Raw genomic sequence first — 72,089 nt, 5'->3', positions numbered from 1 at the left:
TCTCAAAAAACAATCTATTCTATTGATTTATTCAACTGTTCCTTTTTTCTGGCTTATTGATTTCCATTGTGACATTTATAATTTTGTTTTTATCTGCTTGTTTGAGGCTTTATTTGCTTTTTTCAGCTTTTAAGGTAGCAATTGAAGTTATTCCTTTGAGATATTTTTCTTTCCTCACATAGCTACTTATTGCTTTAAATTTCCCTGTAAGTCCCTTTACATTCTTCAAACTTGACATCTTGAGATTTTGCGTCTTATAATTGCAAAATGCATTCTGTTATTCCTTTTTATTTTACTTTTGATTCTTAAGTTGTTTATAAATGTGTAGTTTAGTTTTCAACTGCTTAATATATTTCCATTATCTTTCTGTTATTCATATCTAATTTTATTGTGACCTGAGAATATACTTTGTATAATTTGAATTTTTTAAAATTGATCATTATGCAAAAAAAAAAAAAAAAAAAACAGACTCTTTTAGTAAATGTTGCATGTGCTCTTGAAAAGAAGTCTGCTGTTTGGGTAAAATATTCTATAAACCTCAATTATGTCAAGTCGATTGACAATTGTTCAAATTTCCTATATCCTTACTAAATGGCATCTTGAAGTTCTTTCACTGCTCACTGCTGCTGGACTTATTTTTTTCAGTTACTTTTTAAGCTAATTTCCTTTTACTTTGCATAATTTCTATTGCTATGTCTTCAAATTTACCATTTTTTCTACCTCATTTAATCTTCTGAGTAATCCCATCCATTGTATATTTTATAAGTCATTGTATTTTTTTAGGCTCAATTTATGTCTTTTTGTACTTTCCATGTCTCTACTTTGTATGCTCAATTTTTTTTCTAGTTTTTTGAACATATGGAATAGAATTATAAATTTTTAATGTTATTGTCTACAAGTTATGTTACCAGTTTAATTTTTGGCTCAGTTTTGATGAATCTATTTTTTCCTATGGATTATATTTTACTGCTTATTTGCAAACCCAGTAATTTTTTCTGATTAAATGTTAGGCATCATGACATTACCCTGTTGGGTGTGGATATTTTTATACCTTTGTAAATATAAATTTTTATGGCTGATATAATTATTTGAACAGAGTGATTCTTTTTGGTCATACTTTTTAAAGCTGTGTTGGGCAAGACCAGAGCAGGATTTCCTATGGGCTTATTATTCCCCACTTTTGTGACAAGATGCTGTTACTACTAGAGGTCTCACAAATTTGTGACATTTGATACTCTTGCAGACTCTATGGCCAGATCTGTGTGTGCCTGGATGACTTTTCCATTTTGTCTTTTCTGCAGTTCTTTGACCTCCTGTAATTTCCTTACACATATGCTGTGACCAGGACTCTGTTGAGTAATCAGAAAGAATTATCTTCAGATGTTCTGATTTCTCTCTGTTAAGCTTTCTCCTCTCTGTGCTTCAAACTCTAGCCATGTTGGCATCTTTGGATTCTCCGGTCTGCTTTCTCAATTGAGGGGGAGAGTTAGTCACTGCCTGTGTTCCTGCTTGCACTGCAGCCTAGACATTCTTTTCCTTAGGCAGTAAACTGAAGTAATTATAGAAGTCAACTTTTTCCTCATCCCTTAAAGAGCACAGCCTTTCACCACCTAATATCTAATATCTTGAGAACTGTGATTTCTTTTTTTTGTTCAGTTTTGTTATTTCAGGTGGGAGTGTAAATTTGATCTCTATTACTCCATCTTGATAGGAAGTGAAGGTTCTGATTTTGATAGAAAAACATTTTAATTAGTAATGTGACAAATCCAAGTAATAATTTTATTGGGAGTCATCAAAGCTGTTATCTATGTCATGTCTCCTACAAACATAATTACAATGTAAATCAAGATGATATCTCATCACTCTTATCTGACTGAGACAAGGATGAAGATGTAATACTTAATTGGCCCTAAATTATCTTTTATCTATACTGTTCAACAATAATAACTTTATGCTGATCATGAAATATCCTTCCTTTTGACTTACTTGGTCACTTGAGAAAGGATTTATTCTACTATGGTCAGTTAGAAATCTTCTCATTATATCATAGACAATTGAATTGTCTAAACACGTTTATTTTTTTTGTTTATCATATTTAAGGAACAATAAGTTTGTCTTATTTCTTCTCTTTTTCTTTCACTTCCACCTAATTGTGTATTTCCTCCATGGGATGTAGCATGGGTTTCAGGATAACTGTAAAATGATTCTCTAATTACATTTTATTCTTTGCTTTTCAGGAAATTAAAACCCTTGTGATATATTAATGGTCTTGACTGCAGATATTAGTTGACCCCTTACAGTAGGGCCTAGCATAAGGGCTTGTGACTCTCAGCACTGGCGTATTTGAGGCAGGAACTAGAGGAAGCATGCTGGACTAAATCTCTGTAGGCAGAGGGCGAGACAGGCTTGTGGAAAAAACGATGAGATTATTCATATTTGATTTTTATTGCTTATGTTTTCTAGTAATAATATCAGACTCATCTGAGATGTGAGATATCTTCCATTTCAGCACATAATTTGCTGTCCCTTGGGCACAGGGGCATAGCAGGCACTCCTGCATGGAAGAGAGTTAAGAAGGAACATGGATGGGCTGAATACAAATGCCCTACTAGGAGCTCAGCAAAGAGAGGCAAACGGATTTTTGCAGAGTTTTCTTTGTTTTTTCTTTGTACTTAATACTATTATTTGGGGCATGATGGTGATAATAAAGATTAAGTTCTAGAACAAGATATTTAAAGAGTATAAAAGTGGATATCTAAATCCTCTTGGGACCCATATAGTCCTGGATAAGAAAGGGCAGCAGGAAAAAAGATAGCAAAGTCTTCAGTGATATAAATGTGCCCCTCTTTGTGTTTTGTTTTTTACTGAAAGTTAAGAAACCCAGATTCTTTTGACTTTCCCTCATTGACGTTGTTCATTCTCTCAGTTCCTAAGCATTTGGTATCTGCTTCATACCACGGAGAAAAGCAGAGTTATTTTCACAATTACTTGAGTTGTTTTAAAAATATTCAAAATAGTTTACACTAATTTGTTTAATTTATTATAGCCACAACTATTCACTGCCTTTTCTACCACTTCAAGGGGAGAGTGTTCAGTGTAAATCAATCACCTAAATGTGTCTAACTTACATGAAAAACACTGATTATTTTATTAAATTTTAATAATTTACATTTTTATACTACAGAATTTCATTTTATTTTATTTATTTATTTGAGACAGAGTCTCGCTCTGTCGCCCAGGCTGCAGTGTAGTGGCCAGATCTCAGCTCACTGCAAGCTCCACCTCTCGGGTTTACGCCATTCTCCTGCCTCAGCCTCCTGAGTAGCTGGGACTACAGGTGCCCGCCACCTCGCCTGGCTAGATTTTGTATTTTTTAGTAGAGACGGGGTTTCACCGTGTTAGCCAGGATGGTCTTGATCTCCTGACCTCGTGATCCGCCTGTCTCGGCCTCCCAAAGTGCTGGGATTACAGGCTTGAGCCACCGCGCCCGGCCTAGAAATTTCATTTTAATACACTTTAGACACAAATGAAATGATATGTAAGTTAATTTTTAAAGTTTCCTACCAATAATTAATTATTAATCATTCCCTAAATATCTTTATATGCTACTGAAAGAGAATAATTGAAGATAATAAGGAAGATTTCATAGCTTTCCTTTGAAAATATCCTGGGAATGTCCACTGGAGCTGTCTTTAATCTTTTGAAGACCTTCTAATAGCTTTACCTGATGACATGCTTCCCACTTATGATTTCTGGAACTTGTCATAGACTAAAATGGTGATACTTTTACTACTTATTAATTTTATGTATATGTATATATGGGCATATAGTTTTTCCAATATACTTTCTCCCATCATAGTGATTTTGACTACTACAATTGTGCAGCCTTTATCTTCCCAGCAAGAATATAGCACTAATATATATATAAGCACTATCTCATATTGCTCTGTTTTCTAAATATTATAATAATATAGACTGCTGGCAGTGTGTAAATTGGGGCATGTTGTTCTTCCTTATCACATCAATTGAAGAGGTTTATGCAGTGACCATGTTAGGAGGTGGATAAATGTATTTAATCATTAATTTAAGAAGTGTAAGATGTTTATGTGCAGCCAAAAGTAAGAATAGGGTTGGTAATTTCTTATGAAAGCATTCATGTAGAACACTTGCTAGAGGAATAGGGTCTCTGCAAGTGTATGTCAGGTCTGCTTCAAAGTGGGAAAAATGCACCCCCAAAAAGCACATGACATTGATGTAGTGGTAGAGGAAATAAAATATATGAAATCCACATATAATCTATAAATTTGAAATAACTGCAACACTAAGGAGTGTTAAAGATAACTGTGTATTGTCTGCCTTCAGAATGGCTGCCATAACTGAGTCACTAGTTAAGCTCATACTGGCATATCATAAGGAATATATGATGCTTTTGGCTTTGAGGATACTTCAGTTGATGTGCTAGTCAGACATTAAAGTAATTTTTTATAAAAGAAATAGAACATTGCAGATAAAGTTGAAATTTCTTTTTATTGCCCTATCCCCAGGGGTAATCACTATAATAGCATTGCTGTGTACCTTTCCAGTCTGTTTTTATACATTTAAAATATGAATATATATATAAGCATTATCTCATATTGTTCCGTGTGTTTTCTAAATAATATAATTTTCAGTATAGTATATGTGTCACTTAGCAAATTTGTTTTACTTAATATTTGGAGATCAGTCCTATCCATATTCATAAGTATGTATTTAGTATTTATTTTAAAATCTGCCATATGGAATTAAGAGCTTCTGAACCATGTATTAGAAATGCAAGAAGTGTTGCTCTAATTCTTTCTAAGAAAACCAGACTAACTTCAAAGATCAACCATTTTTCTTATTCCTTTGGAAAAAGAAAGTCAGGGAGCAAACAATGGTCTCAAAATCTAAAAAGAATTTGTCTTCAGGGACAACAGTGATGTCAACATGTTCTCAAGCTGGGCAGATGCAATAGACACCAGTCAAGAGTTCAGCTGGAAGAGCTGACAGTTTGGAGAAGGCCAACTGTGAGTCTCCATGACAGTGTGAAAGCCCCTAAGAGTCAAAGAAATTGGAGGGTCCATATCCTCTTGCCACAGATTTCACCAGAGAGAAAGTTTATAAAAATTCTTTAAAAAAAAAAAAAAAAAATCGTTGTGGTGTAGAACTGAAATAAGGGACTATCAGCCATGAAAGAGGGGCAAGAAATTCTGCCTGGATTCTTCTCCCCTACCTCTACTATGGACCAACAGCCTTAAACTGTAAGAAAACAGTTTATACATGCTGCTACCTTTGGGATGTTGTTAAGAAAATCATTGTATCTGGGAGATTAAAAGAAAACATGGGGTGGGGGAGGAAACAATTGTAAGTAGGGACAATTGTAAGAAAGGGAGGGGGACAGCAGTAAGTGGGACCAAAAACTACAGTTGAAGGAAGGGCAGGAAAACGGAGAAAGCCACACCAACAAAATCAAAGGGAAGGAGTGCTTCCCTTGAACACAAATGGGTTCCGCCCATTTTCAAGCATAAAAATCATTTTACCACAGTCTCCAATGCTTTACATAACATGTTCAACTTTCCAAAACACACACACACTGTTTTAAAGAGACAAGTTATTGCTCTGTTGACTGGCTGGAGTGCAGTGGCATGACCATGGCTTAGTGCAGCCTTGATCTCCTGGGTTCAAGCAATCCTCCCTCCTCAGCTTCAGCCTCTCAAGTAGCTGTTAATTACAGGTGTGCACCACCACACCTGGCTAATTTTAACATTTTTTTGTAGAGACAACATCTCACTACATTGTCCAAGATGGTCTCCAACTTGTCTTACGCAGTCTTCCCACCTCAGCCTCCAAAGAGCTAGGGTTATAGGCGAGAGCCATTGTGACAAAATATGGTTCACTGTAGCCTTGAACTCTTCAGCTCAAGCAATCCTCCTGCCTCAGCCTCCCAAAAAGCTGCAAGTACAGGCATGTGCCCCCATCCTCGGCTGTTTTTTTTTTTTTTCTTTAAATTATTATTATTTTACAGGTGGGGTCACACTATGCTGCCCAGGCTAGTATCTTACTAACCTCAAGAGATCATTCTGCCTCAGTCTCCCAAGTTCTTGGGATTATAGCCATGAACTATCATGCCTGGCTGATGGACATTTAAAGTAATTATTACTAATGTGTTAAGGGATTTAGTGGAAATGATGTAAAACATGCAAATCAGAGAGATAATTTCAATAGAAGAGATAAGATGTATGAGGAAAAAAATGGAAGTGCTGGACTGGGAAAACTCTACCATAAAAAGTTTTCTATGGGATCATCACTGAATATAATATATCTGAGGAAATAATCAATTAACTTGAAGATAGGTCTATAGAAATTATTCAAATGGAAACATAAAGGAAAAAAAGAAAAAATAATAAAAAGTAAAAAGAGCATGTAAGAGTTACAGGACATTACGAAAACTTCAATTCACATCACTAGAGTTCAAGAAGAAAACAGAATAGGTTAGAAAACATATTTGAAGACATAATAACTGATAAATTCTAAAAATCACTCACTGACACCAAATCATAGGTCTAGGTAGATCAGAGAACACCAAACAGATTGAATATTATCGCAGACTCAAAAAACAAAACAAAATAAGAAACACCAAAGCATATCTTACTCAGATAAATAAAAACTGAGGAATATATTGAAGACAATCTCAGAGAGAAAAAAAAGTCTATTTAGAGGAACAAAACAAAATTTATAGTTAACATTTGTGAAATCAAACATCAAGGAAGACAGAAGACAATAGAGTAATTTTACAGTGATCAATTTATCTTCTTTCAGTTCCAACTTGGCCCTTAATTTCCAGATCTGTAAAACATAAAACTGAGTTATTTAGATATCTTTATTTTGCTAGTTCATATGGTGCTAAGCTTTGTCAGCAGAAGGCATGAGGGAGACATTATAGAAGGCAGTAATTTGAGGGCTTCAATGCACTTTCTTGTCAGTCTCCTGCAGTACCTACACCTTCTTCAGTGTTATCTCCTGCATGTGGAAGGCTTATTCGGGATATGGCTACAGATGTGAATAGTAGCTATCAGCACCCACCCACCTGGGGCCATCAATCTCCTTAAGTAGTTTAATAGCAAAGTGGCTTAAATGAGGTATTTTGCCCCTCTTGACACCTTAGAAGCTAAATTTCTAGCAAGATCCAGATAGTGGCATTCCATCAAGCTGTACTAGGGTGTCACTACAGCAAATTTTACATTCAATGAGTCAAGGGCAGGAACAGCTCTATAAGTTAAGAATCTCAGTCTTGGGGTAAGGGTTTCTTCTTAAGTGTTCTTTCAGTCCTAAAGATAGAGGCTACCCCTTGTATTTTGCTATTTCTCTATTCCTTAAAATTCTCATAAGTCTTTCTAGCCAAGCTCTTGTTACTCTGTTTTACTTAATAATTCTTATATTTTTCTTCTTCATATTACTTTGTGGTTTCTGTCTGGTTATTGACTCTAAGTAATACCATTTAATATTAATAAAGGTGGGCTTTCCAAGTAACTCTCCTCCAAGAGGACCCCTTCCATTGTGTGTCAATACTATGTCAACCATTTTACTGGTAGATATTCAGGAAAGAGACAAAGGGACAGAGAGATGCAGAGATAGACAGCTCAGAAGTGCCTTATATCATTTCTTGCCACATTTTAGAGTTTCAAACAAGATATAAATAAGGCAGAATAATGTCGTGTTCCTGTGTTTCTGAAGCAGGAATGGGCTTGGGTAGCATCTAAAAATCTCTACCAAAAATATGTGAAACTTTCTATGTTAAAAGTAAACTGTTTTCTATGTTAAAACAGTTTTCTATGATAAAAGTAAACTTTCTATGTAAAAGTACTTCCTTCCATAGCTCACAAATATCTTCTCCTTCCTCGATGTTTTCCTCAGTAAATACTACAGTCATTTACTTACTGGGGAAAGCCCTTGTGGGTACTCATGATGCCTGGCTTTATTACACTTAAAATCTATCATTGAATTCTGTCACAAATCAAAGTACCCTCAGCTTACTCAAACTGTATGAATCTCTTTCCTGGACTACGCAAATGAAACTCCTAATTCCCAGCAGGACTTTCTGATGCCACTATTTCCCCTACAGTATATTCTTCTGAGATAACCCAGATGCACTTTCCAAAACCAAATAAGGTAATGTGATGATTCCATTTGGACTTCAGTAGCTACCCATCATACTTAAGACTGAAATGTAAAGTTCTTCCCATGCCTCACAATTGTCTGCATGATCTGATTTCCAGCAACATTTCTTAACCCATCTTGCCTGTGTTCACACTGCTCCAGTCACACAAAATTTCCTTTAAGTTTTTCTCTGGGTTTCTTCTCGTGTTTTCTACTCCAGGAATTTTCTGTCTAAATAATGTATCCATTGTCGAAAGCACGGTATCATAGTCCCTTACTAAGGGGACTTTACATTGCTGTCTACTTTTCCCTTTTGTTCTATTAACATTTGAATTACACTTAGGTGTTCCAAAGTTCAGTGCATATATATTTACAATTAGCATGTCATCTTCATGACTGGCTCCTTTATCATTACATATAACCTTAATTATCTTTTGTGACAATTTTTGAAATAATGTCCACTGTTACTCTTTTCATTACCATTTGCATGGAATATCTTTATTTATACCTTCACTTTCAGACTATGTATTTTCTTAAAGCTAAAGTGAATCTCTTGTAGATATAATTAGATCTTGTTTCCTTAATCCATTCACTCTGTCTTTTAATAGAAAATTAAATCCACTTACATTTAAAGTAATTATTGATAGGTTAGAACTCATTACTGCCATTTTGTTAATTTTTTTTCTGATGGTTTTGTAGTACATTTGTTCCATTATTGCTTGCTTGCTTGCTATCCTAATTTAGGATTTTATATTTTTGCAGTGCTATGCTTTGACTATGAGACTGATGTGCTGCCTACTCCACTGAGGCACTTTGATATGTTTGCAGTGCTATGTTTGATTTGTTTATCTTTGCCTTTTGTGTATCTACTATAGGCTTGTCCTTTTTGGTTAAATGAGGCTTATATAAAATATAACAATCTATTTTAAGGTGATAACAAGTTAACTTCAACCATATACAAAAATCCTACATTAATTTCTCCTCATCCACATTTTATGTTGTATATACCCCAATATACATCCTTTACATATATGTGTCCATTACCAAATTTTTGTAACATATTTATTTTCAATACTTTTGTCTTTTAACTTTTATGCCAAAGCTAAAAAGTATTTAACCACCACCATTACAGAATTATAATATTCTGAATTACACTATATTGTTACCTTTACAGTGAATTTTACACTTTATCATGTTATATGTTATAAGTGACCTTGTTTACCAACTAGAAGAACTTCTATTAGTATTTCTCGTAAGGCAAGTCTAGTGGTCTTGAACTTTAACAGCTTTTGCTTACCTGGGAAAGCGAAAGTGCTTATCTTGCCTTCATTTTTGAAAGATATTTTTGAGAGCTATAGTTTTCTCGGTTGATAGTGTTTTCTTCCTTTTCTTTCAGAACTCTGAATATATTATCCCAGTCTCTCCTCACCTACAAGGGTTCCGCTGAGAAATCTGCTGTTAGTCCTGTGGAGTTTTCCTTGTATGTGTTCACTTGCTTTTCTCTTGCTGCTTTCAAAATTATCTTTGTGTTTAACTTTTGAGAATTTGCTTATATTGTGTCTCAGAAAAGATCTGTGTATATAGACTTTATTTACAGTTATTTGAGCTTCATGGATCCAGTAATTTCCTTCTTCAGATTTGGGAATTTTCTGTCATTTTTTTTTTTCTTTCAGTAAGCTTTCTTCCCCTTTTTCTTTGTCTACTACTTCTGGAACTAGCATAATGTGTAAATTGGTTTGCTTGATGGTTTCACATAGACCCACTGACTTTCTTCACTCTTTTGTTGTTATTGCTGTGCCTCAGACTGGAGAATTTCAAATGATTAATCTTTGAGCTCACTGATTTTTTCTTCAGTTTTATTGAGTCTGCTGTTAAAGCTTTCTATGGAATATTCTAGTCCAGTATTTGTGTTTTTAACAGCAAAATTTCTGTTTGACTCTTTTTTAAAATATATATTTTGTCCACTTTATGCTTTTTTTTTTTTTTTTTTTTTTTTTTTGAGGCGGAGTCTCGCTCTGTCGCCCGGACTGGAGTGCAGTGGCCGGATCTCAGCTCACTGCAAGCTCCGCCTCCCGGGTTTACGCCATTCTCCTGCCTCAGCCTCCCGAGTAGCTGGGACTACAGGCGCCCGCCACCTCACCCGGCTAGTTTTTGTATCTTTAGTAGAGACGGAGTTTCACCGTGTTAGCCAGGATGGTCTCGATCTCCTGACCTCGTGATCCGCCCGTCTCGGCCTCCCAAAGTGCTGGGATTACAGGCTTGAGCCACCGCGTCCGGCCCACTTTATGCTTTTTGATTGAGGAGTTTACTTGATCTATATCTAAGGTAATTATTGATAGGATTGACCTTAATATTGCAAGTTTACTAATTGTTTTATGTTTGTTTTATAATTCTCGTGTTTCTCTTATTCTCTTATCTGTGGCAATTTTTTGTAGTAGTATGATTTATTTTCTCTTTAATCTTTTGTGTAACTACTGTATGTCATATATTCATGTGTGTGTGTATCATTGTACGCATAGGACAATTTTATAGTTACAGCAGCCTATTTTAAGCTGATAACTTCAATTGTTTAAAGAAATTATACACTTTATTTACCTCTAAGCATGCACACATGCAAAAAACACATTTTATATAATTAAGATCAGATTTTACTTCTTTCTATATTGATTACAATTATTCTTACTACTTTTTTCATTTAATTTATTAATTTATAACATTTGCATGCCATTGTTACAGTATAACAATATTTTTTGTCTTTATATTTACCTTCATAAATGAGATTTATATTTTCATATTCTTTCATGTTTTTGTGTACAATCTTTTTGCTTTATGTTGAAAAGTTACTTTTAGTTCTTATAAGGCAGATGTAGTGCTAAAATAATCCCAGTTTTTGTTTGTTTTAGCCTCTTTTTCTCTCCTTTCTTCTTAAAGAACAGTTTTGTTATGTAAAATATTTGCTATAATTTGGGTATGGTTTGGATGGTCCTGCTGAATCTCATGTTAAAATTTGATCTCTAATGTTGGAAGCTGGGCCTGGTAGGAGGAAGTGTTCTTATGAGAGAGTTCTTACTCTTAGATCCCTCAAGAATTGGTCATTGAAAAGAGCCTGGCACTTCCTTCTCTTTCTCTCTTGCAGTGAAATGCTGACCCTTCTTCACCTGCCACCATGAGTGGAAGAAGCATGAAGCCCTCCCCAGAAGCTAATAAGATGAATGCTGATGCCATGCTCTTGTATAGCCTACAGAACCATGAGCCAAATAAGAGCCAACTAAAAAGCCAAATTACGCTTTTCTGTATAAATTACCCAGCCTCAAGTCTTCCTTTATAGCAAACAAACAAACTAGGATGGTATTATTTGTTGAGAATTTTATTTTGTTTTGTTTTCTTTCAGTACGTTGAATATATTATCCAAATATTTTTAGGCCTGTAAAGTATTTGCTGAGAAATTCACTGATAGTCTTAAGAAGATTATCTTGTATGTAACATGTCACTTTTCTCTTGGTGCTATCAAGATCTTTTATTTTCTTGGGCTTCTGAAAATTTAATTATAATGTATTCTAACATAGACATTTTTGCATGGAAGGTATTTGGCAACCTTTAGATCTCAGAAATCTGAGTGTTGATCTCCCTCCCTAGATTTTAAAGTTTTCAAACATGGTTTATACAACATATTTTCTGTGTCTTCCTTCTTCTCTTCTCCCTCTTGAACTCCTACAATGCATACATTGGTTTATTTTTTCGTGTCTCATAAGTAATATAGTCTTTCTTCATCTTTTTTGTTCTTTTCTGTTTTTATTCCTTTAAATGAATAATTTCAAATCAACTCTTTGAGTTCGTTGATTTATTTTTCCTCCTTAAAAATACAGCTACTGTTCAATTTTCTCTATTTAGTTTCTCAGTTCACTTATTATATTCTTCATGTCCATGACATTCATTTGGTTCTTTATTTCAGTTTCTATTTCTTTATTGAACATCAAATTTTGTTCATATGTTGTTTTCTTGATTTAGTTTAGTTGTGTTTCTCTGTTCTCTTGTTACTCATTGAGTTACTTTGAGTTTATAATTTTGAATTACTTGTAAGGCAGTCTATGGATTTCTATTTCTCTAAAACTGATTACCAGAGTGTTATTAGTTTACTTTAGTGATGTCATGTTTGCCTGATCTTTTGTAATCCTGATATCCTTGGGTTGGTGTCTGTGCACTGGAAGTAATGGCCTCTCTTCCAGTCTTGCTGAGAATGTCCTAGTCCATCATTTTACTGACATCAGCATCTTCTATATTGATTGCTGTAGTTTTTGTCATAGCACTAAGGACTACCCAAACAGTATCGTATTAATTCTCTTATGATATTAATATGTTAATCACTAAAGTACAAACCCCATAAAACAAGGAATTTGCTGTTAGGTTCTACACTGTAAAACTAGTGTCTCTAAAGGTTTTAGAAAAACTTTTTCCCTTAAGTCAGGAAAATAGAATTTGAAAATACTAATAAAAAATGAGATCTGTGTTAGACAGTGATAGAAACAGTACTAGGGAGTTTGAACTTTATTACAAGAAAAGCAGGAAGCCATTGGAACTCTGTCTTTAGTAGAAAAGTAATTTCATCAGATTTGTGGCTTAGGAAGATCCTATTGGCTACAATGTAAAAAATAACTTGGAGTGAAGTGACACCGAAGGGAAAAGACATCAATTTTAGCCAGTAGCTTAGGTTAGATATGACTCTGGCTTATACTAAGATGATGACAGTTGTAATAAAAAGAAGTGAAAAGATCAAGAGATGCTTCAGAAATAAAATCAATAGACTAAAACTAAGTTTTTGTTTGTTTTGATTTTATTTCTAAATGTGGAGCTGAGAAAAAAGTTCTGTTTATCTTCAGATAACAAAATACGTAGATTCCAACTCTTATACTTAAAAAGTCATATTCTAGCTTTGCCCTTAACCACTGAGAAAAAATGTTAATAATTAACCTCTCCTAATTTGATAAAAATGTAACCTCAGTTGACAATGAAAGTGGTTTTTCTTAGGGTCATAAATATGAGGACAGTCTTTCCATTTGTTATCTTAATTTAATGATATCCTCATGTGTCTAATAGATCAAGAAACTGCCCTTTCCAAGGACTCTCCAACATTCCCGCATTTGGCTACCTAAAGTGTTCTGAGACAGAAAAAAAAAAAAAAAAAAAAAAACCCTTGAGAATATACAGATAAGTGTCCGCCAAACACTGGGAGCTATTTGAATATTATTATAACACATAATGTAATTATAACAATTCAATCTTCTGGAAAATGCAATAACCAGTTTCCCTGCTAGGTACAAGGAAAGTGAATGTGAACTGTCCAGGTTGTATAACTTTATCTCTGATATTCTGCCAAACAATCTGCTACTATTTAAACTGCTACTGTATAAAGTTTAGGATGAAGATTTTAATAAAATTATACACTCATAAATTTTTTTTGTTTTTCCCCCTTCACAAGGATCAGAAGACCATAGCAAAGTGAGCCCAGAGATTCCTTACATTTATATGCATACATAAGTTGTTAGTCCTGGGAGGGAATGGTATAGATTTTGAGCTGATTCTATTGTTTATGAAATTATAATTGGAAAGCAAACATAGCTTTAATATCTAGATCCCCTTTTTCTACACTTCCAGTAGCACCCTCTCCCCCTACCCCACCCAGTCCTGCAAACGTGGTTATAAAACTTGAAAGGCCCAGTACAAAATAAAATTATATAGTCCCTTGTTCAAAAATTAACAATTTTAATATGGCAACAGCAAAACTTTAAACCATATGTAAGGCCCTTCTGAAATAAGTTCCTATGTGAGTCCACAAACCATCCTTGCTAGGTTTGAATAAAAGAAATGTCCTATTGAAGTCCATATCATGAATTCCTGAAAAATGACTTTGTTATTTGTATCTAGGGTATAGCCCAAGTAAATTTTTCTTTCAATTTTTATAGTTTATAACTCCATGATATGGCTTGAATTTTTGTGTCTCCACCCAAATCTCATGTTGAACTGTAATCCCCAATTTGGATGACGGGCGTGGTAAAAGGTGAATGGATCATGGGGGTGGATTTCCCCTTGCCTTTCCCATGACTTGAGTGAGTTCTCAGGAGATCTGATTGTTTAAAAGTGTATAGTAACTCCCCATTCTCTCTCTTCCTCCTGCTCCAGCCATGTAAGATGTGACTGATTTCCCTTCACTGTCCACCATGATTGTAAGTTTCCTGAGGCCTCCCCAGCCATGCTTCCTGTAGAGCCTATGGAACCATGAGCCAATAAAACCTCTTTTCTTTATAAGTTACTCAGTTTCGGATATTTATTTTCTTTTTTCTTTTTCTTTCAGGTATTTCTTTATAGCAGTGTGAAAATGGACTAGTGACACTCCACTTCTCCAGCCAGTTAGACTGCATTTCTTGAAGTAGCCTGATCTAAAGTGGTTGACCCCAAACCTAGGTATTTCTCCTGAACCCTGCAATTAGCTTTATAACGAAGTTTCACTCACTAGAAAATTAATTTTAATAGAGTCTTATAAATTGAGTAGGGTAAAAATGCTCTCACCTCTTTAACAAGGCTCAGCTATAGCACGAATTTGTCACATTGAGTTATCTACAACCTCTTTCAAATCATTTGGAGAAATTTGACCATTTATGCTGGTTTAGCAATTTTAATGGGAGTTAAGTCATTACAGCTAAAACACTGATTGATTAAATAAGGTGGGTGTTAAAAATCAGATTAAGCCACTATCATAGTGAATTTGCTTATCAATGACGTCAAAATGGTTAACAATCCTTTGTGATGCCAAAGTTGGTGAGGTCATTAGTTACAGCTCAGGGCAAAGGAGGGAGCCTGGTAAAGATGCCTTTGGTGATAACACCATTTCCTCCAAATTCCTTTTCCACCAGTTTGAGTTCCACCTTTTCTTCCACCCACAGGACTGCTTGAAATGTTACAGAAGACCTAAAAGACTGTTTCTGTCTATGTCCTGGCAATGGAGGCTGTTTATCCTTTTCTTTTTCCTTTTTTTTTTTTTTTTTTTTGGCACTTCTCCATCTATCTTTGTCATCAGTTTTACCCACGGTACCCCCTTTCAGGGTACACATGCACACAAATATACCCCTGCCCACATGGACACATACACACACACAAATCTTGCACTGAATTTTTCAGTCTAATCAGAATGATATATTTAAGTGGTTGAAATGCAAGATCTTGGAATAAAATTTAAGTGTAATGAATAATAGAGAGAGGGGACAAGAGAGGGATAGAGACAGAGAAAGACAGCAGAGTCCACATAGCCACAACATAGTCACATAGAAGAGCAGGTGAATGTAGCTTTTGTTTAGCATTAAGATAGATTAGAGAAAATCAAGCTATGGAACTATCTTTCTGCTCCTTTATTGTTGAAATTCCAAATAGCAGCTTTCGTCATTTTTATATTCTTATATCAAGTTGCATTTAGCCAATGTAAAATTGCTTTTGAAGCCAGGCATCCAATATGAGTTGAAGTGGAGATGTGTCAGTTACTCAGTGTCTTTGGGTATTGCTGATACAATATCTGATTCTTTAAGTAAAATTGCCGAGCAACTTCTACTATGCAGATGTAACTTACTACATTTTTCTGTCTTCTGTTACTCTATTTATGTATTTTAAGTTGTATTACTCTCACCCTATCTCTAACCCATTCTATCTTTCAATCCCAAAAGTAAATCTCTGATTCAAACTACTATACATTCTAAAATAATCACTTGAATCTATGTTTCTTCTCACTTAGAACATTAAATCACAACATCAGTCTGACTGTGGGATAAATCAGTCAATAATTAATAAGAGAGTTACGATGTCTGTTAGTGTGTAGACCTGTTTCTTACAAGAAATCGTTTATTTAATTTTAACTTGTATCATAAGTGCTTAAATGCATTTGCCTGCCTCAGTTAATATGATTTTCCCTTGCCCTTATTTATACAAAATATCTTTCATATACATATGTGTGTGTGTTTCTATCAATCAAATAAGATCACTTAAATACTAAACCACAAATTCAATCATATTGTTATTTTTATAGCCATACAGATGTACATGTATACCCTCAAAAGGAAATGGAGAATTAATTTAATCTCATATTTGCTTTAGTTCAATCTGAGCATGAAATGTAACATATTTTTAATAGCTCAAGTTTTGTTAAGTTTACCAATTTTGATATTATAGGGATAAGTTTAATTTCTTGATTTCCAGAACTAAAATACAGTGATGTGTGGTAAGGGGGTTGACAAAGGTAGTAGAATTTATTATGACCTCTATTTCTCAAAATTGCTAAACAGATAAAAATATGTATTTGATAAGTTACTCAAAAAATGAAGAATTGAAAAAGTCTTATCTCACTTTCTTAAGGATCGAGATTATGTTCTTAGTTGAAAATCTTCATTCTGTTAGAGGTGTGTCATGGAAGAAGGTTCTATAATTCAATGTTCGCTTGTCTTTTCAGCTGAGGAAGGTTGCTCATATTTTAGTAGCCAGGCCTACACATTTTGCTTTTGATGTTCCTGGTAAACATTTTTTTCTCAGTCCTAGCAACTCATTATCACAACATTACTTTATAATTTGACTCAGTCAATCATTGAAATAATTTATACGTCATTATTGCATCAAAATTCCTTTATGAAAAAAACAATAACAAAACCCATGGTCAAACTTGAGACTGTTCCTAATTTTGAGGATGAATATTTGGGGCTCTGCAAGGTGAAAGCAGTTAAATTTCCCCTATAACACTTGCTTCACATTTGATTATTATTCTTGTCTTGTAGTAGGTTTTAATTAGGATATTTTCTGATCTGTACGTTCTTGAAGGCTATGGAGTTAGGAGAGCCAATATGATAGTGTGGAAAAATCCCTAGAATATATAAAATATATATTATATATATAATATGTTATATATATATATATATATAGTGTATATTTTTTTAATGTGGTCTGATTCTGGACTATAGCACAGACCAGCTCTGTGGCCCAGCAGATAATGTAAGCTTTCTGATATTTAGGCCAGATTGCTGGTACAAAGGGGTAATGGTACTCATCTCATTAGCTGATTGTTAGGAGGATTCAAATGAGGAAATTACCTGAAGGTACTCTTACCAATTCTGAATCTAATATAAATGACCTCTAAAAGGCCATTGTTGAAATATAAAGAGCAGAGAAGTGTCTGGGACAAAGGAACTAGACATCACCAAGTTTCTCCTTAAACACATTAGCATGTATCAATCCAAGTCACTGCTTGGCCCCTTAGAATAGAAGTGATGATGATCCTAAGCTCAACAGATGCATTAATATGGAAGTGGATTTAATCATAAAAACCAATTACAAGCCACCAAAACTGGGTTTGAATCCTGGTTCTTCCATTTGCAGTAAGGCTACATGCACATTCATTAGGCTTTCTTTGCCTTAGTTTTCTCATCTGTAAATGGTGGTAATAATGGCACCTGCCTTAGGGATTTCTGGGAGGATGCAATGTGTTAATATATTGAAAATACTCATACCGAGGTTTGGCAAATACCAAGTGCTCTAGTTTAGTCAGTTATCACTATCAATTAGCAAATGTTAGGAAGCACATGACATTTGATTGAAACCATGGTTGTTGAGAATCAACTCATGGCTAATGTAACAGTCAAATATAGTTTGTAAAATCCACGCTATATAACCAGGAAGAGTAATTCTTTATATTTTTATGTATTAACTGGTTTTCTAATACTGTGGATAATTTACTTAATAGCTATGGACAAATCTAAATAATAAATATCATGCACTAAAGTGGGTGTTTTAAGCCTGGAAGTAAGGATAAAAGTTCAAAAGTTGAAATCAAGATGATCTGTCTTCGAATTTTCAAATCTTTCTATCTTCATGAAACACAAACATGATACAGGGCAAAGTGTGATGACGATAGAGAGGACTCACCCTCTCTAACCCTGTCCACAAACAGTTCCCTCAGGTTGGCAAAAGCCTTAAAGACAACACATATTTTTCTATTTATAATGGGGTTATAACCTGATAAACCCAACGTAAGTTGAAAATGGATTTAATACACCTAACCTCCAGAACATCATAGCTTAGCCGAACCTGCCTTTAAAAGTGCTTAGAACCACTTACATCAGCCAACAGTTGAGCAAAATCATCTAACACAAAGCCTATTTTATAGTAGTGTTACACATCTCATGTAATTTATTGAATACTGTACTGAAAAGGAAAAATAAGAAAATGATTGTATGGCCATTGTAAACCCCCCAAATCATAAACCAAACTTTTGTAAGTCAAGGACCCTCTGTACAAGTCTAGATGATAGTAAGAGAAGTCACAGAAAATATTCAATGAGATAATAAATGTAAATTTAATGACACTTTGTCATTATTGTGGTGGGGGTGGTCCTTACCATTTGCACCTCAAATTTCACGAAGGCAGGAGCTGCGTATCATCTTCTCAGTGTTGTTAGACCTGTATGATGATACAGTAAAAACACAAAATATGACTTCCAAAAAATACCAAAATACAATGTAAATTTTTGTGGAAGTCTCTTAAAGGCACATCAAAGGGAGTTAAATTCTTTGAGTTTATAAATGCTCCAAAACCCTTTTCATCTTTCTCCTAACACCTTGTCACAATCTACTTCGTCTAAGTCTCTTATTTATTTTTTATTCCAGTCCAAGGCCTTTTTATCCTCCTGATTCTTTCTCATCTAAACCAACATAGCTTTTCTAAGCACTTCCCACTTGTTCTTTCAGATTTCTTGGAAGTTGGAAGAAGAAATGCTATGAATATGCAGACCTATATGCAACAAATTTTCGAATAAAAGAAAACTTAAAGATGTAAGTTTTATTCAGTAATGGCATAGTTTTGCTAGTCTGCCATGGACATTTGGAAGTGAATTAGAACCCAATGCTTGTCCAAGGGAAGGACAGAGTGTGTGATTAAATTAGGCAGGAACTAAGAAGAATATTTTTATATTAAAAGAAAACAAAACAAAATAGAAAACAGCCGGGCGTGGAGACTCACGCCTGTAGTCACAGCACTTCGGGAGGCCAAGGCGGACAGATCACTAGGTCAAGAGATTGAGACCATCCTGGCCAACATGGTGAAACACCGTCTCTACTAAAAACACAAAAATTAGCCAGGCGTGGTCACGTGTGCCTATAGTCCCAGCTACTGGGAGGCTGAGGCAGGAAAATTGCTTGAACCCGTAAGGCAGGGGTTGCAGTGAGCTGAGATTGCCCCACTGCACTCCAGCCTGGGGACAGAGCAAGACTCCGTCTCAAGAAACAAAACAAACAAACAAAAACCCAGGAATCAAGAACTAAAGAATGATTAGCAGGATTCCTTATTTCAAATCAGGTTCGGATTCAAGTGATTATTTCATGGCTCCTTTCAGTCTCCTGGGCTTTCTTCTCTTGCTGTTATATCTTTCTCTCGGATATTTTATGGAGTTCTCACCTCTTCCTTTGACAAGCTTTAACATTCTAAATTGATCTTTAATTTTTCAACTGAGGTTGGTTCGTTTTATTGCCCTTGCGAGCATGTTAGAAGGGAATCATTCTTAAGCTCTTCTTTTCATCTGATGTTTTTTCTTTTTTAATACAATAGCCACAGATTACTTACTTATTATTGCAGCTTCTGGATGCACCTGAGAACTGTGCTTTTTGCTTAAGACTTCACACACAAAAAAATACATTTTAAGTTAAATAACTAAATCGTTACAGAATTTAGTATCAAAACCAATCTGTTTTAATTTGCTTCATTATAATGCATTGTAAGTCCCATCACTGTGACAGTGTATTACATCAAGAGGGCCTTTCAATAACCTTAACCCCAATTCAAGAGTAAGGAAGGAGAAGGGAAGGGAGGGAGGAGTACGAAGAGAGAGCTTTAAGGTATCACAAAACAACCAATAGGCAGGTAAATGCTTATATAAATATTTAAGATCTCCTACCTCATGCACAAAATGTTACAACCAGCAACGAACAGGAAGAGTATCTTAGGTTGCTAATTATTAGCCCTTGGTCGTTTGCAAACAGAGAGAAATAGAGTCCTCTAGGTTTATCACATTTGTTTTGTTTCGTTTTTATTGAGTTTAGTTACAGAAGCCTGGATGTTTACTTCATCCTGTATGTTTGTTTTCATTTATTTTTCAGCCAAGACACTGGACATTGATTTCCTTTTGCGTTTTATTTAAAGTGAATTCACAATTGTGGATGAGAAAGGCAGAGCCAAAATCTTTGCCCTGAGCACAAACCAAAGTAAAATCAAAGCATTTCTGAGAGTGTGAGTTGTTCAGTTAAATTTCCTTAAAAAAAAAAAAAAATTCATCAAGCAATTGCCCTGCTGAAATGGATCAGACATGGAGGCAGAAATCAGGAGAAACTCTCGGCATGCCAGCTCGTGCAGGATAATTTTCACATCAAAGAACTTCAAAATAGGATTTTTTCCAAGTATTTTAACTTTTAGCTAGCTAACTCAAATCCTTTCTGGAAGTAAGCAGGTTATAAATTATAACTACATAAATAAATAAATCTCATGGTACTATCCAGATATCACCCAGTTCAAGGTTTACCTATCACAACCCCATGTCAATGTGTGAAGTTAGGGTCAGGGTTGTCTTCATATCACCGTTCTTTTTCTTCAAAGAATTGGGTAGATAGATGCGAGTATCCATACTAAAGAAGAAATTTCTGGAAGAAAGACCAGCATTTGCAATGGCTTTAAGGTTTGAAAAATAGGCTGGGAGCTCAGGAACAGTGAGAATATAAGAAAGAATAGAATGGAGTATGCTTACAGAAATGAAACCAGAAATGTAAATTCTGAATAGATTAGGAAGCTCTTCTATGCCATTTTAAGGACTTTTTGTGTGTGTGTGCACAATGCCATCCTAGAGGCTTGATAATTCGCACTTGGTTTATAGCCTGTTTTAGTTGCTAATTATCTTCATAACTTTGTATAATTTTTCAGACATCAGTTTTTTCATCTATAAATGATGAAATTGAGATTGAAATGCTTTCAATGTTTCATATTTGTGATTATATGTAATTATATATCTATATCATTACATCATAGACCTACCCACAAATACATATAAATAATCTATATATTCAGAGGAAAATAAATCAATATTGATACAACTACAATTTTTAATTCCTAATAGTTACCTACAATATAAATATATCTATATTTTCTAAGCTTTCCATTCGTATCTTTCACCATATTAGCATTCTCACTTCATTACTCTATTTATAAAATGTGTCCTAGGTTTTTTTGATCCCTTTCTCCCCTCATGTTGTACCCTTTCTCGGCAACCACTTTGATCCTATTACATCTATTGAAATTATGGCCTTCTCTAGATTTCAGTCCAACTCTCCTTCCTCCAATAAATCTTCCATGTAACCTCACAATGAATATAGAATTGTTTTTTTTTTTCAAATTCCCAGTGTACATTTATGCTGTTTGTACCTATTCTATCTTCACTTAGAGCTCCTCCAGTCAGTATTTCTTACTAAATTGCTGTCTACTACAGGAATGGAAAGTTCCACACTCGTATTTGTAAACTTTCATATACTTTCTTAAAAATGCCAATATGTTTGGTACATGGAAGTTATCCAACAATAATTTTTGAAATTATATTCAATGTTATATTTGTATCACTTGGAAGAAAAGGCTTCTTAGTACTTAAATATGTGAAAGATTTCAGTGATTAATTTTTATGCAGCAAACAGAAAAATAAACAGTTGTTGTGGGGCCAGGAAGAAATTCTCAGTAGATTGCATAAGGAGAGTGGCTGCATATTCTCCTCTGGAGATTTCTCAAAAGTCCCTTCCCATTTTATGAATTCATCTTCCTGTGTCTCTTTATTATAGCCCATCTTTCACATGGAATATGAATTAGTGCAAGGTAGTGCATGATACAGAGTACCAAAAATAAAAATCTCAAGGCTATATGTTTTTGTCATTATAGTTGAATTTGGGCAAGTAACTTAGTGGTCTAAGTTCAACTGTGGAAGAGTCATGCCCTCTTCCACAAAATGGGAAAAATACTGCCTGTGCTTTCCATTTGATAGGGTTATTTTGAAAATAAAAAGCGATGATATATTTAACAACAAATAATACATTAATCTAATCAGTTTCCTGAATATGTGGTAGAGGTTAGGCTTCCATAACTATGTGCGTGTTTTCTGACATAATAAACATTCTTCTATTTTATAAAATTAATTCTACTTCCCCCTATAAAGTAAAGCACAGTGAGCATCTTCTCCAATAAGACTTCACAGATACCCAAATTTACTATATGCTCTACCATAGACTCTCTCATCCTCGATCACAATCTTTGATTTAATTTTCAGTCTCCATTATGGTGATGCAAAGACCTTGCCTTCCAGGACTAAAACTTAGACAAACACTGAATCTTTTACACATTATTATTCAGCAAATATTGATCGGCTGAATAAACTTTAGAACATATCTCAGTTTTTAGCCGATTCCTTATAAAGTTTAAAATAGTATTCTTCTAGTTTGTAATTTTGTGAAAAGTATGGTTCAGTTTTGTAAAATCAACAGTCACATACCTTGAATCTGAGGCCTAGCAGAAAACCCAAGAAATATTTATGATAGCATTATAGAAGCTCTCATAAAAGCCTAGTAGAAAACCTGAGGAATAGTCAGGAGAGCATTGTACTTTTTGCAGAAGATACCTCTAAAATAAAGAAGTTTATACAGACACATCACAGAATATTTTTTAGGAATGATATTGAAAAGCAGAAACATGAACATGAGGCCTGCTTTGTATAAAGGCATGCTTCACTTGGTAGTTTCTAAAAAAAATTTCGCCCTAATCCTCTTTTTCAATATGCTAATCCCATTCATTCCTTCATCAAGCCTGCTTTAGAATTGTTTTATATACAATAGCCTCCTATTCTGCAGAGGTGACTAAACTTTAGTGTTACCTAAGATTCCTTGCATCAATTAATTCAAAGGCACAGAAATATGGGAATGAAATAGGCCATAAAGATAAAGTACATTATTAAATAGAATTATTGTCATTGTTATTATTCTCTCAATGAACAGGGAGGTGAAGAGCTGAATTGTGCACCATATGGTAATTGCTTGGAAGATAACAGCAACTTATGGTCACACCTTCAGCATCCAGCCACATTGTTTGCTGCATTTCAGGTGCCAGTGTAGCGGAGAGCCAGCCCAGGAAAGATGAACTGGCAGAGAGAGAATGACAGACATTAGGCATAAGTACTTTTCATGTCAAGCCTTTGGCGTGTTCATTGTCGAAAAAATCTGTTCTCAGAAATGCTTTCCAAAATGCACAAGTTATGCTATGAAGGCATATGATAATTTCTGCTATCCAGGGATATGTTAATATGGACCATCCTGGAAGATGCCAAATCATAGCCAGGATAATGGGCGATTCCAGATGTCTGTCTGGTCCCAATCGTCAGGCCCAATGGACATTCCCAAACTAAAAAAGGAAAGTTTAGGTAAAATTTTTTGATGCATGATGACTTCCTCTACCAGTAGCCAATTTTGAAAGAGAGAAAGAGCAATTTGAACCTCTCATGTTCTAATATGTGCAGCCTTTCATTTTCACCATCTATATTTAAATCACAGATTTGAATTATCTATCTTTCTCACAGTAAGAGGAGAAACTTTTTCAAAGTTATTGAAGGTAAGATTTCTACTTTAGATGGTTTAAAAGCTACCTTAGATTTGAATAGTGTTGTTCAGCTTACTAACATTTCTTCTTGAAAGGCTAGCTCACTGTAGAAAAGAGTTTGATTTGCCAATGCTTTTAAGGAAGACATTACAGTTATATTATTGAATAATAATATACATTATTATTATATTACATTATAATGTTGAATCTTCCCCAAAACATCATCATGTTAATATCAGTTTTCATTTTCTTTCCAAATAAACATTTCAAGGAAACAGAAAAATGATTTTCCCAAAGTCACTAAACGGGACTGTGATAGGAATAGAATACAAATATATTTCCTGTATTCAAAACAAATGATCTCTAACATCTTTGCTTATGTTAATAAGCAGTCATTTATTATAATTTTCTTTTGAGAGCCAGTTTGATCATTTCATTTTTGGGTTTTCCAAAAATATTTCATATTTGAAATCTAGCAAATGATATGTACTTTATAAATGATAAAATATATTTTTGAATCCATGCTATATTTAATTGATTGCAAAATTGGTAAGAATGATTATCTTATATTTTAAAAGTAAAAAGTTTTAACTGTGTAGAAATGCTCAAAGGCATAAAACATACAACACAACTATTTCTCTAGCTGATATCTTTGACTGAGCTCACAGACCTGCCTTAAAAGCATCAGCAAATCAAACTCTCTTTTCCACAGTGAGCTAGCCTTTCAAGAAGTAATAGAACCTTAAATGTAGAAATGCTCTTGGAATTTATTCAGAACAGTAGAAATCTCAATCCAAAAGCACAGCTGAATATTCATGGAGCGTTTTTATTTATCCAAACTTATCCTTGGGAAAACACAATTTTGGAATGATCACCATAATATCTTGGACAGCAAAATGATCTTATATATAAATGTTTGCTTCTGTCATAGCTGTTGTTGCATTATAAGTGCACACAAATACACACATGAATATGCCTCTATGATATTAAAAACACATTTAGAGATCTAATTGTATTTTATGAACATTTTACTATACCATGGCTATGAAAGTTTTCCTAATGAAAAACTAAAAAAAATATCTCTGTAGCAAAGATATTTATTGACTTTCCACAGTGACCTCAGCCCTGATCCGGACACTGTGGTTAGGAAAAGTATAAAAGATGATTCTTAAAGATTAGGCATGTTGGGGCTCAGAATATAATACTCTCAAATATGGGCAAATTGACAATTGAGAAAACTGTAGAAACAAGAATATCAATCTGACCTTCCTCTGGCTTTCTGGGTGAGAGCTAGCCATAAAAGAGTTACCTGACTAACCTCCCTTAAAGTAGATCACAGGTCAGATGGATCTTGACCTCCATCTGGAGGACAAGAAATATCTGAACAGACAAACCTTTCTGACACACCCCATCACTCCCAGGTAATTAGCATTAAATCATGCCCTTTTTGTCCTATCATACTTCTACGCAACCGCCCACTCTTCATAGAATTTAAAAATAAAAATACAAAGTTTTTCCTGGGTTTTTTGGTCTTTATTTCTAAGTCTCCCATGTCATGTAAAAATTTGCTGAAATTAATTTGGTATGCTTTTCTCCTGTTAATCTGTCTTATTATATGACTCTTGAAATGGGTGAGGAAAGGGTATTTCTCTCCTTTATATGCTCTTTCACAGGGAGGATCAAGATATACACAAGTACATCCTGAATAGGGCAATACAGATATTGAAAGAAGTAACAGAGGGTAGAAGATTTGTGAGTGAATATGCAGGTGTACAAATAACTCCTTACAAATTACTGAGGGCAGACACCAAGTACCCTCCAGCCTCTTGGTCTTTGGAGCAACAGGAGCAATTCAACAGCTATTTGCCCAGTGTACAGAAAACTCCAAGGGGATAGTACTCCAGTCTCTGAGTGGCCTTTCATTCCTCCTTTGGGCTTTTCTGTGGACTAAATTGTGCACTCCCCGCTGCCCCACAAATTTATATGTTGAAGCTCTAACAGCCAATTTGATTACATTTAGAGACAAAGTCTATAAAGAGGTTATTAAATGAGTTCAAAGAGTAAGGTCCTGGTACAAAACAACTGTTAGTCTGGTAAAAATAAACACCAATGAGTTCCCTCTCAATCTCTCCATCATGTGAGGATATAGTGAGAAGGAGGCCATCTGTAAACCAGGAAGAGAGCCCACAACGGGAAGTGAATCTGCCAGCACCTTGATCTTAAACTTACCAGCCTCCAGAACTGTTTAAGACAGATTAGGGTATTTTGCTATGGCAGCCCAAGCAGACCAAGACAGGCTTTGTCACTAAGAGAACCATAATGGCATGATCCAGTCATCAACTGCTTCTCTTTTGCTTTCTTTACTCCAGCCACATCAGTGCTTTTGGTTTTCCTTGAATGTTCCAGGCACCTTTGAGTTTGGTGTATCCCTCGTTACAGACATAGTTCGTTTCTTCATCTACTTCAAGGTATTTTGCAAATAGTACCTGGTTAGTGAGGATTTCACTGACTACTTCTAAATTGATTTTCCCCTGCTTTTCTCCTCTACATTTATATTCAATGTACATACAGTGTATTGTACTTGTTAATTTTAATTATTTGCTCTCTTTTCTCACTGGAATGAAAGCACCAAAATAACTAAGATTATTAATTGTTTTAATAATTATGCTTAGTACCTGGCACATAATTGGTGCTCAATAAATATAAATCATATTGAATATAACGTTGTCACAGAACTTAACAAATTTATAAGATGTAGAAAAAGGCCAATAATGGTTGTAAACCAATGCTGATGGAGAAGATGGGGTGTTATAGAATATAGTATATTCCTTGATTCAACAGTCATTTCTTGAGTACACAGTACATGTCTGGTACTAACACAGTGACTTTAGAAGTCTGTAGTCACAAAGGGGATGAGAAAGAGAGTAGAAGAGAGAAAGAACCAAAAGGTAATGATGAAATGAGAATAAATATATGATAGATAATATTATTTTCTCTTCTCATTCACCAGAGTTACAAAAATCAATTAAAAGATTATCCATTGCTATTGTCTATTTGCTGTTGTATTAAAGAATATGTTTGAATCTGAATGGCAAAGGGAAGGAAAAAGGGAAAGTATAATAATATTAGTTTTGGTTTGCTTAGGTAGTTTAAATTTATTTCCTGATACATATGCAAAACCATAGCTAAAACTGCAGCAAAATATATTACGGAGGGGAGGGGTGAGGGAAGAGGAAACTTTAAATTAAGAAACAGTCAATATGACAAATCAAAATTAATATAGTAAGGCCATAGAAATCAAGAGCAAACTAAACATCTGAGATATTAGGTCAATAACTATGGTTTTTTTACAAATGCATCTCAGGAAAGACAACTTCTATAGTAGGAAGCAAGTTCATTAATGAGAAGTGGATGCTTTCAGAATTCCGTCTTACTCACTTTGGAGGGGATAAATTAGGATTAACATAAACAGATCTAACACACCATATACTTTTCTTCTTCATGATATATTTGTTGTTATTCTTTCAATCCTTGTCCTTCTGAGAATAGAAAGCTTTATGGAGATATAGTAGGAAGAAAAGCTGCTTAATGGGGCACACTGCAGCAAACATTATTGATCAATTTTGTTTTACTTGTAAGAATGATTGAATGTGCAAGTAATTGAGATGTCATTTTGTAGCTTGAACATTTTATTTTCTAGAATGTGTGTTTTCTCCGAGAGAATTTATTTCAGAAAAAATAAAGAACCAGAGATGATGTATTGAACAGGAAAAAACATACCATTTGACAAGAAGATTTGTCTGGGTCACCCTCTTGATTTCATGGTTTCATGGTACCATTTTGTTTTGTCAGTGGTGAAATTTTGCCAGCTCAAGGCTAAAGCAAAGATTCTGTTCTAGCGTTTCCCATTTTATCTCCCTTCCTAAATTCTTTATTCTATTTCATTAAACCACTCCCTTCTGCCTGTTCTGGTGCTTTGTAACTGCTCCCTCAAAATTTGCTGTAATAAAGAGATCTAATAAACTCATTTGTATTTATGTATAAATAATTCATAAGCTCTACCTAACATGTGGACACTACCTACATCTGTTTACAAATATACATTCAACCATTCACAAATAGCTATATATTTTAAGACAGAGCAATAAAGAAAGAAAAAGAATGATGCTCTGGTAGCAGGCAAAGTTGAACAAGGGGAAAATATTTCCTCTCCCTCTGCAAATGTTGAATTAGTGGATATTTACTGACTGCTTCTGCTGAAATGAAATTATACAAGAATGTCTTAAACCATCTAAGAATATAACCAGCCTGTCTCTTTCTGAAAGCTTTTGAAATTCCAACCACTTTATCTTTGTGCACAACGTAGAGACAATTGTTAGCAAACAGGGAAGAAAAAATTAACATTGAAACCATGTCTGACTTTAGATTGAGGCCAACTAGGCAATTGCTATGAATGTGGTTTAAAGGAATTCTCACTCATAAACATCTTCCCTTTCTCTTTACCAAATTATCTGATATCACTCCATTAGAAATTGATCCCTTCAGGTTACAGGACTGTTTCTAGTTAAATTGGAAGTTTCCCTGAAAACTGAAACACTATAAGCCTAATCAGCAATTAATACTTTATGTGATTGAAGTTCAGTTCCTTTCCAACATAACTAGCTAATATCAGCTTCCTCAGAAAGAAATTCCACAGGTAAAGTGTGGCTGGAAGGAAGAAGGTAATGAGATGTTTGAGACAAGTGATATCTTGGGTTCAGCTTTATAATTCTGGTCATTTAAAAAAGCACTGGGACTCAGGGAAGTGGCACTAATATAAGACAAAGACTTCTAACAGAGAGCTAGTGGAAATAGTTGTTGTCATTACAATAAACATTGTTGATATCATCTGGCATATAATGATTAAGGTATATTCTCTGACCTCAAAAATTACTTCATACAAAATGGTAAGTTATTTGATGCACTTATTGACTGATTACCATGAAAGTCCTGAACTTACATGTCAGGAGATCTGTCCAAGCATTGGCTCTACTTTTCCAGCTGTAAATCCTTAGGCAAGCCACATAAAGTCTCTGAAGCACAGTTTTGGTTTGTTTTTAAATAATAGGGTTAACAGCATCTTCCCCATCATAACAATAGGGTAATACATTAAAGTGTATTCTGTAAACAAAATCTACAGTATTGTAATCTATAGTGCAGAGTGTAGTTGGGAGCTGTTGCGACATTAATTGTTGACTCCTTATTTTGCCTTGTATCAACTCTCAAAACCCGCATTGTCAGTGTTATGTATTTGGAGATCATACTAGATATGAATTTTTTTCCTGTAGGTTAACAAAACAATGTGGGGCTAGGAGAAAATAGAAACACTACCCTAAGTGTTCAAGGGATGGATACAAGTAGCTTTCCTGGATGGACTTCTTCATCAGTGAGGACTTCCCCAGAGATTTCGGGATTACCCTTTAAGCAATGGAAAGAACAATTTTGCATTGAGAGGGAAGTAATATTTTTATAAAAAGTAAGAGCATCTGGGTTTCTTTGGACCACAGGTTGATATAGAAAAAATAGGAAATTATGGAGAACAACACACCTTTGGAAGGATTTGGATCTTAATTTATAGGTCTTAATTTTATCCTACAAGCAAGGGAAACCTCTTGACAAAAGCAGTAACGTAAGGTATACACCTGGTTTGTAATAGAGACTAAGAAGACAGAGGCTGAGATAATTCAGTGTAGAACCTTGTGTAATTGCTCAAAGATGTGACAATAATAGTGTTAATTTTAACAGAGGGTAGAATCATGGTAGGTCAGGGTTAGGCAGGGACCAGTAGCAATGAGAATGAAAAAACAAGAGTTTATTAGAGATTCCTTGGACTGATACAAAACAGCTGAGAGGATTGAATGAGGGTGTTGAAGAAATGGTAATTAAAAAATAAAAAAAATGTGCACTGAAAGTAGCCATGGTATGTCTTTCATTTCAAATTTCATTATGTAGATAATAATAGTGAAGTTCAGAAAGTCTAAACAATTTGCCTGGATACTAAGACAATACTTCTAGGTAGGTTTGCTACATCTTAGCTCACAATTTGTCTACATTTCAACAGCAACAAAAAAATGATTTTAGAATAGTAGAAATAGAAAATCACTTTTAACTGAAATAAGGCCATACAAAGACATTGCTAATAAGCTTACATTACATGGGCCTATTTTTATGTGAAAAATATTTAACTAGAAATTGCCCACAAACAAATATAAATGAGAGATTAAAACTCATAAGAGAGATTTGTAATAAGATTATGTAGTTGAACATCATTTAAATAGGCTTTGAATTCCAGCCCTCAAAATAGTCTCACTAGCATTTTAGGCAAATACGAATTTGATCAGGATAATGTAGCAGGAGGGTGGAAATAAATGAACTAGAATGTTTACTCCTTGCTTAAAACTAGTGTCTTCCCATTGCTCGAAGGTAGAGTTCAAATTGTTAAAATGACTTAAAAAGCTATCCACCATCCAGGTGCTTCCTGTCCTTCTAGGTTTATCTCTTAGCACACTTTCACCCACTCTCTGTCATCCAAAGAAAGGAAACTGTTAGATATGTATCCAGTATGGGTGAATAAAGAAAAAATTCCTGGCGATACTTAGTTTTGACTGATAATGTGGAGTGATCTGAGAGAGGGGATTGAGAGTGGAATGAATATGAGGATATAAAAGATTCTATACAAAAGGAGATGCAAAATTATGTGACATGAGAGAATGTCCCGTTCAAAAAACTTCTAGAGACTCCATAGTGACGACTATTCTAAAGTGCATGTGAAGGGTGGGGAAATTTAGAAGTAAGACAGTGGAAGAGCTGGGGATGCGGTATGCATTTCCAAATAATTATCTGTATTTCTCCTAAAAAACTGGAAGCTCATGTAAATTGTGTCAAATATTTCTCAGCTCTGTGTTCCAAACCTTACACTTCGCTACCCACAACACATTTACTTTAAATGTTTACCGTCAGTATTTTGAGGGTGGCAGTAGGGGTAAACAGATTTTTTCTCGGTTCCACAATGTACAATCTTTTTTAACAATTTAAAGAACAGCATATTCAAAATAACGTGATTTTGATGATTTGATAATTGATGCTATTTGCATCTATTATAGATACTATGTGTTTACCACTAATGTTGTCCATTTTCTAATTTGAATGTTGTGTTTCTAAAAGAACTACCTTACTATGTATTACGGGCATTTGTATATTTCTTTGCTTCAGGGTAATTTAAGCAATTTAAGTATGCCTAGGTGATATCTGTATGTTTTCTTTCTTCTCTAGGCTATGAGCTTTTTGAAGACTGTTTTTCTTTTATATTTTGTACATCCAGATCATGTCACAGTGCCTGGAATTCTGTAGGAGTTCAAGAAATGTGAGTTGGATACGAAAATTTAAGGAACTGTGTGATCTTATGCTGGAATAAATCACATAGACAAAAAGTTGTATAGGGTCAACTAATTAAAACTTAAAGAAACATTTATTGATGACTTACGTGGTACTCAGTCTTGTACAAGTCACCAGGCCTCTTAAATAAAATACTACTACAAAAATCACAGGCCTCCATTAGCTTAACATTTAATGAAATTTAATTAAGAAATTTAGGAATATTGTGAGAGTGTTAGGTCAGATGTTAGTTCCCATTAATTACAGTGGGAAGTAAGTGAAGAAAAAAAAACAACTAACAACAGAAGAGTGAAAACATTAGGAGAAATAGGCTTGATCAGTCTCAGAAAGAGGTTGTAGTGTGGGAGTTTATATGGAAACAGTTTGGTTCTCTCTGCTATTTCTTAATACAGGATTAAACAAGAAGGAACTTTATGAAACTGCACAATTTTACATGGTTTCAATTCAACTGAAAACAATCAAATAATCAGAAAATAACATGACAGATTATTTTCAAAAATGACACCTTGGAAGTGGCTGAATTACAATTTTTGTCCATGTAAGCCTGCAGAAAATACCATTCCGCTTCCTTGTCCACTCACTGTAACTTTAAGAATAAGGAAATGGCTAGAGGAGAAAAGCAATGCTAACAACTGAGTTCATCTTTCTGGGTGTTACTTTCTCCAAGATATTGACTCCCAAAAGAAATCTTGGATGTTCTTTAATGTCTTCTTATACTTCTTTTAATATTTTGTCCAGTATCTCTAATTGTCCTCAATAAGAATCATAGTTCAAAATAATCTGGTCTGCTATTGCTGGAAGAAACATTCCCTAGATTACATTTATAAGACCCTGAATTTCTTATAGAATTCTGATGCTAGGAGTTCCAGGAACCAGATTCAATGCCTCAGCATAAGGATATCCTGTTCAAGGAACCATAGAATAAATTGGTGACACTAATAGAAAACACCTAATTATCTGTAGGCACTAATTTCCCCAAGAGTTTATCCAAAACTAGAGTTTACTGTACTTTCAGAGCCTTGGTCAGTAAGTATTAATCCAATTTAGGTTTCACAAAATCTCTCATTTTAATTTTGTTGTTTGGCAGAAAAATCTTTTGAATCCCAACTTGTTAGTCTCTTTTCAATTTCCAGGAAGCAAAGCCAGCCTGGGGTAAATTATGTTCAATGTCTTCACCCTCAAGGTTCATATCTCTTTAACTTTTTCTCAATCTTTAAACCTCCAGAAACTCAGTGCCCTTGCTGTCTCTCTTGAGTGTTCAAGATATTTTGATATTCACACTTTTCCCCTATAGATTCCTTGCTGTAAATTTCTAGAATTTTCTTCCTTCTAATTTTTTTTTCCAAAAACTGTTCCATCACCTAGTGTTTCTGCGTTTATTCAATTTTTTTTTTTTTTTTCTAAGAGTGACTGGTCATGCACATTGTAGAATGACTAGCATCTTTGATACCTGGGCATTAAAGGCCAAGAGGAATTCTCATTCTTCATAGTAGATATTTTGAAATTGTCTACCTTTCCAACTTCAAATGCACATGTGTCTTAAGATAATATGTAGTATTTGGGTATGGGGAATGAGGGTTAGATATATTTAATAGCCTTTTTTTAAACACTTAGATTTTTAAGTAGAAGAGTAGGCTCACTTAAGCTTCTCAAATACTAGTGTTTCTATACTCAATAAAATATAAGAGAAAGATATAAATCTCAAGGGTCTTTTCAAAGTATCTACAGTTATAGTACACACTATTATTTCCAGCAACAGTTTCTAGACAATCACAGTAAAAAATAACCTTTTTAATAGGAAGAAAAGGTGACATACCACTGCTAAGGCCAACTCCTTGAGGCATGGATGACTAGTGGTCTGTGTTAGCAAAATATGCTGGGCTTGCAAATATTATTCTTGCTTTTTTTTCTCTTTTACATTTTCATCTATAAATGTATATAATTTGCTTGGTAGAACAGATCAAAGAGTGTTTCTTGGCCAAATTCCCATCTCTTTGGAAATACATCCAGTTCTCTGGGAATTTAGCTGAGGTCAGATAAGGTACTCGATTGGTTTAGTTTAGTGATCAAAGTAAATAGATAAATGAAGTCTGTCCACTCAGCTTGATGTTCAATTTATTATACATCATGGTTATATAAACAGAAGAGTCATAATTTAAAGACTCCAATATGTACCACTGGCCAAAATGGATAAGACTCAGCAAAAAATGAAATTTGCTGTACCAGCGATATTTTGTTTCTTCTTTCTGTACTGAAAACAGTTCAGTGCTATTTGGTATAAAGCAAAAAATGGCCTTGAAGAGTGTATTCCAAGTTCAAGAATAGTTAAAGATTTAAGATATATTCATACAGAAAATAGAAAATAATTTTTTATAATCAATACAGAAACATGGATTTAAAAGATTAGTTACTATTGGCCGTGTAAGAAGGTAATTTGGCAGGAAAAAGAAAACTCTTGCAGTGGCAATCATAAAAGATGCTGCTCATAAAAAATACAATTGAAATTTGCCAATCTAAGCTTAAAATTAATAAAGAAATTCACACTAAAATATATCACAAACCTCAATATCTTTTAAAGACAGAGCTCACTAGGCAACATTTGGTATTTTTATGCAGGGCATGGAGACATCATTAAAAATATTCATTACTACATATTAATGCTCTTAGATGGTATTGAGGTAGGCAGAACTGTTTTTCCTTTCATTGCTATATTCTTTTGAATTTATCTACTATTTCACATTTTACTAACTCTGCCTTGACAACTATTACTTGGGCTGCAGTTAGTATGCTTACCTCCAGCAAAGTCACTCTACTTCTTATTCCTACCCCGACAGAATTTATTGTTGTAGTGTTTCATGGACTAGAAAATCAGACTGAAAATTTGTTACAGATGTGTGTAATATTACAGTAAATAATCTTTGAATCACAGTCCTAGGTTAATCTACTATGAGTCAAAGAAACAAGTATGTACACTTTGTGATATTTACTTCGGATCTTTAAAGACATTAGTATTCAGTTTCTGATTTTTAAAAAGTTCAGTTGATCAGATAAGAGATACGTGGAAAGGAGGGAGGATTTTATTTTCTGGTGAGAGTAGACTAAATAATTCAGGCCAATGTTCCAACTACCTACAACTAGAAACTAGAAATACTGTGTGTGTGTGTGTGTGTGTGTGTGTGTGCAGGTGTGTGTGTGTGTCTGTGTGTAGCAGCTGAGAGCTAACAAAATCATGAGAAATTCCTAACCTGGTACCAGGGGAGAGTGGAGGGGGCTTAGGAATTTTATTTTAGCATTTGTGGCTGATTTTCCAATGGGAGAGTGTGTCGAATCCAGAAGGTGGAACCTCGGAAGTAGGTGAGCACTTTTAATATCCCAGAAATGCTAGGGATATAAATATTGATATCCAAGCACTTCAAGGATGGTGATAAACCTTCTTTTGAATTAGGACCCCCCCAGAATAGCAGCATCAGAGCAATAAGGGTGAACCCAGAAAATAGAAAGGTTGGTGAAGCCTGAAACCCAGCTTCACACCCCCAAATGGGAAAAAACTCTAAATTTCTAGCGCCTCCAAGTGCCTAGCAGAAACAAAGGTAAATCATCTTTGGAACAAAACATATCATTCTAAGTATCAAATATATCTGCAAATGGTTTTCCTCTTGCCATCTTCAACATATAATAAAGAATAACAACACTTGGATGTTTAAAATAGAATGAAAACTTTTTATATTCATAAAAAAATCCTAAAATAAACACTACATAAAATATCTTCCAAGTCTCCACATATTAGAATAGTTAGTCATGTCCTTTAAAATGTCTGTTTCTATTATGAAGAAGGTAGAGAATTTTTTTTCAGAGAAATGAAAATGCAACCAAATGCAACCAAAAAATTGAAATCCTGGAACTTACAAATGCAAGAACTTAAAACAGAAACTGAGTGAATGAGTTTAACAACACATTAAAAGTAGTTGAAGGGAATAATTAGTGAACTACAAGATAATACCTAAAATAAAGAATAGAGAGAAAAGACATCAAAATTGTAGTACAAAATAGAGAATACAGCAAGAATGTCTTACTTATTTGTGCTTAGAAGTCTACAAGAAAAGGAGGGAGATAAAGGAGCAAAAGTAATAATTAAGGATAGAGTAGCTATAATTTCTAAAACTAATGGAAGTCAATAAGCCACATACAAGAAAACCTCTAAAAATCCTAACAAAGATATAAATTCATACCCAAGCTCATTGAATTTTACTTGTCAAAAACTAAAAACAAATACAAATATTAGAACCATTAGGAAACAAGAAAAACACCTTCCAAAGAGTGTCAATTAAACTGTCAATTGAACTCAACACAGGAAACACAGAAGGAAAAATATAATGAAATGCCATTAAAAGACTGAAACAGTTTCCAACCGAGAGTTCTTAATCCAGCAAAACTTATTTTTCCAGAATAAAGAAAATTAAAATGAGGGAAAAAAAACTAAAAAGCAAAAATAAAACATGATCATCAGAACTGCACTAGAAGAAATACTAAACAGTATTCTTTAGACAAAAGAAAAATCATCCCAAGCAGAGTGTTGGAAATGCAAGAGCAAGGAAACCAGTAACTTGTACTAAATATTTACTGCAGAAAACAATAATAATAATTATTTCAAGTTTAAAATATAGATGCAATTTAAATTTATAATCTGAAACTATAGACTTCACATGTTCTGTATACGTGAAATAATTCTAAAATTAAAACATATCCTGGGCCATAAAGCCAATCTCAACAAAATTAAAATAATTGACATCATGCAGAGTTGACTCTCTGACCACAATGCAGTTTAGTTAAATGTTAAGAGTAAAAAGTGATTAGAAAATTATCATATGTTCAGAAACCTTAAAATGTGCTCTTAAACTCACAGGTTTATTGAATAAACCAAAATGAAAAATAGAATGTATTTGCATATGAATGATAATGAAAATTCTATAATTCAAATATCATGGGATACATCTAAAAATGTTCTAATAGGGACAATTATAGTCATAAGTATTTGCCTGTATTCAGTGACCCATAATAAATTGCTAACTCTTGGTTCACACATGGCTAACAAGAGTCAGAATATAGTTATCAAAAATTAAAAAGTCACTTCAATGAAAATATAGGATGAATAAATGCCAAAGATTTCCTACCTTATTAATGAGGAAACCAACAATCTCATATAGCTGACTCCAAAAGCGTTTGATAAACTGAGCATTATAGGCATTTTACAAAATGAGTGTGAGGAGTAAAATTGCTAGATTAAGTACAAAATTGGTTAATATCCTCAAAGGTAATAATCTTTGAAATTGCCTTTTCTATTTATATGGAAGTTATAAGTAAATATATTACTTCAAAATGTTTGGACTTTAATTAAAGCAAAGCTAAATACAGCTGCATTCTCCAAGATAATTAAATAGTCCTGTGTGAGCCTTTTAAATGATGCCCCAGTATGATGTTGAAACAATAGATTATTTTCTTTTTGCTTTAATTCTAAACTTTGGAAAACTTTTCTTGACACAAATATTTACAAAATAATTGTTTTAAAAAAGCTTATATAGCAGATGCAACAAAGAAAGCATAGTCCTCAAGGCATTCTCAATCTAGTTTGTAAAGCAAAACAAGAATCTAGCACAGAACAATATAATTTTTTAATTAATGAAATGTATATTTAATAGCTAAATAAATTGTTAATTTTCCAGGGACAAGAAGCCACGAAATTCCAGCAATCAGTAATAGGAAATGTTCAATTCTTCACAATTCTATGTAGATGAATCAATCAGACCTCAACTCAAAATGTTCAAACCTAAAGTCATCTTTCCCTGCAACTTTTCCTGCATGTCCACCATTGACTCTGTCTCTTAGGATTGAAACTTTCAAGCCTTAATGAATAGGGCAATATACTTTTTATATATATATATTTCTAGCATAGTTCCTGGATTAGAGCAGGTGCTTTATGTATATTGACCTAATTCTTAGTCTTTTACAAATGCCCCACTTATATTCTCCTTGCTTGACCTCCACACATCTTAGTTTTACTATATAACTAGTCCCTTCTTACTGCATGTCAGGTATTTTCTAAGTGATTTACATGCATTGGTTTATATAATCCTCTCAACAACTCTATAGGTTGGTACTATTTTAACCTCTTATTACAAATAATAAAGCTTAGGCTCAGTGTAGTTAAGGAATTAATCTAAGTTATCTACCTTATAAGGGGCAAAATCAGGACTTTGTCTCAGGTATTCTTACTCCTAATCTTTTAATTATTTTATTAATGACTTTGAATTACATCATATGGCAGAATGGAATGAGATGGGTAGAGCCTGGAACACGTTTGGTTTTTTGTTTCTGGTATCCTGGAGAGAAAGCATAAGTAAGACTTAAACCAGCGTGGTAGCTGTGTGCAAAAGCAAAAAAAAGGAGCAGAATAATCTTAAACATGTCTTTAAGAAGAAAGTCAGAAAACAGATTCTCTGGATCCTTAATCAGGTGAAGTCTGTCTGCCTATCTCGGTTGCAGGTTTCAGAGGAGTTTATGTAAGAAACACTATTCCAGACAAATAAACATTCTAATCCTTGCCTGAATATTGGCTAATAATTCTCTCTGAAACTTCTAAGCAGGCTGACTGTAGTTACTTAACTAACAAAAAGCTGAATTTAAGGAAATAATTTTATGGTAAATGGAAGACAAGGAAAGAAAATGCCCCAAAAGAATTAGCTTTCCTCTCTAAATCTAAGCTTCCTTCAGATACCAAATCCATGCTGCCCTTTCTTGAACCCCAACATGAGCCTGCCAGGGCTTTCAAAATGGACCTTGGCCTTAGGTCTCTACTAATAGCAACTACATAGCAAATACTCTACAGATGAGAAAAAGGAATGTTTTATATATATATATGTGTGTGTATATATATGCATGTGTGTATATATGTGTGTGTATATATATGTGTGTGTGTGTGTATTTTAAAGGAGAGTACATTACTGGAAGTGGACATTTCTTTGAGTCAATAATGTGCTCCTTAGAAGTCTTGTGGATTTTATCTGTTTGAAAGAGGGCAGTGTATTCAAGGATCACCATTAAAATTAAGGTGTTGCTCCAACTACTATTGTTACATAAAAAACCTGTCCAAAAATAATTGATGTAAAGCCACCATCTAATTATGCTCATAAATTCAGGTGGAGCTCATTTGCTTATCTCTGCCCCATTATGTTGGTAGGTTACTCAATGGCTTGAGACTGGAATCACTTGGTAGTAGTCTTACTTATAAATGTGGCAGCTGATGCTGACTATTAGCAGGGACCTAAGCTGGACAGAAAGCTGGAACTCCTATTGTGACCTCTCCATATAACATTTTTATTGGCCTGTTCATAGCAATGACAACTGGATTCCAAGTGTGAACATCCTAAAAGAGCAAGACGAAAGTGTGTGTCATTTACTTGTGTGCTAAGGCCGTGTTTTGAAGCTAATAAATAGAGATGTTTGATTGATTTGATGTCACAGAACATCACTTTCACTTCCACCATACTCAACTGGTCAAAGCAGTCACATAACTCTGCCTGTGATCAATGAAATGGATCTACCAAATGGGAGGAGTGTCAAGGTCCCAAGGTAAGAGAGCATATTCGATGGTCTTATGGTGGTAGGAAACACGCCCTAGGTGTGTAGGCATGGACAATAGGGAATTGAGCAATGTACTTTAAGTGTTAAGAGCGCTGGTCTCTAAATCCATCCAGGGAGGAAGACAGCTGCCAATACTCAGTTCTCTGTCTTAAATATTGAGAAGTTTACTCAAAGTAATGATTAACCCACATTAGAAAAAAAATTCAGTGCTACCACAGGCTTTAGTATTTGGCCAAAAGTTAGTATATGACTTGGAGGTTGTTGACTTTTTTTTTATATTCAATAAGTTCTGAATTTGAAGGATGCACAAGAGTAAACCTGGCAGCGGTGGAGTAGCCACAGGGAGAAGGAATGGTCTGCTGAGTGTCTTGGGGTAAACAAGAGAGAGAAGGACAGGGAAGAGTCAAAGAAGGAAGGCCAGTGTGTCAGAGCACAAAATGTGAGGGGTTAAGCCTAGGGCAACTGAATCCAGTAAGTTCATCAGGAACCAAGGGATATAGTCTATGTTAATGACATAGATCTTTATCCGAAAGGCCATTAGAATATGGATGCAGGGTGGGTGACACAGTTTGAAAAGATCACTTCAGGAAAAAAAAATAGATATACCGGAATGAGAGGAGACTGTGTGAACAGTGTATCCAATTCAGGAATTTTATAGTGGTCTACGTAAGAAATGTTGGCAACATGGACTCGGGCTGTTGCTGTGGAGATCAACACAGGTGGACAGATTTAAAGCTACTTCTGACAAACTGTTCATTCTGGGCTTAAGAATGCAGAGGAAGTTTTGATGTGGAGATGAAAACAGTTAAATCTTGAGGAGCAGGTAAACGTGAGTTAAATGAGTGAGGTGTGCAAGAAAATCTCAAGTAGGGAAAATAGCATCTAAAAACAAATGCACATTGAAATATGCAGTAAGGCCATGTTCCAGAGTTAATAAATAGAAGAGTTTGATTGTGTTCTTGTGACTTGAAAATCTTCAAATGTTAGATGAAATAGACTAAGACAGATTGCGAATATTAACTTAAAGAGATTTCAACACAAATTAAGAATACAATGGTAATATTTTCATACAATTACATAGCAAGAAAGTTTGTGTTCTAGAATTAAATGCAACAGCCTTAAATTCCTAGTGTTACCATTTTGTAGATCTGTGATCTTGGAGAGGTTACAAAATCTCCTTAAAATTTATTCTTTAAGCTTTTTTTTGTTTTAAAAAGTAAAGAAAATAATAATGACTACTCCATAGAATGGTTGGGAAGATTAGATGAGATAATGCATACTTAATGCAGTATCTGAAATATAGTAGATGCTCATAATTATTAATTATTACTATTTTTACTAGAAGCACACTCACTGCTATTGCTTATTATCTTAAACCATTTACTTTGGGAGTTTATAAAAGGGAGAGACAATGTAGGTAATTAGTGTGATCACAGACTGCTTTTGCAGGAGGTAGGGGTTAGAATGGGGCAAAATGTGATGAACATGATGGGAGCATTTCTACGGAGCAGGTATCAAGTCTGTTTCAGAGAGACAGAAATGATCTGTACTTTCAAATTCTACTTCACCACCTGATATGGTTTGGCTCTGTGTTTGCACCCAACTCTCATCTTGAACTGTACTCCTATAACTCCCACGTGTTGTGGGAGGGACCTGGCGGGAGATAATCAAATCACGGCAGTGGATTCCCCCACATTGTTCTCATGGTGTTGAACAAGTATGATAAGATTGGATAGGTTTATTAGGGGTTTCCACTTTTGTTTCTTCCTCATTCTCTCTTTGCCTGCTTCCATCCATGTAAGATGAGACTTACTCCTTCTTGCCTTCGCTATGATTGTGACCTTCCCCAGCCACATGAAACTGTAAGTACAATTAAACCTCTTTCTTTTGTAAATCACCCAGTCTTGGGTATTGTCACCAGTTTGAAAATGGGCTAATACAGTAAATTGGTACCAGTAGAGTGAGGCATTGCTGAAAAGATACTCAAAAATGTGATAGAGACTTTGGAACTGGGTAACAGGCAGAGGCTGGAACAGTTTGGAAGGCTCAGAAGAAGACAGGAAAATGTGGGAATATTTGTAACTTCCTAGAGATTTGTTGAATGGCTTTGCCCAAAATGCTGATAGTGATATGGACAATAAAATCCAGGCTGAGGTAGTCTCAGATGGAAATGACAAATTTTTGGGAAACTGTAGTAAAGGTGACTCTTGCTATGTTTTAGCAAAGATACTGGTGACATTTTGCTCCTGCCCTAGAGATCTGTGGAACTTTGAACTTGAGAGAGATGATTTAGGGTATCTGGTGGAAGCATCAACAGGTGACTTGGGTACTGCTAAAGGCATTCAGTTTTATAAAGGGTTGGAACATTTGTAGCCTGACTATGTAATAGAAAAGAAAAACCCATTTTCTGGGAAGAAATTCAAGCTGGCTGCAGAAATTTGCATAAGTAGCAAGGAGCCTAATGTTAATCCCTAAGACCATGGGGAAAATGTCTCCAAGCCATGTCAGCAAACTTCACAGCAGCCACTCCCATCACAGGTCCAGAAATCCAGGAGGAAGAAGTGGTTTCATGGGCTGAGCCCAGGTCCCCATGCTGTGAGCAGCCTACGGACTTCGTGCCCTATGTCCCAGCCACTCCAGCCATGACTGAAAGAGGCCAACATACAACTCAGGCTATAGCTTCAGAGGGTGGAAGCCCCAAACCTTGGCAGCTTCCATGTGGTGTTGAGCCTGCAGGTGCACAGAAATCAAGAATTGAGGTTTGGGAACCTCCACCTAGATTTCAGAGGATGTATGGAAATGCCTGGATGCCCAGGCAAAAGTTTGCTGCAGGGGTGGGGCCCTCATGGAGAACCTCTACTGCAGCAGTGCAGAAGGAAAATGTGGAGTGGGAGCCCCCACAGAGAGTCCCTACTGGGGCACTGCCTCGTGGAGCTGTGAGAAGAGGGCCACTCTTCTCCAGACCCCAGAACGGTAGATCCACCAACAGCTTGCACTGTATGCCTGGAAAAGCCACACTCAATGCCAGTCCATGAAAGCAGCTGGGAGGGAAGCTGTACCCTGGAAAACCATAAGGATGGAGCTTCCCGAGACCCTGGAAACCAACCTCTTGCATCAGCATGACCTGTATGTGAGACCTGGAATCAAAGGAGATGATTTTGGAGCTTTAAAATTTGACTGCCCCACTGGATTTCAGACTTGCATGGGCCCTGTAGCCCTTTGTTTTGGCCAATTTCTCCCATTTGGAATGGTTGTATTTACCCAAGGTCTGTATCTTCACTGTAGCTAGGAAGTAACTAACTTGCTTTTGATTTTGCAGGCTCATAGGTGGAAGAGACTTGCCTTGTCTCAGATGAGACTTTGGACTGTGGACTTTTAGGTTAATGCTGAAATGAGTTAAGACTTTGGGGGACTATTAGGAAGGCATGATTCATTCTGAAATGTGAGGATATGGGATTTAGAGGTGGCAGGGCTGGAATGATATGGTTTGGCTGTGATCCCACCCAAATCTCAACTTATAATTTATCTCCCAGGATTCCCATGAGTCTTGGAAGTGACCCAGCGGGAGGTAATTTAATCATGGGGGCTGGTCTTTCCCATGCTATTCTCATGATAGTGAATAAGTCTCACAAGATCTGATGGGATTATCAGGGGTTTCTGCTTTTGCGTCTTCCTCATTTTCTTTTGCCACTGCCATGTAAGAAGTGCCTTTCATCTCCCACCATGATTCTGAGGCCTCCCCAGCCATGTGGAACTATAAATCCAGTTAAACTTCTTTCTTCCCAATCTCAGGTGTGTCTTTATCAGCAGCATAAAAATGAAGTCATACAATGAGGTAATAATTATTGGAACACTATGAAGAAAATGCCAAATATACCAGGCATGTTTAGTGAATATGCTGTTTTTATTGCAGTTTTTATATCTGAATCTTTAAATTTATGTAGAAAAATAGAGGAATATTAGTAAAAGGGAAGGCAGTTGTCATAGAGGACATTTTCTCTTCTCAACAGAACATTAGAACTCATTGCAAGAGTATGCCAAGATAGGACCAAAGTGGACTCACACCATTGCCTTCGGTGAACATTGAACAACTTATCAACACCAAGAACCTGGCCAATTTAATGCAAAAGTGTGAAAGAATGTCTTTCTCCGCTCAGCTGAGGAAGTGTTTGGGGAAATGCGTTTGCTGTAGCTCAGCCTTTGGCAGTCATCCCTTGTGGAAGAATACTGAGACCCAAGAAAAGAGGCTGCAAATGACATTCCAGTCCACAGCTTAATAATTTCAGAAAACTCTGTTGCTTGCCAATACTCCAATAAATACACATATTACAAACAGTAAGAGTCTGTGGGTGTTGTTAACTTATATACTAAATTCTTCTTAGGGCTTTGTAGGCAGTGCAGCACAGCCACGATCTGCCTTACACAAAAATGGCTGCCTAGAGCTCCTAGCACAGAAAAATGCAGTTAAATAGAAATACAATTTTCAAGTACATCTCGCAGTTTATTCAAAGTGGAAAATAACTCATACTGTGAGCTTTTAGATAATCGAGAAAGAACATATTAATGCTGCTTTCCTTTCATAGCTCATTTCTCAAACTTGATATTCATTTTATTTATTTTTATAAAAACTTGAGGACAGGAAGGGACTTATAACTTATATGACCAGCTTTGGTTTTTCTTTATACACATGAAAAAATCAGCAGATTCAAGATGTAATCTTAGAGAGCACCAGTCTCCCCTCACTTTCTGTTCATAGCTTTCACCCTAATAGGATAGGATTGGATTTAAACTCTGCCACTTTAAATCAGCTTTGAATCTTGCATCTAACTCTTCTCCTGGGTTTTAGTGCCACATTGCAATGTTAAAGTGTAAAACTCTGCATCTGCCGAGGCATTTGGCTGGAAAAGCAAGTATGTCAATGGCCGTCCCTCGCTGCCATCACACATATGGAATTTCTGTGTTCAGCTCTGCCATCTGGTCGTTAGGCCGAGAATCACTCTTCATTGAATAAGGACCATCTACCATATCTGTGCCTCTCACAATGTGCCATTCTTTTCATGGTGTTATTTTGCAGTTCTTATTTGATGACATTTTCTTTTTTCCACAACCTTCTTCCCATCCCCACCCTCACAAATATTTTACGAAGAGCAACCTTCAATACCATTCAGAAAAACAGAAAATAACACACCATGTAATGGATATAAATGGAATAAGAGCAATGAAAATTTTGAGTAGCTTCAAGCATAAAGCTAGGTCTTTCATAATTATGAATGCTGTAGATTTTGTTCTGGAAGTGTACAAGGTAGCTGATAGACATACAGCAACCTTAACCAAAAAAGAAAATGTCGGTTTATTGTCCCTACCATTCCATTTCCCTTGTTTATTAAGTTATCCTGGGATCAGGTGATGTTTTCTATTCTATCACAAGGACATGACATGAACGAACAATGGTATGCAACCCTCACTTCAGTATACACTCCGTTGCCACTGAACTATCTCCTCCTTAGGAAGATACAAACACCTAACTAGTTCATTTTCTTCTCAAACCCTTCATTTCCTTATTGGAAGGAAAGAACACAATTTCAGCCAGAAAATAAATACCACTTTATTTCAAAAGTTTTAAAAGAAAATCCTCAGCAACCAGTCAACATAAAATATTGGATAATCAGAAAAAGAATTGGTAGGAACTTTATTAACTTGATAGTAAAAACAAAAAGAATTTAAAATCCATAACCAGATTCTGTGAAAAAGATGTTAGCTAAGGGTTGACTTGAAGGAGAATTGTGCATAATTGAGACTTAAATTTCATAATTTGAAAGCTTCCCAAACTTTCTCCACGATCTCACCATCCCTAACTCACCTATACCCTAACCACCAACTTTCATATGTCTCATCAAAATGTAACCAATGTACGTTTCATTCAGTAGGATTCAGCAAACCTCTATATGACTCCAAAACCTGAGGTATTTACCCTACTCCATTATTTTTGCTGAGTCATCATGAAGTGTTAGAATTTTTTATATATTACCAAACCCAGGACTCCATCTTTAGAGATGCACCTTGGAGGTCTGAAATTTGTGTCCACATTATTTTGTTCTTTCGATTCCTGCACATCTGAAACATGGAATCCTTTCTATTATATCCAGACATGTTTGATAAAATTAAATAAATGATCTCATATAAGACAAACATCCCCCATAAGGAGTGAGAAGAGATGGAGTGTAATTGCAAAGGGCAATTTTTCTGGAGTCTCAGAGGCTAGGTTAGAATGTTTGCTTTTCCATTTCCTGGTTTTGTAATATAGATCAAGGTAATTCCTTGTCCTGTCTCAATTTCCTCATCTGTTTGGTGAGAAAATACCTGAAATACAGGGAGATATTGTGATAATTGCATTTAAATGCCAAGTTCTTATTACCATGCTAACACACATTATGACTTCAGTACAAGATAGTATTTTTGTCATTCAGTAAGCAAGTATCCTTGTTATGGAAAAGTGCATCGTGAGATATCAAAGGACTCATACCACTGGCTCTCACATTTCTGCATGTTGTAATCACCTGGGGAGTTTAAAAATGCTAGATCTCACAACTAGAGTTTCTGATATAACTAGTGTGAAAGAATGGCTTGAACTGAACATCAATAGGTTTAAAAATTCTCCAGGTGTTTCTAATATTTTTAAATTATAATGTTATGCTACATTCCACATTAATTAAATCAGAATCTCTATTGGTAAGCCCCAGGCATCAGTATTTTTCAACACTCGCTAGGTGTTGATGAGGTGGAGCCAGTTTCAGGAACCACTGCTTCAGATAAAATCTACCGGTGGTTTTAATCACTGGTTACACAGTAGAATCATTTTAAGAGACAAGAAGTATTGATACCTGAACCCCATTTTAGAGCAATTTATGGTTAATCTCTGACAATGAGATGCAATAATCTGTAGTTTTTAAAGGTTCCCTACAGGTGACTTTTAATATACAGCCAACATACAGATTCAGTACTCCAGTGGTTCTGGAGTATTTTGGCATACATCACAACAACCTGAAGCAATTGTTAAAACACACATACTTGGGTCTCACCCAGAGAATTTCTGAATAGATAAACATAGATGTAGGGCCTGGTAATTTGAATGTCTAACAAGTTCTTAGGTTACGCTGCTGCTGATAACCCCCATTAAATAAAATACTAAACTATGAGCACGTACAGATGTAAATAAAAATAAATACAAATATTTGATGAGAAATAAGACCTTTACATTGTTACAAATTAGAGTCTCACAAAATATTTACTTACAAAGGGTAATAGAGTACATTACTTGGAGAAGATTGGCTGACACCACCTTAATCAAGTGATAAAAATGAACATTGTCAGTTATGGGAAAAATAAATGTTATGCACCATTTGATAGGGTGAAGTGAAGAGGTGGCAACACTTATGAGATTTTTCCTGCTAAAGAAGCATAACCTGAATCCATTATAAAGAAACTTCATGTAAACCTAAATTGAGGGCCAATTTACAAAATAGTTAAAATACTTCTAACAGACAATAACCTTCTAAAAATTAAAACAGAAAACAAAAAGAAAAGACTGAAGAACTCTTTCAGACTGAAGCAGCCTGAAGAGGTATGACAACTAGAGAGTTCGTGATTCTGAAGGGATTATTTTGGCAGGCAAGACATTACGGGGGCAATTGGAAAAATTTGAATGCCTCTGAGGAGTAGATAGCAGAAATGTATCAACACTAATTCATGATTTTAGAAGTTGTGTTTCGGCTATACAGGCAATATACACCAGAATCTTATGCAGAAATTAGCCATCAAGCTGGCAACTTCCTCTCAAAAGGCTTAGGAAAATGAAAACTTTTTGTTTTCACTCTGCAGAAGTCTTTCTTGGAAATGAGACTGCCAACCAAGGCTAGAAATGGGTTTGCCTCTCAGTAAAGACAGAGGACAAAAGGCTAGAAATGGGTTTGCCTCTCAGTAAAGACAGAGGACAAATTACTCTTTGAAAAATCCTAGTAGAAACTGGTTTCTATTGCCTTTTAACGTGCCTCAACTTAAACTTGTCTAACTCTGGTGTCCTCTCCTAACAGTAGTATCCTCTTTTACCCCAGATTCAAGTGTTCACAAAGTTTAAAATACAGGCTTATGGTGGGTTCGTATGTGTGTGTTTTTCTATTTCTTCCTGTGTATTTCTTTGCAATTTCATCATGGCTCTAACAGCATTTTTCTTCACATTCTTTTTTTAATCTTATTTTTTGACTCTGATATCTTTTTACTTTCTGCCTACACACCACATGTTATAACTTTTTAAAATATGATCCACTAGATATTTCTATCCTATCACTTTGTTTTATCTCACCTGGTAAAACCATTAAGTTCTTTCTGGCCTATTTGCTTTTATTTTTGTCTCAATTTTTACCACTGATACGCATTTTCTCAAGTAATGAATCTCATTTTTACTAGTCTCATTATTTTGTCTATTCATCTTACCCAAGTACTGTTTAAATTTATTCATAATCCTATGATTACAGTCATCTTTATTCATCCACTCTTTTCTTTATTTATTCATTCTATAAACGTGTGTTATATACTTTTAAAATTATAAAATACACCACTATGTGCAATAAAAGTACAAATAAGATACAACATGGTTCTTGACCTTAAGGAGTCCAAAGTATAATTACAATTCTATAATGCAAAGCAAGGTGCATGGTGCTGTGCTCCTTTCTTTATAACTTGATGGCAGTCTGTGCCTACTCAGTCTGATGAAAGGAAACATTCCACAGTGGACATTGCATTTTAGTTGATGTTGAGATATGATAGTGAATCTTCCAATTATAGAAGGATAGCACTTATTTCAATTCAGAGAAGAAAAAAACAGCACAAGACTTGCGATAATACCGGGTCCTGATGTGGTTTCAATGAAGAGAAAAATGGAAGACAGTAGAGTCAGAATGCAAGATGAGGACTATTAGATAAAGCTTATTCGAGAAAAGCTAAGGTGTGTGAGCCTGAACTCATATGACGTGAGAAGACATCAAATAATAAGATAAACTGAGGGTTAATTTAATCAAACTAATATATAATAAAGACTGCCATAGAGAAGGAATTGGAAATGTGAGAAACAGATCCATGATGTATACTGGGTGACTCTAGCAAGAGTCTCAGAGGGAGAAGAACCAAGTCTGCACAAACGCAGCAACACCAGGGAGAAACAGAAGGTGGCTCATCAGCGATGTTCAGGAGAGCCTCTGGTAATCTGCTGTCTCTGCATACCCCTCCTCTCCTGTTACAGCATCTTGAGTTGCTTTGTTGAACCTAATCTGTGCTTTCAAAGTTGAGTGTCGAAAGCTCAGAAAGCTTGAGAAGAAGATGATTGAGAAAGGCAAGTCTAGATATAAAGGACAAGAATGGAAACTCAATGCTGTTAAGACCAAAGAGGGAGAATGAGAGCCTGAATTTGAGCTGTTAGAGTAGAGTTGAAGAAAAACAGAAGGGCTCAAGGATAATTTATGAGAAACGTGAGAATTCATGATTTGTTAGATATAGTGGGGGAGTAAACTCCAAATGAATGTCATGTTTTGGGTTTGGACTGACAATTCCTATTTCAGTTTGCTGAAATTGTGATAAAAATAAATAGAAAGAGTCAGTCTATGAAAGATGAAAAAACATTCTATTCTGGGCATTTGAAGTTTAGCTGCTATGGATATTCAAATGAATATGTTCAGTTAGAAAGCAGATGTATATGACAGAAGCCAAGAGGATGTCTAAGAGATTTAGATTAGGAAATCTTTATGCTATCAGTATGTGTTAAAACCATGATACTAGGTGGGATTTTCAAGGGATAATGCATGAAGAGAGAAAAACAACATTGATTTGAAAATCAAGCATAAGGCAACACATATGTAAGAGTCAGGTAGAAGAAATCAATAAACAGCTGGAAATGTTATCAGAGAATATAGAGAGATGCCAGGGGAGAGTCACTGTTTTCTCCTTCCTATCCGTACTTCCCTCAGCAGCCAGAGTAACCCCCAAACAACAGACGCTCAATCAATTTATTCCTCTGCCTATCAATTTTCAAGACTTTTCCATTGCTTTTATAGTAAAACCTACTTACCTTCCCACATCCACAAGGCCCTACATAATCTGGCCTCTTTATCTTTCCAATCTTATCTTATGCCAAATCTTGTCTCCTTCCTCACATCCAGTGACTGGATTCTTCTTTTATGCATCCTCAGTGGCCTGACCTACGTCATATCCTGACAAACAAGCTCAGTTCCATTTACTTCACACGGCGGGGTCATCATAATCATAACAGAGTGTGTTCTTTTAATCATTGTACACTTCTCACAGAGAACTTCTATAACTGCTGGATCTAAGTTTGTCCACCCCTGTAAATCTTTTAATTCCTTGTCTTTCCTAGAATTTGCCATAACTATGAGTTATCTACCAATTTGTCTGTTTATTTAGATTGTGTGTTTTTTCATCCACTTGACTAGGAGCTCTTTGTGGGAAACAACCTTGTCTTTCTTTTTATATCTTAGTGTCCTCATCATCTACAATGGTGCTCAGGTGTTGGTTGTAGCTATAATGAAAACAGCTGAGTTACAAAAATGAAATGGATCACTAAAGCAAAAGATGTAAAGAGTTTCAAGGATAAAGACATAATTGTCAATATTATTATAGTTATTGTAAAAGCCAGAATAAAATATGAAAACATTTGAGAAATTTCTGCTGGACTTTGTTACACGAAGTCACTACTGACATTTGCTCCAGACCTTCAGTGGCATGGAGTTTACATAAACTGGATGGCAATGGATTTGTTGTTCTGTGAGGTAGGAATGGGATGAGTTAGAAAGAAAGAGCCTAGATTATGCTGTCCAGACACTTGGGCTAAACTTGAGGAATTAAAAGGAACTGAAAGTAGAGGAAGATGATGACCAATATGACATTTTGTTTTTCTAGTTTTAATCTATCCTGTAGAAGGGCTTAAACTAGTGACCAAAAGCAGGTCAATAGGGAGACATTGGCGATATAGAAGGGAGTCATTTTCGGAATAATTCTTAAAAGGAAAGAAACGGGATGGGATCAAGAGCATAGGTTGAAAGTTGACTTTTAAGACTACGGATGTCTTAAACTGGAATAAAGAAAGAAAAGCGAAGGAAGGAAAGAAGGAAGGAAGGAAGGAAAGTAGGAAGAAAGGAAGGAAGGAAAAAAAGGAAAAGAGAAAGAAGATAAGAAAGAAAGAGAAAGAAAGAAAAAGAAAGGAAGGAAAGAAGGAGGGGAGGAAGGAAGAAGATATAGATTTGCCTGTAGATAAATGCATAAATCTCAGTGACAGAAAGTTATGGTGAGAAACTGGGTAGGATACACATTTTAAGATTTGGAAAAGAGAGCTTCTCAAGTGGTATTAAAGAGAAGTCTGGATGATCATTAATTCAGAAAAACATGAATCTACATGGTTTATATATCTTCTCCATTAGTGTTCAGAAGTGTATGTGGAAACAAAATGTAGATACAGGATTGGCATTAAATTGAGTTTTGCAATGCAATGGAGAAGCAAGAGAGCCGTTGAAAGTAATTCATCTGATTACTCATAAAGTGGAGACAGGGTATCTAAGGTGTGAATACTAGAAGAAGGCTTGAAGACTAGAGAATACAGGTATTAGGGGAAGAAAAGTTTCTATAAAGTCTAAGGCAACAAATAACTTGAGGCCATGAGAAAGCTTGAAAGTTTTAATTATAGAGTCATTTACTGGAATTTATGATTTCCAAAGCACAACAACAACAGGTAGGTGGTAATAATGCTCAGGTGTGGTGGAGGACATGATTAAAATGAATAATTCATACATGTAACAGAAGGAGGTATAGCTGAATATCATAAGCCAGAAAGGAAAAGGGGCTCTTCCACAGTATGGTTCATCAAATAAGAATGACTTAGCTTCCTAATTCGAATGGTATGATTCAGCCAAATTCTTCTGTCTGTCCCCAAAATGTTCTTCTCAATCATGTCTCCATACTTTTGCTCATATTGTTTCTTCCATCTCTTTTTCTCATTCTGGAAATATGCAAATTGTGCACATTCCTCGAATCCCATCTTATATCTCCTGAAAGTTTGCTGGATTATGACATTGACTATTCCTCTGTTCCTCTACACACACACACACACACACACACAACACACACACACACACATACACTTTTTGTTTTTAGCAGACATGTATTAAAATTTTGCCCCATTGAAGTCATGGGTCTAGAGGCAGTGAGGGACATTGGAATGTATATTAGTCCCTGTTATAAAGAAGGCTAGAACCCCAAAAGAGAAAATGAAGATGTACAGGAAGTACTAAATTCAAATCTAAAGACAAGTAGGGCATTAAAGAAGCACCATGTTTCAGAATAAGTGATGGTTCATAGTGGTAAGTCAGAAAATTGTGTTACCTCTGGGCTTCTATACTAACTAATGTGTATTCTTGGACTAATTTTACTGACAGTGAGTATTATTAACCTGTGGCTGAGCACAAGAGGAAATTTTCTAGAAAGATTCTAAAAGAAAATTTAAAATAAACTATTTGGTATATTTTTAAGAACATGTATATGCTTTCCAGAGTTTAAACCTTATTTATTTTCCGTAGTCTTAAAATCATGGGACTAGGTATGAGAACTTGGTACTACTTCACAGTGATGAGTTGAGTGATTTTAGAATCATTCTCCCCACACAACAAATAAAAGCAATACCCCTTAACATATGTTCCAAGAAGGTTCTTGTGATAACGCCATTAAAATAACAGTTGTGAAAGTCATTTTAAAAGTATAAAGTTTTAAATAAATAGAGTGAAACATGGTGATGATCATAAAGTAATCGTGAAAACAATTTATGTTGGCATCTTCAAGTGATACTTCTCAAAAAATGTATAGTGTAAGAGTGGGTTTGCACACTCTCTTCCTTATAATAACTATTCAACATCCAGAGCTTTACCAACAATTCACTATGTGCAATACTCTTTATGAAAAAGGAAAGATCATATAGTCCTAGAATATAAACAGTATACAAAAAGATCAGTATTACAAATCATATTTTACTGGAGCAAACATCTTTTACTAGCAGTTAAATCATTAGAAGTTAAAGATGGAATACTATTTGGAAAAATAATGTCAAGAGATTTTTTTTAACTTGAAAAAGCTCTTTCACTCTATTAATTATTTAATGAAAATCAACACATATTTACTTGATGCTATATTACTGCCAGGTTATATGGTAGTTTTGAAAGAAACAGCAGAAAGTAGAAAATGATCTTAACCTCAAGGGATTATAATTCATTTAGTACTCAACAAATATGTGTTCATTAAACATTTAGCAAATACTTAAAACTGGGTTGGAGATAAGAGAATAAATAAAGTTCTAGAGGACATAAATAACATGAAGCATATATGTATTTATATACATATTTTAAACATGTTTATATTTTAAGATTCATAATATGTTTTAAGAATTCGAAAGAAAAGGGAATATCTTTGGGTCTCAGTTCTCTAAGAGAGCTCCGTGGAACAAGACCTGACATAGACTTTAGAGAATTAATAGAATTTTAATTGACAAAAGAAATGGGATGTCTTTTGTAAAGAAAGATAATATAAATAAAAGCTTAAAGGGAATATTTATTATATCATGTATTACCATGTACACAGTCAATATTTAATAACTATTTCCCAGTAAGAGCAAAGAATGGATGTTATGTTAGTTAATGGAAAGCACCAGATGTTAGACTAAGGAATGTGAACTGGATCCCAGAGACGATGAGGGAATATATACACTACTCTTACACTCTAACCTTGATTGTCTTTGAATAATTTAATTGCCTGTTAGAATAACTGCCTACTACAATAATGCGACTTTCAACACCTATTTTTTAAGGAGTGCATCCTTTGATTTCTTCTATCTATCTTCTATCTATCTATCTAGATATTCCCAAATATCTAATTGAAGTTTAGATAACTCATTAAAAAATACAAATAAATTTCATTGTTTAACTAAAAGTGATGTTATATCAAATTTTGCAGGTATAAATTTCCACAGGTAAATAAATACATTTTAAAAGGTGTTTTGCATTCCTTTCAGTGAACCAAATTTAATTTTCTTTTATATTATTAAATTGATTTAAGTGAGCCTAATATCTCAAAATTTTAAATGATTGCTTTTCAGTGAGTGTTCTCATTTGTTAGGGGACTTATTTTTCTGCAATATTTTTTTCTTCAGTATACATTTACAAAATCAATTTAGTATTTTTCACCTTTATCCCTTTTGTATTAGCATTATCTCACTTGTTTAAATTTTGTTCTAAATGGTTGTTCCTAGATTTGATTTTGTGACATACGACATTTCATATTAGATTGAATTTTCAAAGCGTAAACTCTAGACCAATAGTTTTCTAATCAGTATTTTATTATGCAAGAAAGCATTTTTTGAACAAAATCATGTGCTTAACTCTATATAAAACAACCAAATGGGAGATGTTTTGTTAAAGTGGGTATAAGAGGCTCAGCATCCTGTGTATGCTGTCTTCTTCTTTTGTCACCATTACTATCCCCAAGAAAACTCGAAAGATTTCCTGGAGTTTTGTTGACCAGCTCTTGAAAGCAACTATTATAGATGCCATTTCCTACTAGAAGGAAATTGAAGGTCATTTACTTTCCCTTTTAGTATCTATCACTGAGAAAGCAGTAATCTCTTTGGTTATGGAACATAATCTGTGTGTTTTATTTTCTTCAGAAGTAAAAGGCGGAATATTGAGAAATGCTTCAACATATGCCTCACCCTTTCTCCTAGACACATTGAAGGAATTCTGTTTGGTTTTCTCCTAGAAAATAAAAAATAAAATACTAAAATATTGTAGCTGTTCTTTCATGCAGTACATTTGAGAGCTGTACTTGGTCAAATAATAGAAAAAGCTGATATAAGCCGGGAATCATGGAAAAGATACTGGTATTCCTTGCACATTTTAACTTCAAACACATATGTTTATATTTATTTGCCAATTTGTGGCAGTAGTGGTTCAGAGCATATGAACATTCTTATTTTTGAATTTATTTTTTAATTGACAAGTAGAAATGCATATATTTATTATGTACAACATGATGTTTTAAAATATATATACATTGCAGAATAAATTGAGCTAATTAATATATGCATTACTTCACAAACTTTTCATTTTTTAAGGTGAGAACACTCAAAATCTACTATCAGCAATTTTCAGTAATACATTGCTATTAACTATATTCACCATGTTATGAAATAGATGTTCATTTGACCCAGCAATCCTATTACTGGGTATATACCCAAAGGAATATAAATCATTCTACTATAAAGACACATGCACACATGTTTATTGCAGCACTATTTACAATAGCAAAGTCATGGAACCAACCCAAATGCCCATCAATGATAGACTGGATACTGAAAATGTAGTACATATATACCATGGAATACTACACAGCCATAAAAAGGAATGAGATTATGTCCTTTGCAGAGACATGGATGAAACTGGAAGCCATCATCCTCAGCAAACTAACATAGGAACAACATGTTCTCACTCATAAATGAGAGTTAAACAATGAAAACACATGGACACAGGGAGGGGAAATACACACACCATGGCCTGTTGTGGAGTTAGGGGGTGAAGGGAGGGAACTTAGAGGACAGGTCAATAGGTGCAGCAAACTACCATGGCACACATATACCTATGTAACAAACCTGAACGTTCTGCACATGTATCCTGGATGTTAAAGTACAATTAAAACAAAAAAGAGAGAGAAATTTCTTGACTCATTCCTCCTGTCTAATGAAATTTGGTATTCTTTAACTAACATCTCCCCCTGACCTCTCCCCACTCTCCAACCTCTATTAACCACCATTCTACTCTCTGCTTCTATGTGTTCAACTTATTTAGATTCCACATATACGGGCAATCACATAGTATTTGCTTTTCTGCAGTTGGTTTATTTCACTTAACACAATGTCTTGTAGATGCATCCACATTGTCAAAAATGACAGCATTTTCTTCTTTCTTAAGGCAGTATTCCATTGTGTATTTATGCCACATTTTCTTTGTCTATTCCTTTGTCAGTAAATACTTAAGTTGATACCATATGTTGGCTATTGTGAATAGTGCTGCAATAAACAAGGGAGGCCATATATCTCTTAGACATACAGATTTTATTTCCTTTGGATATATACTCAAAAGTGGGAGTGATGATAATATGGTAGTGAACTTTCAATTTTTTGAGGCACCTCTACACTGTTTTCAATAATGATTGCATTAATTTATGGTCCTACCAGTTGTGCACAAGAATTGCCTTTTCTTTACATCCTTACTGACACTTATCTTTTGTCTTTAATAGCTATTTGAATAACTGTACAGTAATATCTCATTGTGGTTTTAATTTTTATATGATAATTAGTGATGTTGACCATCTTTTATATACCTGTTTGTCATTTGTGCATCTTTTTTTGATAAAAGTCTATTCGGGTTATTTGCCCATTTCTGAATTTTTTTTTTTTTTTTTTTTTGGTTATTGAAGTGTTTGAGTTTCTTATATATTTTCAATAGGAATTATCATATAATTGATATGAAAATATTTTCTTCCATTTCATAGGTTGCTTCTTCATTATTTTGATATTTTTATTTGTTGTGCAGAAGCTTTTTAGCTTGATGTAATCTCACTTGTCTGTTTCGCTTTTGCTTTCTGTGCTTCTTTTGAGATCATATCCAAAAAGTCTTTGTCCAGACAATTGTCCTGGAGCATTTTTCCTATGCTTTTTTATAGTAATTATATAGTTTCATATATAACATTTATGCCTTTAGTGCATTTTGCATTAATGTTTTATATAGGGAGAGATATAGGTCTAATTTTATTCATTTGGGTGTAGATATTCAGTTGTTCCAGCACCATTTATTAAAGAGATGTTCATTCCTCATTGTGTGTTCCTAGTGTCTTTGTCAAAAATCAATTGGCCATAAATGTGTAGATTTATTTCGGGACTCTCTGTTCTATTGGTCTATGAATTTCTTTTTATGCCCAAAGCATGCTGTTTTAATTAATATAACTGTATAGCACATTTTGAAGTAAGGCAGAGTGATATCTTTAATTTTATTCTTTTTGTTTAAGATTGCTTTTGCTATTTAGGGTCCTTTTTGATTCCACATAAAATTTAGGATTTTTTTTCCTATTTCTGTGAAAAATCTTGTTGGAATTTTTAGAGACTGCTATGAATTTGTAGATTGCTTTGAGAAGTATGGACATTTTAACAATGTTAGTCATTCCAGTTCATGAACATGGGATATCTTTCCATTTATTTGTATCTTCTACTTCTTTCATCAGTAGTTTTCAGTGTTCATTAGTTTTCAGTGTTCAGGTATTTTGTCTTGTTGGTTAAATTTATCCCTAAGTATTTTATAGTTGTATCTATTATAAATTAGATTTTTTTTCTTAGTTTCCTTTTTGGATGGTTTGCTATTAGTTATTTAAAATCCTCCTGGCTTTTGTATGTTGACTCTGGGTCCAGTAACTTTAATAAATTTATCAGTTCTGAGAGTTATATGGGGCCGGGCGCGGTGGTTCACGCCTGTAATCCCAGCACTTTGGGAGGCCAAGGCGGGTGGATCACGAGGTCAGGATATTGAGACCATCTTGGCTAACACGGTGAAACCCCTCTCTACTAAAAATTCAAAACATTAGCCGGGTGTGGTGGTGGGCGCCTGTAGCCCCAGCTACTCGGGAGGCTGAGGCAGGAGAATGGCGTGAACCCGGGAGGCGGAGCTTGCCATGAGCCGAGATGGTGCCACTGCACTCCAGCCTGGGAGACAGAACGAGATTCCGTCTCGGAAAAAAAAAAAAAAAAAGGTATATGGTGGAGTCTTTAGGATTTTCTATATGTAAGACCATGTTATCTACAAAAATAGACACTTGACTTCTTCCTGTCCAATTTGAATGCCTTTTATTTCTGTCTCTTACATAATTATTCTGGCCAGGACTTTCAGTGCTGTGATGAATTCAAGTGGTAAGAGTGGTTATCCTTGTCTTGCTCCTAACTGTGGTGGATAACTTCCAACTTTTCTCTGTTGAGTATGATGTTAGCTGTGGGTTTGTCATGCACAGCCTTTATTGTGTTGAAGTACATTTCTTCTATACCTAATTGGTTAAAAGAGTTTTTTTCATGAAAATACGTTAAATTTTGTTAAATGCTTCTTCTTCATCTATTGGGATAACCTATTGGGATGATCAATTGGCTTTTGTTTTTCATTCTGTTAATGTGGTATATCACATATATTGATTTGAATTTGTTGCCCTAACTTTTCATTTCTTGGATTAATCCCACTTTATCTTGGTGAATGATTCTTTTACTGTGCTATTGAAATTGGTTTTCTAATATTTTCTTCTAGATTTTTTCATCTACATTTATCAAGCCTATTGGTCTGCAAGTTTTTCCCTTTCATTGTCCTTTTGTAGTTCTGGTATTAGATTAATGCTGGCCTCATAAATGAGCTTAGAAGTACTCCTTTCTCTTTAATTCTTTGAAAGAGTGTGAGGCCAGGTGTGGTGGCTCATGCCTTTAATCCCAGCACTTTGGGAGGCCAAGCTGGGAGGATCACTTTTTGTCAGGAGTTTGAGACCAGCCTGGCCAACATGGCGAAACCCCATCCCTACTAAAAATATAAAAACTAACTGGGTGTGGTGGTGCACCCCTGTAATCCCAGCTACTTGGGAGGCTGAGGTAACCCGGGAGTTAGAGATTGCAGTGAGCCAAGATCCCACCACTGTACTCCAGCCTGGGCGACAGAGTGAGACTCTGACTCAGAAAAATAAATACATATAAAAATAAAAATACAAAAATGGAAAGAACAAGTTTGAGAAATATTTATATGAATTATTCTTTAAATGTTTGGAAGAATACAGCAGTTTGCTGCCACAGGGTCCTGTGCCTTCTTTTTTTTTCCCCACTTTATTTATTTATTTATTTATTTATTTATTTAGAGATGGAGTCTTGCTCTGTCACCCAGGCTGGAGTGCAGTGGCACGATCTCAGCTCACTGTAAACTCCACCTCCCAGGTTCACACCATTCTCCTGCCACAGCCTCCCAAGTAGCTGGGACTACAGGTACCTGCCACCATGCCCGGCTAATTGTTTTGTATTTTTTTTAGTAGAGACGGGGTTTCACCGTGTTAGCTGGGATGGTCTCGATTTCCTGACCTCGTGATCCACCCACTACGGCCTCCCAAACTACTGAGATTAAAGGTGTGAGCCGCCGCGCCCTGCTGGTCTGTGCCTTTCTTTAATGGGAGACTTTTTACTACTGATTTAATCTTTTTACTCATCATTGTTCTGTTCACATTTTCTATGTTCTTGTGAGTAAGTCTTGGTAGGTTATATGTTTCTAGAAATTTCTCCATTTTCCAGGTCATATTATTATTATTGTTGTTATGTGGAGTTGTTTATACCAGTCGCATGATCCTTTGTATTTCTGTGGTATCAGTTGTGATGTTTCATTATTCATTTCTGATTTTATTTACTTGACTCTTTTCTCTCTTAAGTACTGCAGCTATAGGTTTGTTTATTTTCTTTATCTTTCTGAAAAGTTAACTTTTAATTTTATTGATTTTTTATATTGTTCCTGGGTCTCATTCATGGAGCAGGCTCACTAAGGAAGAGCCTTGGCTGTTATTCTGCTGTATCTATTCTGTAACTTCACTTTAAAATAAAATAATAGGCCTTTTTACTTTAAGAGGTTTGGATTTATAGAAAAAAAATGAGTAGAAAGTATGAGGAGCTCCCATATAACCTCTCTATCACCCTCACACTTTCCTCTATCACATGTCTTGGATAAGTATGGTACATTTGCTACAGCTGATGAACCAACATTGATTCATTGTTATTAGCTGAAGTCTATAGTTTACCTTAGGATTTACTTTGGTGTTGTGCAGTCCTAGGGTTTAGACAAATGCATAAATGCGTAAAACATGTATCCACCATTACAGTATCATACAGAATAGTTCCATTACCCTAAACATCTCTAGTACTCCACCTATTTATTCTTCCCTCTCCTTCTCAACCTCTGGTAACCATGGATCTTTTTACTTTGTCTATAGTTTTTTACTTTCCAGAATGTCATGTAGGTGGAATAATACAGTATGTAGCCTTTTAATATTGGCTTCTTTCACTTTGCAATATGCATTTAAAGTTCCTCTGTGTCTTTTCGTGGCTTGATAACTAATTTCTTATTATTGCTAAATAATATTCCGTTGTATGGATACACCAAAGTTTATTGATTCACTTATTGAAAAACATCTTGGTTGCTGTAGACTCACTTTTAACTGTAAGTTACAATCAACAGATCATTTACATTTTAAGAAGTACTCTTTTCCAGCACTAATGCCAAGATGTGCTTCCTTAACAAAAAAATCCCTTTAAAAGCAATACCTTCCCTATTCTTTAATTTTCACATGTATTTTAGATACAAAAACACAATTCAACAGATGTTTTAAGCTAATCACTGTTATAAATAACAGAAACTTTTCATCCCATATTTTATCGGTCCCTAAGAATAGTGAGGACACTATGCAACTCACAAATGTAGTTGTCATTTATTAATGCAAACAATAATAATTGAGTAACTGCTATACTCTTTTCTATGAGATAATAATAAATACATACTGAAAAAAGAATAAACATATTTTCAATCCCATGTTCAGAAATTTGTGTCATTAGAAAGGAGATGACAAAAATAGCAACATTTATTATAATTAAAAAGTATGCTCTTTTCCCCTCTATATTCTAACCCCTAGTTTCAGCTTATGTTACTTTGAAATACAATTTGATGAAATGATTTGTAAAGCCACATCACTGAACTTCTCTGCTTATAGCTTTTAGAAAATAAACTGTTTGCTGACCCTGTTTCAAACATTTTATTGTTTTGTATGTTTTATTGCTATAAATATTACTGTATTCCTATAACATTTTCAGTTCTTTCTTTTCTTAACTTCTTAGAAGTAGTTATTAAGGTTTCTACTATTCCAATTTGATTTTGTGAGACACTAAATCTTTACCATATAACTCAGAATTTTAAAGCTGCTATATGGTTTTTCTTTGTGACTTGGCCTCTAGAATCATAAAAGAAGAAACATCATATCCACTTTCAATGTGTAGAGTGATCTCTTTGTTTTTTCCCATATCCTAACCCAGACAATTTCTTACACTATGGGAAAATTAAAGCTGCTAAACAGCATTCTTCTGTCATTGAATACCTTAGATTTAAAATGAATGTGGCATAATGGGTACTAACAATGTATGTCCTCTGTATCCCTACCAATCCTTACAGCACGTCTCACTAATTCATCACCATCCAATCAATAATGGCTCCTGCAGAGAGGGGGTGGAAGAAGAATGCCTTTCTTTTTCCCATAAATATTTGAAATTGGCCTAATTATATTGTCTTGTGCTTGGGTGCAGGGACAATAGCCTTTCATTTACATGAGCAGAGCGATACACAGGTGGAGAAGTACCTAGTTAGGAAGATTAAATAAAAATGTGCCACTGAACTGTGTAACTGCAGAAACCATCATCTGCCTATATTCCAGTTGCATAAAATTGGATCTTATTAACAAAGGTAATATGAGACAGAAGCCAACAGAACAGAACATTGCCAATTTCCCATGGTCACATGTACAGTTGTCTCCCTCTCCCTACTTTTTGTTTCTTTCCCTAACCTTTTCCCTTTCTGTTTGCACTCCCTATTTTCCCCCCGCTATAGAAAGTTTCTTGCCCTCTTGTCACCTTTCTCTTTATTACTTTCCTTCTCATTGAGCCTCCTTTTCTCCTTTATCTTGTTTTCTTTCTCTCTTTCCTCTTGGACATAGTAGTAACATAACCAGGAGAGTGATTTGAGACAATCAGTCTTGCAGCTCTAAGAAGTATAAGCTTCAAAGGGATCAACCTACATGTGGGGAAAATTATTAGAAAATATTACAGTTTTTAGGCAAGTGATGATAAGGTTCTGAAATGGTGGTCATGGGAAAGGTAAAGAGAGGGTAGATGCGAGAAATATTGTAAAGATAGAATTGACAGCTTTACAACTGTAGTAAGGACTAGAGCATACTTTCAGAACATTAGAGAATCATTTGCACATCCTAACTGTGAATTTTTCAACTGCTAATTTGGCATTGTGATGTGAACTTCAACAATCTGCCCCTTGTATGCATAAAAATATCATGAATAAATCAGGGGAAAACTAATGAGAAAATATATACCAAAGAGCTAAGTAAGCTCCATGAAGAAAATCAACAACCGTTTGTAATTCAGTTCAATCATGTGCTGGGTAATTGCATATTATGCAATCCAAAAGCATGTGCACTTTCTATTGTAAAATCAGGTTGAGCCTGAATGTTGGCTCTCTGTGAATGCAGACTTCTACAGAGGGTCTACAGTGGGTTTGCATGTTTAGATGTGCTAAAATATGCACACATACACACAAAAAAACCACTTTTCTCCTATGACCTCTTTGGAAAAATAATACCATTGGGCATCACGCCTTGGAAACCCACATGGCACAGTTAATGAAAAGCCAGGAGTTTGGAGAGAATATTGAATTTGAAAGTCTCTGGGAGCGTTCCCCAAATGGGTTGTTAAGTCCCTGTGACAGAGAACATTAGTGCTAGATGATGACAGTCATTCGATTCTAAACACAAACCATATTGTCTGTGATTAAAGGCAGATGCTAGAGGAGGGCATCCAGGGCATTGTGGCCAGAGCTGTGTTAGAACTATCCCTTGGCGATTTCAAGGCTGGGACCAAAAGTAATAATTATAATCACAATAAAATAAAACAAAATCTTCCTTAATCCCCATATTGAAGGGTAGATGTCTATAATTTCTGATAGCTTAAGGTTCAAATGTTCTCCATGTTTGGGGAAAGACATCAAAATCTTTCTTTATTTATACATATGTATCAATGTGTATATATATATATGTTTATATATAAAGACACACACATATGTGTGTGTGTGTGTATATTCTTTCACAGATGCAAAGAGAAAAGAATAAGCAAACTCCAGTCCACAACAAGATGTCCACATAATCATTTAAAGCATATATATGAGTGAAGGTCTGTTTGTTTGTGAATCTATGCTGCGCCTGTTTGCTTATGTGGTTTATTACATAGGGTTGGGGAAAAGACAGGTCATTAACCTGTTTTGTTTCTATAATACTTTAATCTAGAAAAATATATCCAGAAAAGTATTTTCTGCATGGATGGACTGTTTTCCTGTAAGTGTTTATAGGTATTTTTGTTAAAACATTTTCCCTTCTTTTAAACATTTTAAAGTTGGTATATAATAATTGTACATATTTTTGCATACATAGGATAGCTTAATATATGTATCCAATGTGTAATAATCAAATGAAGACAGTTAGGACATCCATCACTTCAAACACTTTTTCTTTCTTTCTTTCTTTCTTTCTTTCTTTCTTTCTTTCTTTCTTTCTTTCTTTCTTTCTTTCGTTCGTTCGTTCGTTCTTTCTTTCTTCTTTCTTTCTTCTTTCTTTTCTTTCTTTCTCTCTCTCTCTTTCTTTCTTTCTTTCTTTCTTTCTTCCTTCCTTCCTTCCTTCTTTCTTTCTCTTTCTTCCTTCCTTTCTCCTTTCTTCCTTTTCTTCCTTTCCTTTCCCCTTCCTTCCTTCCTTCCTTCCTTTCTCTCTCTCTCTCTCTTTCTTTCTTTCTTTCTTTCTTTTTCTTTCTTTTCTTTCCTGCCCCCTTTCACTCTAATGTTCCAAACACTTGCCTTTTCTTTGCCTTGGAACATTACCATTCTTCTCTTCTAGCTATATTGAAATATACAAAAAGGTATTGAAAACTGTAATTTCCCTACTGTACTATCAAATAGTTGAACTCATTTATTTTACCTACCTATTAACCAAATTATTTTCATTTCCTCACCTCCTTCCTTTCCCAGTCTCTGTTAACCACCATTCTATTCTCTATCTCCATGTGATCCACTTTTTTTAGCTCCCACGTATGAGTGAGAACAGGCCGTAATTGCCTTTCTGTGACTATTTTATTTTGCATAATCTAATGGTACACATATATATCTCTATATACAAAATATTTTATATTCACTCATCTATTGATGGAAATTTACCTTGATTGTATATCTTGGTTATTGCAAAAAGTTCTGAAATAAAGATGGGGAGCAGATCTCTCTCCAGTATAGTAATATCGTTTCTTTAGTTCCTATACCCATCAGTGGGATTGCTGGATCACATGATAGTTCTATTCTTCATTTTTTTGAGAAGCCTCCATACTGCTTTTTATAATGGCTGTACAACTTTACATTCCCACCAACAGTGTACATGTGACCCCTTTCTCCACATTGTCTCCAGCATTTGTTATTATTTTTCTTTTTGATTATAGCCATTCTGAGTCGAGATGATACCTCAATGTGATATGGTTTTGAATTGCATTTCCCTGATGATTAGTGATGTTGAACATTTTTTCATATACCTCTTGGCCATTTGCATGTCTTCTCTTAAGAAATGTCTATTCAGGACTTTTGCCTAGTTTTTAATCAAATTACTTGAGGGTTTTTTATTTTATTTTTTATTTTTATAGTTTGCTACTGAGTTGTTTGAATTGTTTATATATTCTGATTGTTTACTTCTACTTGGATGGACAATTCATCTTTAAGAACATTACTTCCATTTTCTAGGTTGTCTTTTTCACTTTGTTAATTATTTCCTTTGATGTGCAGAAGCTTTTTCACTTTATGTAATTCTGTGTGTCTATTTTTGTTTTTGTTGCCTGTGCTTTTGACATCTCTGTCTGGATCAATGTCTTATAGCATTTCCCCAGTGTTTTCTTCTAGTAGTTTCAAAGTTTTATGTCTTGCATTTAAGGCTTTAATCCATTTTGAGTTGATTTTTTTTAATGGCGAAAGATGAGATCTGATTTCATTCTTCTACATATGGATATCCAACCAAGATCATTTACGAAAGAGACTGTCTTTTCCCCATTATATATTCTTGGTTTCTATGTAAAAAATGAGTAGACTATAAGTGTGTGGGTTTATTTATGGATTTTCTATTCTGTTCTGTTGGTCTATATTTCTGTTTTTATGCCAGTACCATGTTGTGTTGGTTGTAACAATTTTATATTATTGGCTACAGAACATAAAAAATTTTATTAAAATTATTTTAATAAATGCAACACTTCAACTAGAGTTGCATAGAAATCACTTTGGATGAAAAACTATATCCATCTAAAATTAATTGAATAATTATATGTTCAAGTTTTTAAAATATATTTTACACATGTGATTTCATTTAATACAAGAATTATAGAAGATATATTACTATTTCACCAGTCTTACAGTTGAGGTAACTGAAACACAGAAAAGTTCAGCAATTTTCCCAAGGACACGTGGTTAGTAAGTAGCAGAACTGGGATCTGAAGTCAATAAGTCTGACTTCACAGTCAGGAGTCTTTGTAAAAGTGACTTCATTTTTACAAAAAGCAGAAACTAAAGCTTAATTCCTATTGAAAGCAGGGCATCTAATTGCACCATACTTCTTCAAAAATATCTTAGACTCCAAAGCACTTTACCTTTCATTTAGGGGTAAACCAGAAATAAGTGCTTCTCAAGTTCCACACAGCACATATACACAGGAGAGAATACCTTGAAAAAGACAATACGTTGTATCTGAGATCAAATATAAACTATATTTCTAAGAGTTCATAGCCACGACTTGGAGTGGTAAAATTGGGGCATAAATTTCTAAATTCTGAGTGATCCTAATAAGCTCAAGCCATGAATTTAGTTTAAGGTGATTTTAGGCGGATGGCTGCAACATGTGCTTGCAAAAATATATGAAAATGCTTTCTAGAGGCACATATCTTCATCTCAGACCTTAAGTGATCACAAAATTTTCTGAAGGAAATGAGCTGTTATGCTCAAGGAAATAAGATACCATAAGTGAGGACCAGGAGAAACAACAGTCATGAAGTATATAGATTAGAATTACCAGAGATTTTTAAAAAATGTGTATTTATATAAATAAAATATGGCATTAAACATTTAAAAAGATAAAAAATACTGAAGATGAAAAAAATTGAAAGATAAAACTTAGAAAATAAAAATACAATTAAAATGAAAAACTTTATGAAAGATTTTTAACTGCAGATTAGACAAAAATGAAAGGAGAATTAGCAAAATAGAAATTAGTTTGTAAGAAAAACATTTATAACACAGCACAGAGGGACTAACAGATATAAAATATGGAATAAGGTTTAACAGATATGGAAGACAGATTGAGGAAGCCTAACATTTATCTAATATTCAAGAAGAAGAGAGAGATCATGAACGAAATGGGACATTTGAGAAGACAGTAGCTATGAATTTTTCAGAATTTGTGAAGATTGAATCTAAGGATTTAAAAAATCCTATTTAAAACGTCCTATAAATTCCAAGCAGGATAAATAAAAACAGTTACACCTGTACAAATCCTACTGAAACTATAGGACAATAAATATAATAAGATATTTAAAGCTGTCAAGTTAAAAGAAAGGACAGTTTATCTTAATGGAGTTAGAGTTGTGCTGGTAGTTGCATTCTGTCTAATTATGGAAGCAAGAAGACAGTAGAATGTTACATCTTCAATATACTGAAAAATAGGTATATTCTAAAATTGTATATACATTAAGATTAACGTCCAAAAATCAGAATGAAACATATGTCATTTTCACACAAACAAACAAATAAAAACAGGAAGCTGGCCACTGACAGGCCTTTATTAAAGGAAATAATGAAGGATGTACTTCAGACTTTCTTCTTGAATTAAGACGTAAGTAAAAATAAAGGACAAAGGAAAAATGTGTGGGAAAAATATACAGAAAAACTATAATAAAAATAATATTGTTGCAGGATAAAAAGTTACAATTAAAATATGATGTTAGGAGTAGCTATCAAGATTCTGTGAGGAAGAGTATGGATATTGATAACATTAGACTGTATATGTTACATATAATGTCATAAGTTTTAGGATAACCTGGAAAATAATCGAAGCAGAATAAGCTTTCTCCTTGAAAGTGCTCAGGCAGCACAGTGTTATGGACAGAAAGGAGTCAAAAAACAAATGTGTTCATCTTGGATCTGTTAAGTCTATGAGGATGAATTGAACTAATTACCTGAACAAACATTATGATGTAGCATTAGAATATGGTAACTTGCTATTATTAAGATAATAATTTCAACAATGGTAAAGTTAGCCCAATGTTCTTATGACTGATCAGCACACTTAGAACTCCGCAACAGTTTTCTTGTGCTCTATAAGCACTTCTTACAGTTAGAGGCACATTCTTTGTTATCAGGATATAGCAGCATCGCTGCTTCTAGATGCTATTAGATTGGTGCAAAAGTAATAGCCATTTTCACCATTACTTTTAATGACAAACCCACGTTTACTTTTGCAGCAAACTAATAGTTGCAGTCTAGGGTGAGATATAGTAATTTTCTTTTCCAACTCTGGTCATTAATAAACAAAATAAAGAAAAATGAGTATGATCCAAAGCATTTGGTATTAGGCATATAGTGACCTCATAAGTTGAGATGTACATACACACAGACACAAAGACACACACACACACCTTCAGTAGCTCAAGGGAACATTTTTCAGATTTCTGAAGCTTTTTTCTGCATACCTCCTTCATTTATAATATTCTGTCCTATAAATTCAAGCCAATCCACCTTCCAAGCCCTCTGACATTTGTATATTCAACTCAGGAAGACTGCTATTATTTTCTTGAGGTTCCCCTTCTTGCACCAAGGTTTTGAAAGGGCCTCTACGAAGAAAGAAAGGGTAATGATATGACTCAATTTATTTGTTCCAGTTCTTAAAAAATAATTTATGGTTCTATGCTGCCTGTTGTCTAGTGTCTGAAAATGGTTATTTTATATTTTGTATCTACTTATCTAGTTACTTAAGGTGGAAAGACAACTACAGTACCAGTTCTTCTTTCATGGCCAGAGCAGAATTTTCTTTGTGCTATTTTTATCCTCCTGATTTATTTAAAATGGATGACTTTCCTTTTTATAATTATCTTTCATGCCTATATCTACTTATAGAGCACATGACATGCAATAAGGACTAAGTAAATATTGATGAACAATTAAGTTAATGAGTAAATGAATATCTTATAAAACATATTTGGCCTAATGACCATAATCGCTATCATTTATTCACCTGTTATACTATGTGCCAGGCATTGTGCTATGCAGTTTTTATTTATTATTTATTTCATACAACTATCACATAAAATGTTTATTGTTATACACCAGAGATCTGCAAATGACAGCCCATAAACCAAATTCGATTCATCATCTGCTTTTGTATTTACAGTTCTACTGAATCACAGCCACCCCGATTGTTTACATATTGTGTGTGACTCCTTTCATATCACAATTGTAGAGCTAAGTAGTGGCAAGAGAGAGTATGTAACCTAGAAAATTGTTCTACTAAATAGATTATTTAGTATCTGGTCCTTTACAGAAAAATCTTTCCACAAAAGATGAATGAAGCCTAGAAATATTTTTTCATGAGAAGAAAATGACAACTTTGCTGTATACTAAAAGTCCTCTCATTAATTCCTGTACTCCATGACTTGAGACAAAATAACTCTCTTCGGACTTTGGTTCAATGTACAACAAATGTGGAAATGTTGAACTCTAAGTGCAAACTCCTGAAATAATAGATAAAATTTTGTCTCCTCCCTAGAAAAGGGTTTTAAAAGATTTTCTTTCATTCTACTTTTGTTCCTTCTAGATTCATCCCTTATTCTTTCTGAGAAGCCTTCTCTGACTACTCACACACAAATGAACTTTTCTTAAAGTTTTGAAAATAGTATCATTCAATCTAAATCTTATTTGAAACCTAGTAAGGTTATATGTGTATAACTTCACATCAAGAAGTCAAAACTCTTTCTCTCATTCATCTGTGTCTCATATACTGAACCTCATGGTATAGCATATTAAGTAGCTGAGAAACATGCATACAGATTGTTAACCATTGTGTTATTTAATGTTAGGTGTCAACTTGACCGGATTAAGGAATACCTGGAGAGCTGGTAAAGCATTATTTCTGGGTGTGCCTGTGAGAATGTTTCCAAATGAGATTGGCATGTCAGTCCATGGACGGAGTGGAAAAGATTACCCTAAATGAAGGCAGGCACCAACCAATCTGCTTTGGACCCAGATAAAACAAAAAGACAGAGGAAAGGTGAATTCTTCCTGTTTCTGTGTCTTCTGAACTTGTGAAATCTTTCTTGTCCTGATTTTGGATATCAGAACTCCAGGCCCTGTGGCCTTTGGAGTCCAGGACTCACACCAGTAGCTTCTGGATTCTCGGGCCTCTGGCCTGGGACTCAGAGTTGCATCATCAATTCCCCTGGGTCTGAGGCTTCCGGACTTGGTCTGAGCCACACTCAAAGCATCCCAGGGTCCCCAGCTTGCAGATAGCCTGTTGTGGGACTTTTCAGCTTCCATAATTGTGTAAGACAATTCCCCTAGTAAAGCCCCTGTTATCTATAACTGTGTCATCTATCTCTCTATCTTTCTATCTATCTATGTACTTATCTATCTCCTATCGTTTCTCTCTCTCTGAAGAACCCTAACTAATTCAACCATCAATAAAAAATGTTGATTAAGTACATCCAATAATTTAGGACTATTGATAGGTAGTAGTAATATAGTATTGAGGAGGATGGGCATTGTTTCTCTATTTGTGGGACTTATTGTTGAATAGAAAAGAAAGGCATTAAACAAGTAAGTAAATTCAGAATTAAAGAAAGCTGAGCCTATTTATTTTCTCAGTAGCTTCCATCTATGGTAGATGTACCAATGTCTCTTTCATCTCATTCCAAACTTCCCCCAAACTATCTTCAACCAAGCAGTCTGCCTTGAAATATGTCTCCCTCACTCTCAATAACAACAAATTTTCTTTTCTTTTCAATAATAAGTTAACCCTCAACAATATAAATCAAGCTTGCTTCACCCACTTCCCCAATTCTCCACTTTATCCATTTTTAAAATCAGCAGATAACAAGTTTAGAAACGTATGCAAGCAAAAATGAAATTTACTTTGAGAAGAGAAAGCAGAAGGCTGTTAATAACCACATATTAATTATTTTACTCTGTTTTAAATATTAAATAATCATGAATATGTTTATCATTACAAAGAGAAACTAGAGAATATTTGTAAATGAATAATGGGTAGCTCCTACACTCGTCTCACGGTCACAAAATACTTACTGTAATAAAGAATGCTTGATGAAGGGAGAAGAAAAGTTTAAATGTTGAACAAACCAGTGAGTTTAAGATCTGAGGCTAGATGTGTGAATGTATTTTAATATAATAAGTAATAATACAACTCATGAGAATGCATGTAATATTCTAAGAATAAAATGTGTAATGAGAAGGAAGAAGGCTTAGAGAAAGCATCAGGGAACTCCAGTATCTCATATTTGGGAGGAAGAGAATAAAATAGCAGCAAAAACTAAGAATAGACAGAGATATGTGAACAAATAAGTATAAGTTCATGGAAATCAAAGGGAAGAGTAGTCAGAAAGGGAGGGTACCTCAGTACAAGTGCAATTGTGTATGTAGAGAAAATGCCATATAATGCTCAACACCATCACCCACACATGCCTCTTTCCTCTTTTTTCAGTTTGGTTCTATATTTTCTTTACACAAAATCACAGGATTAGGTAAAATTGGAAGAGACATTTTAATAGGTATTGTCTTTATACATCACTATTTATTAAAGAAACAAATGAAACGATATTTTATAGGTGAGGCATCTGAAAGAGAGGAGAAAACATCATTCAAGTGAGTTATACCGAAAGAAAAGCGAAATAGAAGTTTGAGAACCTCAATCAAAGAGAAAGACTAGCTGTTTTGTATCATAAGCATAGTATTTGGTCAAACAAATGTATGTTTTAGTTAATGATGGTAATTATGATGTTGAAGAATTTTTTTGACAGTATAGTGGTTAGAAAGGAGAGACTAATATGAACTCAGGTTTTGTCTACACAGAAACACACATGCAAACTATTTTAGTTTCTACTTCTAAATAATCCATAGATAATAGCAACATCTAAATTATATATACTTAATAAAATCCTGGGCATTAATTTTTAACTTTGATCATCTGGCAAAGTCCATGGTACTTCTTTTGGTAATACCATTGTATCTTATGAACTACCAATCAGAAACTGAGTATATTACACTTATGCATAAAAATAACATTTTTTTCATTAGATTACATTAGTAATCAGCTACTGGTAGGATCAGCAATTTTCAATGTTGGTGTCTTATTATTTTATTTTACTTATTTACTTGCTTTTTGGTACTAAGATGAATTATGACAGACATTAAATATTTAACTAAGATTTATAGGAGAAAAATTGAATCTTGAAAAATTGCTATTAACTGACTCATTTTTGAAAACTAATAAAACCTGCTGATATTGAATTTGGTGGGAGAACATCTGGCTTTAGTTTTTACAGCAAGAGATTTTCTATGGAATTACAGCTTAAATAGCATTGAACAAATAACATATTTGTATTTTCAGTTTAGTATTCACACATCTGGAGTTAATCTCTTCTTGTGCACCCAAAGATAGGATCTCTGTGATACAAAAAGACAAGAAAGTCAGGGATTCAGCTTCCCCAGTGTTCTACTAGATGGTCTTCTGCAGATAGATTTCCCAACTCGCTGCCCTGAATAGTTAACAATTTAAACAATTGCCCCAAATCTGAACTGAGGGGAAGGGGAGAAGTGTAATGTATTGATCTCTTGGCCTGACTTTGTGAACCTTTCACACTTCACCAAGAAGAAAGGCACCATTCTCTCACCCTTCTCTTCTAGCAATCTTTTCTTCTAGCAGTGTTATAAGATTTGCTTCATGCAGCATATCTGTCCCTCTCTTTTTCAGGTATGCATCAGCCTTCCCTACAAAATAATCAGTATAGAAGTTCATATGACTAAAATGGCAAGGCCTATCATCTTAGTCCCTTCCTGTGTTTTGTAAATTTTATACATTCAGGTGTCAACTGTTCATTTTGTTTAGCTTCTGCTGGCCCCAAAGAAAATTCTATTATCTCTGTTCCGTTAGTTTGTCATCATTCCTAGGACTGAGTGGGAATGGTGGTGAATGTTAGTTTCTAAAGGAAGTTTTACTCAGTGATTTTGAATATGTGTTACCTTTTCTCTAGGAGAATAAAATATGAATATAACGTGAAAAATTGGTCGTGCATAAATGTTGGTAACTGTCTAGAAAAATGAAAGAACTGAGAACTACTCATTTAATCCTTCATTGTTCAAAAACAATGTAGATAGCATCTGGTGGTTAGGCTGAACACATTAATTATATAGTCTTAGCTGATATTAGCCTGTTTCTACCTGGTCCCCAACCTCCCCATTCATTGCATTCCAATTCTGTGATAGAATGACAATGATAATGAGGTATGCTAAAGGTATTCAGAGAAGGAAGTGGTAATAAAAAAAATGGAAGTTTTAGAAAAAGATATATTTTAGCTCATTGTTAAGAAATTCAGAGAGACACACAGTAGGAAGGAGGCCATTCAATGAGAAGGTAATAGAACAATGATTTTCGAGTAGGTACAATGTGGTGTTATTTCATGATAGTGACACAAGACTGAGGCTTCAGTTTAGAATATCTGAAGATTTAAAGTGAGACCAGATGATAGAAAGGTTGCAAAGGCAGGCATGTTTTTGGTTTGATCTCAGGTAGATAAGGTAGAAAATCACTGTATTCTTGTAAGCAATGGAATGAAAATAAAAGTTGTGTTTAAATAAGAGTAGCTGTTCTCTATGCCTCCCTTAGAGGCTGAAGATTTATTTATGTTTTAATTATTTATGTATCTCTTTTTTCATAATGGATTTTCTAATTGTTTCAGATACCTACTTTGTTCCGCTGTGTTAATGTCCATAAAAATCTGCAGTATGGATCAGTGGGGTTTCCCTGATGGAACTACTGGAGGTAACATTTATAGATGCCTCCCAGTAGCTTTAGTGATTGTTGCCAAGAAAAAGGCC

The sequence above is a fragment of the Trachypithecus francoisi genome, unplaced genomic scaffold (assembly GCF_009764315.1).
Source record: "Trachypithecus francoisi isolate TF-2019V2 unplaced genomic scaffold, Tfra_2.0 Lachesis_group19, whole genome shotgun sequence".
Lineage (NCBI taxonomy): Eukaryota > Metazoa > Chordata > Mammalia > Primates > Cercopithecidae > Trachypithecus > Trachypithecus francoisi.
The sequence above is the reverse complement of the archived record's forward strand: the minus strand, read 5'-3'. Positions refer to the sequence as shown.